General features: G+C 37.9%; 2 protein-coding genes across 3 annotated transcripts; one reads left to right on the top strand and one right to left on the bottom strand.

Moving 5' to 3' along the window:
- Positions 1-37,219: 37,219 nt before the first annotated feature.
- On the bottom strand, positions 37,220-50,691 carry LOC104233545 (nuclear pore complex protein NUP1). 2 transcript variants are annotated; one of them, XM_009786957.2, is made up of 8 exons: positions 50,373-50,691; positions 45,110-45,168; positions 40,622-40,788; positions 39,925-40,249; positions 39,359-39,646; positions 39,186-39,266; positions 38,230-38,931; positions 37,220-38,014 (listed from the first exon to the last, which is right to left on the bottom strand). In XM_009786957.2, exons 1-8 carry the CDS (start codon positions 50,653-50,655, stop codon positions 37,481-37,483), a joined length of 2,439 nt encoding a protein of 812 aa, XP_009785259.1. In that variant the 5' UTR covers positions 50,656-50,691; the 3' UTR covers positions 37,220-37,480. The 2 variants fall into 2 exon arrangements, with proteins under 2 accessions (XP_009785259.1, XP_070018546.1); XM_070162445.1 differs by lacking the exons at positions 40,622-40,788; positions 45,110-45,168; positions 50,373-50,691 and adding an exon at positions 40,341-40,364 and having other exon boundaries at positions 39,925-40,266.
- A 4,728-nt stretch (positions 50,692-55,419) lies between these two features.
- LOC138880826 (uncharacterized) lies at positions 55,420-56,073 on the top strand. Its single transcript, XM_070161005.1, has one exon. The coding sequence runs from the start codon at positions 55,420-55,422 to the stop codon at positions 56,071-56,073; it is 654 nt and encodes a 217-aa protein (XP_070017106.1).
- Positions 56,074-72,089: the final 16,016 nt, after the last annotated feature.

The raw sequence follows: 72,089 nt of genomic DNA, 5'->3' as shown, positions 1-72,089 counted from the left end.
TCCCCCATGAAAAGAAAGTATCTCTAAGAATTGGCAAGGTGTGAGCCGGGAAATGAAAGATGGAGTACTTAAGGAAAGGTGTAACCACTTACCCATACAGTATACTACCCTAACCCAAAAGCCTTCATTATATCCCAAAAGAAGTCCTACTTGATTTCAAACCGAGTGAGCTTACATTAGTGGCGATCTACATGAGGGGCAAGCCTAAGGTACTTAAAGTCGTACTTGTGACATTCTCTTGAGAGAGATGAGTGAACCTTTCATAGATCTTTGGATCGAGTGTTAAATTTCTTAAGTGAGCTTGGCAAATGGAAAGTAGAGGAGGAAGAGTTTGGAGTCCACCATGACCTACATGATAGAGCAAGAGTCCTTGATGAGTAAAGTCAATTTTTGAAGCTCAAATATCACATTAGAACAATATATGCATGAATGTTTTATTCGTCGCCTTGTTCATAATACATGAGTAGTGTGGGTAATTGTTGGTCCAAACTGATGTGTGGAAGGCTCAGCTTTGACTCGCTAAAATGATCCTTAACTTTTGGAGGTAGGAACTAATTTATTTGCTTGAGGACAAGCAAAGACTTAAGTTTGGGAGAGTTGATAAGTGGGGATTTTGACTACTTAATAGCACCTTTTAGCTTTTTTTTAGTCCAAAAGTATTGAATTGTGTTCTCAAAACTAATGAAATTATGCAAATTGCAGGAATACTGGAAGTTTGGTCGCTCGAGATGAAATTCGACTCAAAAAGGAGTGTTCCCAAGCACAAAGCAATAAAGGGCACAGAAGCACAAAAGTGTGGTCCACAGAACGAATTTTGTGGCTGCAGAAGAAATTGCGGACTGCAGAATTCCATTTGTGGCTACAAACCAAGAAGGAAAATCTAGCAGAACTTTCAGCAATGTACGGACCGTAAATGAATTGTGCGGCTACAGAACCGGGTTAAGAGTCAAAGATCATAGATTATGCAAAAAGACTAAGTCCAGGAGCCTTTGTAAATTGTGGACCACACAAGAATTGTGCGGCTGTAGAAGAGTGCCTCGCGACCACAGTCCTCAAATGTGCGGTCGTAGTTCAGAAATGTGTGGCCGCAGAACTCCACTTCCTGCCAGCTGAAGAAATTTGCGGTTCCAAATGCGGTCGCAGAAACTCCCGAGGGGCATTTTTGTATGATATTTTCATCCCTGTATAAATAGATGAGTTTCACAAAATTAGGTCAAGTTTGAACATCTGATGTTGTTGTAGCCGTTTTTCTTTACTACTTTAGGAATTTTTACATTATTTTGGTATTTTAACATTATATTTCATCATTTTAGTCTTTCATTATGAGTTTAATTATATTTTCTTCTCTATTTTCTGTAATTTCTATTTTGTGTAGCTAGACTTCTACTAGGGTCATGACCCAACCCTAGTGTATAAACCTTATGGGTGATTAATTTAGTGTTTGTTTATGATTGGGTGTTGATTATTTAGCTTAGTTCATGCTTTAATTTTAGAATTTAATGGTTGCAAACATTGATTCATGCCTATTTGACTTAGTCTCTACTTGAGAAAGATGTACCTAGTCTAAGATAACATAGCTAACAAGAAATTGGGTCAATTGAGAGATTGATTAACCCAATTAAAGGGTTCAACCTAGAGATAGTATTAACCTGACTTGAGCTCTAATCAACTATTTTGGTTGATACCCATTTGATCTTAAGAAAGACAAATTGGACAAAATCACTCTCTAACTGAAAGGTATTAGGTGGGTAATGTAGAGTTATGAGCTATAATACATCCCAATCAACAAAATAAGCACTAACGTCTTTATCCCATCAGCCAAACACCTAGGTTTGGTCATAGTCCTAGGCCTTTAATCCAATTGGAAAAACCTCAAAAACATTTATCTATAATCTATTTTCTTTATCTTGCGTTCAGTAGAGTAAAAGTAGAAATAGAAAACAAAACCTTATTGTGGAAATGTAATCTAGATAATCCAATTGCTCATTTCAAATATATACCCCTAACTCTCATTATAACTCCTTGTGGATTCGACCCCGACACCTAATTGGGTAATTATTATTGCATATGACCATTTCATATCTCTATTGAGGTGTGTTGTGGATGTGATCAGGACATGTGCTACCGGATCAGGTGGACGGCCACCAGTACCACTAGCTAGGGTTGCGAGAGGCCGAGGCCATAGTAGAGGTCAGGGTGCAGCTCATACAGTAGCTAGAGAAGCATGTGTAGACCTACCAGTTGCTCTGGATTAGGGGTAGGTTCCAGATGTGGTTGAGCTGGTGGGACCAGCTCAGGCACCAGCTGTGCCCATTGTGATTCCAGGCCTTCAAGAGGCTTTGGCTCAGATATTTACTATTTGCACTAGCCTTGATTGGGCAGTTTCTATTCAGGTCGCACCAGCCACATCTCAAACCGGGGGAGGTACTTAGACTCTCCCCGCCCGCACTCCAGAGCAGGTGGTGCAGGGACTTCAGACATCGAGGGTACTACCAGCCCTGCCGATTACGGTTGCTCAGGCCCAAGTAGATCCTATTATGAGTGACGAGGAGCAGAAGAGACTAGAGAGATTTGGAAGGCTCTATTCCCTATCATTTAGTGGGGTTGAGTTAGAGGATGCTTAGGATTTCTTGGATAGGTGCTAGCGGATTCTTCGTACGGCTGTTATTCTAGAGACTAGTAGAGCTATCAGGGGCTGCCTTCAAATTGTATGAGGCCTATGAGAGGAGTAGGCCAGTCAGTGCAGCACCACTTTCATGGCATGAGTTCTCCGTTCTCTTCTTAGAGAAATTTGTTCCACAGACCCGCAAGAAGGAGTTGCGCAGGAAGTTTGAACAACTACGTCAGGAGGGCATGTCTGTGACCCTTATAAGATGAGGTTTTTAGAGGTGGCTCGTCACATAGTTTGGTTTGTTCCCATTGAGAGGGAGAGAATTAGGAGGTTCATTGATGGCCTGACCTATCAGTTGTGTGTTGTTATGACTAGAGAGAATGCATCAGGTGCTAGATTCAATGATGTGGTTGATATTTCTCGGCGGCTAGAGTTGGTTCATAGTCAGGAGCGTGAAGAGAGAGAGGCCAAGAGGCCTCGTGGTTCGAGTGGTTTAAGTGGTGTTCCTTTTGGGGGCAGTTCTACCACAGCAGGGGTCGTCCTTATAGGCCCGCTCAGATAGCTCGTCTAGTTCATCATGGTGCATAAGCTAGCCATAGTTCGTACAATGCTCGTCCGGGTCAGTCATCTCTCAGTTATCTCCCAGCTCAGATTTCATCTCATTCTCCATCGTTTCAAGGTTCATCTATGCCATTTCCTTCTAAGAGTTATTTTGGTGTTCGGGGCCCGATTCAGTCCCCATCACCACCACCTGGGAGTTTCTTTGAGTATGGGGAGTTTGGGCATGTGTGGAGACAATGTCCCCATCGCTCGGGAGGTCCATTTCAGCAGAGGGGTCAGGCTATGACTTCCACACTAGTTACTTCACCACCCTCCAGCCAGCTCGGGGTGGGGCTCAGACAGTTAGAGGTCGCCCTAGTGGAGGAGGCCATTCATGCGGTCAATTTTTTGCTATTCCTGCCAGGCTAGAGGTCGTTGATTCAGATGTAGTGATTATAGGTATTGCTTCAGTATGCCACAGAGATGCTTTCACACTATTTGACCCTGGTTCTATTTATTCCTATGTATCATCCTATTTTACTCGATATTTGGATATGCCCCGTGAGTCCTTAGTTTCACATGTTCTTGTATCTATGGCAGTGGACGATACTATTATTGTGGACCGTGTATACCGGTCGTGTGTAGTGACTATTGGGGTATTGGAGACCAAAGTTAATCTCTTAATTCTTAGTATGTTTGATTTTAACGTGATCTTATGTATAGATTGGTTGTCTCCATGTCATGTTATTCTAGATTATCATGCTAAGACTGTGACGTTGGTGATGCCAAGGTTGCCATGGATCGAGTGGAGAAGTTCTCTAGATTATGTTCTCAGCAGAGTGATTTCATATTTGAAGGCCCAACAGATGGTTGGGAAGGGGTGTCTGTCATAGTTGGCCTTTGTGAGAGATGTTGGTACTGATACTCCTACTATTGATTCTGTTCCAGTAGTGCGAGACTTTTTGAATGTGTTTCCTGCAGACCTGCCGAGCATGACACCCGACAGGGATATTGACTTTGGTATTGACTTGGTGCCGGGCACTCAGCCCATTTCTATTCCTCTATATCGTATGGCACCAGTTGAGTTGAAGGAATTGAAAGAGCAACTTCAGGAGCTTCTTAATAAGGGGTTTATTAGGCCTAGTGTGTCGCCTTGGGGTGCACCGGTTCTTTTTGTGAAGAAGAAGGATGGCACTATGCGAATATGCATAGACTACAGGCAGTTGAACAAAGTTACAATCAAGAACAAATATCCTTTGTCGCACACTAATGATCTATTTGACCAGCTTCAGAGAGCGAAGGTATTCTCTAAGATTGATTTGAGGTCTGGGTATCACCAGTTAAAGATTCAGGACTCAGATATTCTAAAGACGGTATTCAGGACCCGCTATGGCCACTATGAGTTCCTTGTGATGTCTTTTGGGCTGACCAACGCCCCAACAACATTCATGCATTTGATAAATAGCGTATTTCAACCATATCTTGATTCGTTTGTCATAGTATTCATTGATGATATCTTGGTTTATTCACGTAGCCAGGAGGAGCATGCACAACATTTGAGGATTATACTACAATGGTTGAGGGGGAAGAAGCTTTATACCAAGTTCTCCAAGTGTGAGTTATGGCTTAGTTCGGTGGCATTCTAAGGGAATGTGGTGTCCAGTAAGGGGATTAAGGTGGATCCAAAGAAGAAAGAGGCAATTCAGAGTTGACCCAGACCGTCTTCAACTACGGAGATTTGGAGCTTTCTCGACTTGGCCGGATATTATCGTCGCTTTGTGAAGGGTTTCTCGTCCATTGTAGCACCTTTGACCAAATTGACCCAGAAGGGTGCTCCGTTCAACTGTTCGAATGAGTGTGAGGAGAGCTTTCAGAAGCTCAAGATTGTCTTAACCGCAACCTAGTTCTAGTTTTGCCTTCAGTGTTAGGCTATATACAGTGTATTGTGATACTTCTCTGATCGGTATTGGGTGTGTGTTGATACAGGAGGGTAGAGTGGTTACTTATGCTTTGTGTCAGTTAAAGCCCCATGAGAAGAACTATTCTGCCCAGTTTTTGGAATTGGCAGCCATCATTCATGCATTGAAGATTTGGAGGCATTATCTCTATGGTGTGTCTTGTGAAGTATTTACAGATCATCGAAGTCTCCAGCACTTGTTCAAACAAAATGATTTAAATTTGAGGCACGGAGATGGTTGGAGCTACTAAAGGACTATGATATCACCACTCTGTATCAACCCAGGAAGGCCAATGTGGTACTCGATGCTTTGAGTAGGAAAGCGGTGAGTATGGGCAGCTTTGCTTTTATTCATATTGGTGAGACACCGCTTGCATAAGATGTTTAGGCCTTGGCTAATCAGTTCGTAAGATTAGATATTTTGGAGCCCAGTCGGGTTCTAGATTGTGTGATTTCTCGGTCTTCCTTATACGATCGCATCAGAGAGTGTCAGTATGATGATCCCTATTTGCTTGTCCTTAAGGACACATTTCGGCACGGTGATGCCAATGATGTTACTATTAGAGATGATGGGGTATTGAGGATGCAGGGTCGGATTTGTGTGCCTAATGTAAGATGGGCTACGTGAGTTGATTCTTGAGGAGGCTCACAATTTGTGGTACTCCATTCATCCCGGTGCCGCGAAAATGTACCAAGACTTGAGGCAACACTATTGGTGGAGGAGGATGAAGAAGGATATAGTGGAGTTTGTATCTTGGTGCGTAAACTGTCAGCAGGTGAAGTACAAGCATTAGAGACCAGGCGGATTACTTCAGAGACTTGAGATTCCAGAGTGGAAATTGGAGCGTATCACCATGGATTTTATAGTTAGGCTCCCACAGACTTTGAAGAAGTTTGATGCTATTTGGGTGATTGTGGATCAGTTGACCAAGTCCGTCTTATTTAATTTCAATTGGGACTACTTATTCTTCGGAGCGGTTGGTTGAGATCTACATCCGCAAGATTGTCCGCCTTCACGATGTGCCATTGTCCATCATTTTAGATCGGGGCACATAGTTTACATCGCAGTTTTGGAGAGTAGTGCAGTGAGAGTTAGGCACGCAGGTTGAGTTGAGTACAACATTTCACCCTCAGATGGACAGACAGTCTAAGCGCACTATTAAGATATTAGAGGATATGTTACACGCTTGTGTCATATATTTTGAGGGTTCTTGGGATCCGTTTCTGCCACTCACAGAGTTTGCCTTCAACAACAACTACAAATCGAGCATTTAGATAGCTCCATATGAGGCTTTGTATGGGAGATGGTGTCGGACTCTAGTGGGATGGTTTGAGCCGGGTGAGGCTAGGCTATTGGGTACTGACTTGGTTCAGGATGCTTTGGATAAAGTTAATTCAGGGTTGGCTTCGCACGGCGTATTCTAGACAGAAGAACTACACCGATCGGAAGGTTTGTGATGTTGCTTACATGGTAGGGGAGAAGGTACTAATCAAAGTTTCACCCATGAAGGGGGTTATGATGTTTGGGAAGAAGGGCAAGTTGAGCCCTCGGTATATTGGGCCTTTTGAGGTGCTTGAGAGGATTGGAGAGATGGCTTATAAGCCTGTATTTTCGCCTAGTCTGTCGAGTGTTTATCCAATATTTCATGTTTCAATGCTTCAGAAGTATGTCGGCGATCGTCTCATGTTTTGGACTTCAACATGATTCAGTGGGATGGTGATTCGACTTATAATGTGGAGTCAGTGGCCATTTTGGATCGACAGATTTGAAAGTTGAGGTCAAAGAACATAGCTTCGATGAAGGTGCAGTGGAGAGGTCAGAAAGTCGAGGAGGCTACTTGGGAGACCGAGCGGGAGACGCAGAGCAGATATCCACGCCTATTTAAGACTCTAGGTATGTTTTGAGACATGTTTGAGGATGAACATTTGTTTGTGAGGGGGAGGATGTAACGATCTGGATGGTCGTTTTGAGTGTTATAGCCTCGTTCCCCCATTTACTGCTTATTCTATGCTAAATATTTGTTATGTGACTTGTCCGGGTAGTTGGGTTGGTTCCGGGGATGTTTCGAAATGAGTTGGACACAATCTCAAGGTTAGAAGCTTAAGTTGAAAAGGTTGACCGAATGTTGACTTATGTGTAAATGGCTCCGGAATGGAGTTTTGATGGTTCCAATATTTTTGTTGGGTGATTTTAGACTTAAGAGTGTGTCCGGATAGTGATTTGGAAGTCCGTAGTTGATTTTGGCTTGAAATGGCGGAAGTTGAAAAATTAGAAGTTTTGGAAATTAAGAAGTTTGATCGAGGGTTAACTTTGTCGTTACCAGGCTCAGATTTTGGTTCCAGGAGTTAGAATAAGTCCATTGTGTCATTTATGACTTCTGTGCAAAATTTGAGGTCAATCAGACTTGATTTGTAAGGTTTCGGCATCGAATGTAAAAGTTAGAAGTTTATAAGTTAATTATGCTTGAATCAAAGTGCAATTTTTGGTTTTAGCATTTTTTTTATGTGATTTGACACTTCGAGCGAGTTCGTATGATGTTTTAGGACTTGTTGGTATGTTTGGTTGAGGTCCTAGGGGCCTCGGGTGGATTTTGGATGGTTATCGGAGTGGAATTTGACTTGGAGAAATGGCTGAAGTTTGCTGGTGTTCAGCTCTGGTATCCTTATACGCGATCGCATAGGAAGGTCCGCGATCGCGTAGGCTTACTTGGGCAGCTGAGATTCTTGTTCTACGTGTTCGCGAGTTGAGGGTTTCGATAGCGTAGGTTAGTGAAGCAGTGAATTGCGAGCACGTGGGCTAGACCGCGTTCACGAAGAGGAAATAAGGGAGCAACTGGCCAAGCACGTTATTCTATGCCAACGCATGGGGTTGTCCACGATCGCATGGGTCTTGAAAGATAGTGCATCGCGTTTGTAACGACCCGACCGGTCGTTTTGAACTTTTGCACTTTGATCGCCAGTTCCCGGGCATGACTTGCCTCGTGTAACATATTATGACTGATGTAGATCGTTGGTTTTGGTTTTCAGGAAATATCAGAATGAATTTGAAGGAACAGTATCAGTTGAAAGCTTTGAATTTGAAAAGTTTGACTAAGAGTTGACTTATTTGTATATGAGCTCGGATCGAAAATTTTATGATTTGGATAGCTTCGTTGGGTGATTTATGACTTAGGAGTGCGATCGGAATGCATTTTGGAAGTCCGTGGAAGGATTTGGCTTGAATTGGCAAAGTTAATATTTTGGCGAATTCCGGTTGATAGGTGAGATTTTGATCCGAGGGCCGGAATGGAATTCCGAGAGTTGATGTAGCTTAGTTATGTCATTTGTGATGTGTGTGCAAAATTTCAGGTCATTTGGACGTCGTTTGGTCGGCTTATTGATCGAATTCGGATTTCGGAAGTTTTGGAATTCTTAGGCATGAATCTGAGGGTGATTTGATGTTTTGATGTTGTTTTGAGCGTTCCTAAGGTTGGAACAAGTTTGAATTATGTTATGAGGTATGTTGGCATGTTTGGTCGGGGTCCCATGAGGCTCAGATATATTTTGGAAGAGTTTTTGGAAGATTTTTGTCGTTGTGAGCATAAGCATGTAATGATCCAAAGGTCCATTTTTAGTTCTAGAGATCGAAATTTGATTTCGAGACTTCATGAATTTTGATAATGAATTATAGGACTGATCTGGAAAGTTTGGTCTAATTTCATCAAGCCGCGATTGGGTTTTTGACACAAAACATGAGTTAATTATTTAACGAGCGAAATGAGTATTGAACTGAGCAAATGAGCTCCGAATTGAGTTTCGACTGAAGGGCTATGTTCGTATTATTATTTGTGACTCATAAGAACAAGAATCATCGAATTTTGAGTTCGTATGATGGAGTTAGAGCCTTTTTAGTGAAAAGAAAAGCTGCTGCAATTTTCTGGGCAGTTTCTGCATTTTTCGCACGTGTGAACAGTAACCGCACCTGCGTGAACAGTATCTGTGTATGGTACCATATACAGTAAACATGAACAGTATCCGTGTACAGTACCCAAACGCGTGAACAGTGCCCCCGACATTTTCTGGGCAGATTCTTAAGTTCTGAAAATGGGACTCGTCCCATTTTTCATTTTTATCAAATTGGAGCTCGGGAAGAGGCGATATTCGGGATATTTTCAGAGAAAACAACGGGTAAGTGTTCTTAACTTAATTTTGGTTAGATTACCCGAATCTATTACTAGTTTTGGCATTTAATTGGTGATTTTAGTTGGGAAAATCTTGAAAACTCTCTTGGTTTAATTTGAAGATTTGAGGGTCGAGTTGATGTCAGATTTTAGTAAAATTGGTATGGTTGGACTCGTGGTTGGATGAGGTTTCATATTCCATAATTTTTGTTGGGTTCCGAGACGTGGGCCCCACAGGCAAATTTTGAGTGCAATTTCGGATTTTTAATGGAAAATGTAGAATTTCATATGGAATTAATTCCTATAACTTTTATTAACTGAATCGAATTATTGTGGCTAGATTCGAGGCATTCGGAGGTCGATTTGAGAGACAAAGGCATCGCGAGCTAGAGGATTAGCCAGTTCGAGGTAAGTAATGATTGTAAATACTGTCCTGAGGGTTTGAAACCCTGGATTATACGTCGTTGTTTTACTTTGAGGTGACTTGCACGCTGGATGATGAGCGTGGGGTAGAGCACCGCTGGGGATTGTGACCTAGTCCATCCCGAACGAATATTTTAATGAGTATTTGATAGTTAATTGTTTGACATTATTATATTTTTGGGTTGTATTCCATGTTTGGGGCCTTGTGCCGACTTGTTGAGACCCTTAGGGGCATTTTTACTATCTTTCCTCACTCTATTTGTTTGAAAGCATATTCTCAGTCATGTTTTACCTGTTTACTGCTCAAATCTGGCTTTATCACTATATTCTTAAAATGTGGAAATTGTTTTGGGCTGAGTTCCCTGTTTTACTGAGATAGACCGAGGGTCTGATTGTGAGATTGATGACTGAGATAGACTTAGATTTTGATGGTGAGGTTAATGACTGGGAGAGGCCGATGGCCTAGTTGTGAGGATTATATATCTACGGATCGGGCTGCACGTCGTAGCAATGTATATATATATATATATATATATATATATATATGTATATGGATCAGGTTGCACATCGCAGCGATACTTATATGGATCGGGCTGCACGCCGCAGCGATACTTATATGGATCGGGCTGCACGCCGCAGCGATACTTATATGAATCGGGCTGCGCGTTGCAGCAATATAGTGTTTGGGCTGTAGGAGCCCCTCCGGAGTTTGCACATCCCCAGTTAGCGCAGTCGACTATATATATGGATCGGGCTGTGTGCCACAGCGATGCATGGATCGGGTTGCACGCTGCAGCGGTTACTTTGATTTCAGTTATTGTGAGAGATATACGGATCGGGTTGCTCGCCGCAGCGGTTACTATATGGTACCAATTGAGCGTGAATGCTGAGTGCGAGTACTGATTGGTAAGAGTTTAGTCACGAGTGACAGAGAGGCTAGCCCGAGGGGCGATAGATATATATATGCATATGAGTGATGTTTTTGCCTGAGAGGCCTGTTTATGGACTTATTGATTTCACTCCTCTTTAAAGTGAATTTCTAGCGAATATGTTGATTTATCGACTGTTTTCACTCATCTTTATATTGAGCCTCTGTCGGAAAGTTGAACAAATGTTTTAAAACAACTTTTATTTAAACTAGGGTTTATGAGATGTTCAAAAATTAATCGCTGATTTGGCATTGGTTATTTCCACTGAGATTTTTAAGTTATGAAGTGTTTATGATTATTGTTTTGCCCGAGGGACTGTTTTACAAACTATATTTTGCCCGAGGGGCCGATTATGGCTTTAATCTCTATTATTATCTTAAATGGTATTGAACCCCTACGGAAACTGCTGGAAAGTATTTCAAAATGATTTTTACTAAAAGCTGGATTTTAAAAGGGAAGATTGACTCGTATTATGATTTGAAGGCTTGTTGTGTTTATTGAGCCTAATGTGAATGTGGATTCATTGTTTCCTACTGCTCAGCCTTTAATTCTCTTATTACTTACTGGGTTGGAGTACTCATATTACTCTCTCCACCTCGTGTGCAGATTCAGGTATATCGAAACCCGGTAGCGGGTGTTGATAGCTCAACCACGGAGTCATCAGAGTTAGCAAGATGGTTGCATGACGTTCGCAGCACCTCTTCCTTCCCCTCATTGTTGTTACTGTATTTAGTATATTTTTAGACTTTTGTTGTATTCAGACCTTGATAGTTGCTCATGACTAGTGACTCCCCGATGTCGGGCTGGTATTTTATTCCGCACTGTTATTCCAAGATTTTATTATGAAACATTGTTTAATTTAAAGACTTAAAAATGACTCTTAATGCTTAAAGGGTTAAGGTGAGTGTTGTGTCGGCTGGCCTTGTCTTCACGAGAGGCGCCATCACGACCGAGCCGGTTTGGGGTCGTGACAGTGTTCGAGTGGGCTTATGCTCTTTCGCATAGATGTTAAGTTTGGCAAATTATGATTGTGTTTCACGATCGCGAAGCATTTCACGTGATTGTGAAGAAGGGACTTCTAGGCAGAATTTAAAGTCTCAAAAAATGAGGGTTTGAGTTTATTTCACAATTTGACTTGGGGATCTCGGGTTGAGGCTATTCTTGGAGAGATTTTCAATGGAGTGATTGGAGTAAGTGTTTTTAACTTGGTTTTGGTTAAATTCCATAAATACATCTTAGATTTCATCTTTTAATTAGTGATTTGGATTGAAAATTTGGGGAAAATGGTAAAACTTCTTAGGCCAAATTTTGGGGATTTGAGCGGGATTTTGGTATCTGATTTGAGTAATTTTGATATGGTTGGACTCATGGTTTAATGGGTATTCGGATTTTGTAACTTTTATCGGATTCTGAAACGTGGGCTCGGGGTTTACTTTTGAGTTGACTTTTTGACTTTTGATTATGAACTTAGCATTTTCATATGGAATTGATTCCTATAGCTTGAGTTGATTGTGTCGAATTGTTTGTGGCTAGATTCGAGGCATTCGGAGGCCGATTCGCGAGGAAATGGCTTATTGGATTATAAATTTGCACGGTTTGAGGTAAGTAACACTTCTAAACTTGGCTCTGAGGGTATTAAACCCTAAATTTTGTGTTATGTGGTTGATTTTGAGGTGACTCACGTGCTAGGTGATGGGTGTGTGGGCGTGCACTGTAGGAATTGTGACTCGATCGACTCTGTGGAATTGTATAGTTGAATAATCTTCCTGTTATCTGTATATTCCCCATGTGTTATAGAAATTGATCTATGATTCATGTTAGAAATCATACTTAGGCTATATGCTAGTACTGTTGGGACCCACAGAGGTTGTATTGCTATTAAATTACTTGTTTAATTTGTAATTATGTACTCAGTCACATCTATCATCCGCATATCATATCTCAGTCTTGGTTGCCATTTATTGATACTTCATATCATCATTGTTTGGGTTGATTTGCATGACATTGTAAGCCCGAGAGACTAGAGATATTAGTGATTGAGTGAGGCCGAGGGCCTGATTGTGAGGATATTTATGGGATCAGCCTGCATATTGTAGCATGCTTTATTAATTCATGTCATGATTGGCTTATTATAGAGCTTGGGCTGGATCTGCCCCTCCGGAGTCTGCACACCCATAGTGAGCGCAGGTACCTACTGAGTGCGAGTACGAGTGCCGAGAAATTGGGAGGATTAAGTGACTAGGAGGATGGAGTGAATAGGAGGAGTGAGTGATTGATACTCTGAGAGTATGCATATGATTTCATCACTATTTTATAGTTCCGTTGGCATACATAACTGACATGTAGATATCGAGACGTATCATTTCTCATTTTAGATACACTTGACACATCTTACATGTTTGAGCTTTAACTGTTAAACTTGAAAGCATGTCTATATTTCTGTATTGTATTTATGTAATTGGATTGTACTTGTGAGGCTCGTCACTTATTTCAGCGCAAAGGCTTGACTTGTTACTTATTGAATTGTTGTACTCACGCTACACCCTGCACTACATATGCAGATCCAGGTGCTTTTGGGTAGGGTGGTTGCTGACTTTGGAGTTATTATTCAATTCGGAGATCCTCGAGGTAGTTGCTTTGGCGTCTGCAGTCCTTGACTCTCCTCCTTTATCATCTAGTTCTATTTGTACTGTTCTACTCTCTTAGACAGTGTTTTTCAGACTTTGTTATTATATAGATGCTCATGTACTCAGTGACACTCGGGTTTTGGGAAATTCTGTATTGAGTTGTGACGTTTTCATCCAATTTTATGAGATTTTCACTTATTTAAACTTGTTTTAGTATATTTTGAATTTGAAAGTGTTGGTATGTATGAGTGATCGGTCTGCCTAGTATTATGATAGGTGTCAGCATGACAGGTTGAGTTTTGGGTCGTAACAATTACTCACACTCACTATTTATCTCACAAACTACAATCTATGGATTACTTTCTCTAACTTCTATTGATTCTCTCTGCTTTTGGTGTACTTAAAACTGAACGGAACACTTCAATTATAGGAAATTTTATTGCACTCTCCAACCAATCAAAAGATAGGTTTCATCAACTTGCAGATCTGCAATTTGAAATATTGGTAACAACCAGAAAACCAACTAGCAAATTGATTTTACAATGCCGCCTACAATTACCTCTTATTTCCTCCAATCATAGTTTTCTTCTTTTTATTTATTTATTTATTTATTTTATTTAGTGACCCCACAAATCTCTCCCTTAATTTTGATTTTTCTTCTTCATTCTAAATCTTGATCTTAATCTATGATAATCATCAAACTTGAAAGGCGTTGTGAAAATGTTCACAACTTCATCATAAGATTTCACATATTTGAGATTTACTTCCTTCTTGGAAATACATTGTCTTTGCTTGTAGCCTTTATCCACAAGTCGTGCCTTGTATCTCTCCACATCTCCATCATCATTCTTCTTTGTCATGTATACTCATTTCACTCTAATTGCTCGATGATCCTTGGGAAGAGTTTTTAACTCTCAAGTGTTGTTCTTCTCTATTGACTCGATCTCCTCCTCCATGTCTTGTCTCCACCTTTTATTTGTAATAGCTTCATCAAAGTTCATTGGTTCACTATCAACAAAGAGAAAATATAAAAAAAATCAAAATTAGTAACATCTTTTGTGCTTTCATAGGGCTCTTGAATAGTCCCCGTTCTTTGTTGTTGTTCGTTTGAACTTTCTTGAGAAGAAGGAGATGCAACATTGATTGGAGAAGAAGGTGGATGTGTATCCTGTACAGGTTTCACGGTCTCTAGTTCTTCTTCATCACCAACGTATGAAAGAAAATCATATGAAGTTTCTTCCTGAGCTTCCCAATTCCATGTCAATTCTTCATCAAATTCAACATCACGACTTACCACCACTTTGTTGTTGCTTGGGTTGTATAACTTGTAGCCTTTTGAACTTGTATCATAGAAAACAAACACATTCTTGACACTTCGATTGTCAAGCTTTGCTCCCCCTTGTTGTGTCACATAAGCATAGGCTATTCTCCCAAAAATTCTCAAATGGCTTTCTTCCACTCCATACTTCTTGAGGCATTTGATCTCTAACATTTCTTGTTGGAGACCTGTTGCTCAAATAAACTGTACAAGAAATATCTTCGGCCCAAAATTCCTTGGCCATACTTTTAGCTTTCAACATACATCTAGCCATATTAAGAATCGTTCGCTTCTTTATCTGTGCAACTCTATTTTTTAGGTGTGAATAAGGTACCGTTAGAGGGCGACGAATTTCATGAGACTGACAAAAGTCATTAAATTCTTTTGAACTGAATTTGCCTCCTCTATCGGACCTTAAAGCTTTTATATCATAGTCACTTTCTTTTTCCACAAGTACTTTGAAAATTTTAAAAGAAGCAAAAGCTTCAGATTTTTTGTTCAAGAAATAAACCCAAGTCTTTCTATTAAAGTCATCAGTGAATAGCAAAAAGTATTTACTTTTACCAAAGGAAGGTGGATTGATTGGCTCACACACATCAGTGTGAATAAGTTGGTGTGGCTTGGTTTCTCTTGACATGGACTCCTTCGGAAAACTCCTCCTTGTATTTTTTTCAAGAAGACAAGCTTCACATAATTGATTGAGATGGTTGATCGATGGTATCCCATGCACCATTTTTTTTTCCATTGATGTGAGCGCTTCAAAATTTAAGTGCCAAAATCACATGTGTCAGCATCATGATTCAGCTTGCACATTAGCCTTTAAATACTTTGTATTAATTGTCTTAAGATTCGGAGAAAATAATCTATTCTTTGCCTTATGCACTTTAGCAATTAGAACTCTACTTGAATCTCTAAGCCAAAGATGCATATTTTTTATGTGGATATCATATCTCTTTTTAAGAAGTTAGCCCAAACTCAAAATGTTACTTTTTAGTTTTGGCATATAATAAACATCTTGAATTAACTTGTGTCTACCATTTTTACAGGAGATCAGAATTGTACCTATCCCTTTAATTTGAATCTTTGAGGTATCTCCAAAGGACACATTACCTCTCATCGTTTTATTGATCTCCACAAAATTCTCTTTGCATCCACACATATGATTGCTTGCTCGATTATCCAAATATCACGAGCTACAATCATCCCTATCTCTTCCTTGAATGCCAGCAATAATGTTGACTCGTATTCTTCTTTCTTGTTGTCAACAAGGTTTAGCTTTCTCTTTTACATTACTACGACATTCCCAAGAGTAATGGCCAAATTTATCACAATTATAACACTTAAATTTTAATTTGTCATACCTTTTGTCCATTATTTTCTTGATAATAGTCGCGCCCTCTTCCTCCTTTTTGTCCACGACCACGACCTTTGAATGTTTAGTGGATTTTAACTTCATTGCTGAAATTGTTACTGTCACGACCCAAACCGATGGGCGATTCAAGTGCCCGAGTCCTACCAGTCGAACACCCCTAAGCATACATCTAAGATATAACCATGAAATAAGGGTAGTTCATGCATAACATCTGCCAATAAACTGCTGAATCATATGAATAACATACGTGAGGAAACATGCCCAAAGACATTTATACATATACATGCGAAATACGATAGGGCGAGCCGACAAGGCCACATACTATGCAACTATACATGACTATCTACAGACCTCTAATAGAGTGTATAACTGCTTAAACGACAGGACTGGGCCCCATCATACCCATATATGTATACAAAAATAGCATACCAAAACCCAATAGCAGCTCCGGATCAAAATAGAGCATACCAACTCTCGTTGAGCTAGGATCCTAAGAAGGGGGACCATCAGCCTGTCTACCTATATCTGCGGTCATGAAACGCAGGCCCCAGGCAATAGGGGCGTTAGTACGAATAATGTACCGAGTATGTAAGGCATGAAAAACAGTATATAAAAGGCATGAAAGAAACATGGAGTAAAGGAATCAACCTGTAAGTCTGAATAGCTCTGTGAATCATGAAACATTTATAATGTCATGCACATGCATATAAATTTCATATCATTCATAGGTATATACTTACATAATATCATCAAACCTCTAATAGCGTCCCATCATATCATTTCGGCCTCAGTGGGAGAAATTATCAATGTATACCAACTAATCAAGTGGTGGTGTATATATAACGCAATAACATTTTCCATACCCAATGTACGTATAATATATGTATATATAACGTCATCTGGTCATGGGTGTATATGTATAAATGAATGCAATGCATAATGAAGTGAGTCTATAAGATCACTTGGGATGTCATAACATCAATATGCCTTGGGTTAATATCATGAAATAATTTTTATCAACTTACGTATTTTCTGAGACCCATGAACAGACGCTATAATAATAGGACATATGGGGAATCAAGAACATAGGTATACCTAGTACTTCCATGAATAGAGTTATTTGTGAAAGTTGTGTGTTTGCTCGTTTTGTTTGTCTCATATAGATCATGTCAAAAGGGAAGAAGGGATAGTCTTAACATACCTCAAGTCGTCAATGCAACTCCACAACAATCTTATGACAACCAGTACGCCAACCCTATAACAAAGAAATACATGTAAAACTTAGATGGCACTAGTATATCACGTATCTCAAATGATAACTCAATTCTAAAATAAAACAGACAGCATTTCCTTTACTTTCTCTTAACTAACCTACAATCAGCAACCAAAAAACAACGAGGACATCAATTAAATCCCTTCTGAACTCAATCCGTCAATATACATGAGTATACACCAAAATAGTCCAATCAACGTTTGTATACGATATTCTTACACTCTTCATTAATTCATATTCATGTAACACACCCACAACCACATAACCACAACATCAAGTAGCTAGATATATACAACGAAACTTCTTCAATAACACATCAATACGCTCCCACAAACCAGAAAATTTTTAATCCTAACTTGCAACCTATACTTCACAAGTTCTTTATCAACAACTAAACTATGATAGAAATGACCTTAAATACATACAAAAGAGTATAATATCACCTTTAACATCAAGGATAACAACACATATACATGTTTATAGCTATATTTCTAGCCCTTCAACACAATCAAATCCTCCTCAAATACACTACAAGAACCTTTATTTCTACATCAAGAAGAATTTAAAGTGGATTTCTCCAAGTTGAAGATAAACTTATCTAGAAGGATTGTTAAATTATTACCTTAATTATTTGAAGAAAAGGGATAGGATGAACTGGAGATAAGACTTCCCAACACCTTTACACACAAAACCTCCAAACCAAGAGGAAAATTGCAAAATAATTGGCTTAAAAAGAGTTGTCCATACGGTACTGTGAGCACGTGAGTTTTGTCCTATATGAATTACTCTCACAAATTCAAAACAAAATAATTTTTTTTCTGTTGTTTGCAATTTCGTGATTTTGTGGCATTTTTCGTTAATTGTTAGGGTTTGTCTGTGCATGATAATTTTGTTTAACTAATGAAAAATACAAAATTCGTGGCATTTGAATTTAGGATTTAATTACACATTTTAGGATTAATTAGCAAATTAGTTGTTTTACAAAATGCAAAAAATCAAAAAAAAAATAGTTTAATTTGCACTCTTTAATTTTAACTTTGATTTTGAGTAGTTTTCTTTTAATTTGTTAATGATGATAATTTTTATTTGGGCTTAATTAGTGTTTTTTTAGGTTAACTAGGTTCTAGGATTTAATTTAGATGTTAATTTAACTTTTAAAAAAAATTAAGAGAAAAGAAAGAAAATTGGAAAAATGAAAAGCAAAGGAATAAAAATCAGGTCTGGGCCAAGATATGTTCAAAGTTTTAAGCCCAGTTTTGGCCCCCTTTTACCCGTTTAAATTCCAGCCCGGTCCACTCAATACCCGGTCCATTTTCCATACCCCAACCAAACGACACCGTTTAAGTTAGGATTCATCTGAGTCGTCGAGGATCTTTGATCCAACGATTGGGAAGTGGGGAGGGTGTAACATAAAACGGTCCGAACTCCTCACAATCCCGTCTCTTTCATTTCTCTCTCTTAGGGACTGGAAACCCTAGAGTCGCCCTAAAAGCCTCACCGTCTCCGGTGGCGGCGCCACCTTCGTTCACCACCAAAATTACACCTCGGAACCTCCACGACCCCCTCCTCCCAAATCTCGGGTCATTTTCCCTCGAATGTTGCCCGATCTTCTCGAATATTAGATCAGAAAATGAACCATAAAATCCCAAAGTTCCAATTCAAGGTCTCATTGAAGATTTTAAGGCTCATTTTGACTTTAATCGTGTGTTTTTGACAAAGAACATACGATTAATCTCGGATTGAGCCGGAAATTGAAGATTTCGCAACGTCAATACATATTTCTTATTTGCCCGAGATTCCTAGGTATTTCTCTTTACCCTTTGACATTTTGTGTCCTCGTCCCCACCTTCTTCTACTCTTTCTATTATTTTTTTGATTTTCATCTTGTTTCATTTTTGTATTTTTTTTATCGTCTGTATATGCATGTTAGATTTAGGCTATGTTTGATTATCAGTTGGGTCCTGTCTTCAAGTCTGGATAGTTTGACCTTTTATTCTTGTTTTGGGTTTAATCTTGTTCCGAGTCATTAGGTTTCTGAATTTGAACATTTGGTTTTTTGGGTTTTTCTTCATATTAATTGGGTTCACAATTGAATAGCCCAAGAGGGAATTGAATTGGGTCTACGCAGACCCATTAATTCGGGTCAATTGGACCCGAGTTCTGCCTGGCATATAGAGGGTAATAAACAGGAGTGTGGAGGGTAGTCTAGGTAATTGGGGTGGAGAATCTTTGTGTAACTGAATGGGAAGCTTCTAGGAAGCTGGGGTTTGGGACTATTTTGAAATTCTGAATTTTACATTAGGGGTATGTGAGCTAAAACCAAAATTGAAAAAGGGTGAAAGTACAAAACTTAGTTCATTTTAAGTTGTCCTAGTGCCTTGCCTATAAAGGCACCATTCCCTTGCCATTCAAGGTAGACCCCAAGAGATAAAAATAGATAATTTCTTAAACGGCTGAGAAAAACATAAAAATTTTACGGTTCCATTGAAGAATTTTGTGATCCTTGGGGCTCTTACTTCTGAAATAATCTCTGAACAATTAAAGGCTAAATAGATTTGATTTTGGTTGGTTTTCAAGAGTTTGGTTCAAGCTTTGGTTGTTTTTTTTATTACTGGGCATTATTTGATACTTCTGCTGGTTCAAACTTGGTTCAAAGCTAGTTTTCTTTGGTTATTTCTGGGCTAACTCCATTGTTGTTATTGTTTTGCTGCTGAACCATCAATTTCTGTTTAATTTTGAAATCCAGGTACCCCTTGGAACCATATACAACATGTGCAATGCAAACTTGTGTTTGAGTGTGAAATACCATGGATACAAGTTATATTTTGGGCCTACTTTTCTATTTCATTCATTTCTGTAATGTCCTAAATATAATCTTATACTCTGCCTAGTAGAGCAGCCCCCCCCCCCCCCGCTATTATGTTGTTAATTTCTTGCAAAATCCGTATGTGTGCTCGTAATTTAATTCTGGGAATGTACAAGCATGGGGATGGTTTAAATTGAGTTGAAGTTCAATCATATAGCTTGCAGGTTATTGAATTTTTTGTTTTGACATATGAGCCATGGAATTACTATAATAGAAGTTCAGGCTCATGCTAAACATGTTTGTTCATATCTGTCAAGGATCAATGTCGTTTTGGGGCTGGTTTGAATTTGTTTGATTAACATGGCTGTGCAAGAAAGCAAAATTGTCTAATGAGGTTCAGCATGATTATAGGATGATTACATAGTTCCGAGTTTTTTTTTTCAAATGTTATCTATTCTGTCATTTTGAAACAATTAAGTTCAAAAGCTAAATGGATATTATGGTCATTTTTGAATCAGATTTAGTCTATTTTATTTTGTTTGGGATCGATTTGGAGCCATCTAGTCCTTTGCTTATGCGCTGATTATGTGGCTATAGGGATTCGATCTTGAGTCCCTGTTTGCCGTTGTACCCTGTTGCAAAATTGGACCTTCTTTTGGGCCCAGCTCAAGTCCTTTAGAAATTAGGGAATTGGTAGCCCTTGCAACATGGTGTTGGGCTCTATTTGAGTACATATTTAAGATAGGGACTAGACCCACATCAACACGGCAAATAATTCTGATGTTCTGCATGCACAAAGACTCGATCCTTCGCCTATTTTCCCTGTGTTCACGATCTGGGCCTCTGTTGGGCCAATTGCTCATGTGGAATCATCATATGCAGGTATGCCCTTTTAATGGGGCCCGACACGGATTTAGGCCCCCTTCAACGTCAATAATATTTAGTTCGAATTCATTATCAACCCATTGGTTACTAGAACTCAGTTTGAACATTTAATTGAAAGTAGAAAATAGGAATTCTCTTAGCCTTGTTAAGTAATCAATTAAGCCTATTTATTAGATTGGAGGTGATCCATATTAGACAACGCCAATAGTTTATGGCCCTCCGAGTTTTATTTAAGTTCTTCTTTTTTAATTCGGAATTGAGGTGCGCCATGCCAAACAAAGACGACAATTGCATGGCCCTCATTTAATTATTGCTTTAATCTTTAGAATTCGAGGCGTGCCATTTAGCAAACTTCCACGGCCCTTGCAAACTTAAAAATGCGTAGTTGCTTTAGGCGCGCTATTTTAAAAAATATTGCCTTCCTAAACTCGGGTGTGAATTTCATGTGAACCAACTCCAATTCTTAACAACGTTAAATAGAATAGGTCTCGGACTGCAGGTGCATTTCATGTGGTGTGGTCTAAAGACATGTTTTAGCTAGCGTTGCAATCTTCCTAAAAATGATTAAAAGCGGTTTAAAGTTAAAATGCACATAGGCTTTAAAAGTGTTTTAAATCAGATAAATAGGCCAATAATAATAGTTGAGCGACCGTGCTAGAACCACGGAACTCGGGAATGCCTAACACCTTCTCCCGGATTAACAGAATTTCTTACCTGGGTTTCTGTGTTCGCGGACTGTAATACAGAGTCAATCTTTTCCTCGATTCGGGATTTGAACCGGTGACTTGGGACACATAAATTATCCTAAGTGGCGACTCTGAATTTTAAATAAAATAATCCCGTTTCGATTGTCACTTAAATTGGAAAAAACTCCCTTTATACCTCTTTACGGGGGTGTAGGCAAAAAAGAGGTGTGACAGGTATAATTGTAAGGAGATTCTAATTAATTAAGATGGTTCTTATAGGAATTATATACGTATAGCAGCTCCTAAAATGACTTTCTTCCCTTTTAAGACTTGATATATATCAATTTGTAATGGCAAAAGTGCCTTGGACAGTGGGAGAGGCAATGTTTGTCTTTACTTGCCAATCGATCTTTTACAAAGAATACATATATATACACAAGCATCTCAACATTGCTTTACTAATTATAGGACTTATATTATGTTAATCATGTGTATTATGCATATTTACATGATAGTATATGTTATTTTATCATCATAACCAATCCTCATTAACTTTCTAAATTACTCGGCTTCTAATCTCTTCCAATATGTACTTAGCACTTATTAAACATGGTATAAATACTTATAACCTCAAGGATAATCTTGCTCTTTAAGCTTATGTCAAGTACTTATGACACAACTCGACGTGCAAAGGTACGAGATGTAACATCCTTCCCCCTTAGAAACATTCGTCCTCGAATATTAAACTCCCATAGATCTATAGAAATTTTGGCATGAGTCTCCTCTATAACGGTACTACGACCAAAGTGTCACACAGCAAACTCAACAATACAAATCCACACAGTGCCACAATCATCAATAACACCAGTGGCCTCACACAACCAATGACAATAACTAACATAAGTATTCAGTAACATACACGCACCTAAAGGTTATGATGTCTCAGTCTGACCCTCCTATGGAATTGGAAACAAGTGAGGATACCTAGACTTTATGTCTTCTTTAGCTTCCCAAGTCATCTCCTCCACATTATTGTTTCTCCAAAGTAATTTAACCGAAGTTATGTCCTTAGTTCTCAATCTCTGAACTTGTCTATCTAGAATAGCAATGGGAGTTTCCTTATATGATAGCTACTTTGTGACCTGAACATAGTTAACTGGAACGACTCTAGAAGGATCTCCGATAAATTTACGGAGCATAGACACATAAAAGATTGGATGTACAGACTCCAAGTTGGAAGGCAAGTCTAACTCATATGCTACCTAGCCTACTCTATGTATGATCATATAAGGTCTAATGTACCAAGGGATAAGCTTTCCTTTCTTTGAATCTCATAAAGCCTTTCATCGATGATACCTTTAGGAATACCCAGTCATCTTCCTGAAACTCCAAGTCTCGTTGTCAATTATCATCATAGGACTTTTGATGACTCTGAGTTGCTAATAGTCTTTCATGTATATGCTTAATCTTCTAAAATTCATGTTGTACCAACTCTGGTCCAACTAACTTAGTTTCCCCAACATCGAACCATCTGATGGGTAACCTATATTTTCATTCGTAAAAGCTTCATATGGAGCCATCTGAATGCTGGAATGATAGCTATTATTATATGTGAATTCAATAAGTGGTAGATGATCATCCCACATACCCCTAAAGTCTATCACAAAAACTCCTAACATATCCTCAAGTGTATGAATAGTACGCTCAGCCTGACACTCTGTCTGGGGATGAAATGTTGTGCTAAGACTTATTTGAGTCCCCAATCCTTTCTGGAAAGACCTGCAAAAATTAGTTGTAAACTGAGCACCTCTATCTGAGATAATAGATATAGGGACATCATGAAGCCATATTATCTCCTTAACATAAATCCTTGCATAATCCTCTACTAAATAAATAGTCCTGACAGACAGAAAATGGGCTAATTTTGTAAGTCTATCAACAATCGCCCATATAGAATCGAACTTACGTTGGGTACAAGGTAAGACTATGACGAAATCCATATTAATTACTTCCCATTTCCAAGTCAGAAGTTCTATATCCTGCAATAATCAACCGGGCTTCTGATGCTCAATCTTAACCTGCTGACAATTAGGGCACTGAGCAACAAACTCTACTATATCCTTTAATTTCGTCTCACCAATATATTTTCGTAATATCATGATACATCTTTGTTGCACCCGGATGAACAGAATAACAAGAAGAGTGAGTTTCTTCCATAACCTGTCGGCGCAGCCCTGCAACATTAGGGACGTATAATCGTCGTTGATATCTGAGGACCCTATCTCATGTAATCTCAAATGGAGTCTTCTCCTTCTGAGGGGATGAGGAGCTAACACATGATCCTCATACTGCCTTTCCTTCACTTCAATTACTAAAGAGGATGTTGTCGTATCTTGAATAGTAACTCTGGTATCACTTGAATCTAGTAATCAAACTCCAAGACTAGCTAGCTGATGAATCTCATACGTTATCTCACTCTTCTCTGGCTGTAAATATGACAGGCTACCTATAGATCTACGGCTGAGGGCATCATCTACTACATTCGCCTTCCCCGGATGGTATAAAATATCAACGTCATAGTCTTTAGTAGCTCCTACCATCTTCTCTGAAGTAAATTCAATTCCTTTTACTTGAAGATATACTAAAGGCTTTTATGATCCGTATAGATATCAACATGAATACCATACAAATAGTCGTCCACATCTTTAGTGCATGAATCATTATGGCTAACTCTAAATCATAGGTCGGGTAATTTTTTCGTGCTTTATTAGTTTCCTAGAAGCATAAGCGACAAACTTACCATGCTACATCAATGCACAACCCATTCCAATACCCCAAGCATCACAATAGATAGTAAAACCTTCGATTCCCTCTAGGAGTGTCAGAACCGGTGTTGGAATCAATCTGTCCTTCAATGCCTGAAAACTCCACTCACAAGCATCAGTCAACTGAAACTTAGTTTCCTTCTTAGTCAACTTTGTCAATGGTGCTGAAAGAGAAGAAAAGTCTTCTATAAATCTACTATAATAACTTGCCAAACCTAGGAAGCTACGAACCTCTGTCGGTGTCGTGGGTTTAGGCCAAGTCTTCACTGCTTCAATCTTTTATGTATCAACCCGAATACCCTCACCTAAAATAATATGCCCAAGGAATGCTACGGAATTCAACTAGAACAACTTCCTTTTTTGTAAAATTTTGCGCACAATACGTAAATGATCTACATGCTCAGCCTCTGAACAGGAATAAACCAATATATCATCGATAAATACAATCACGAACAGATCTAGAAAGGGTCTGAACACACGGTTCATCAAGTCCATGAATACTGCTGAGGCATTAGTCAAATCGAACGACATAACACGAAACTCAAAGGGCCCGTATCTGGTCTTGAATGTTGTCTTCGAAATATCTTTCTGTTTAACCCTTACCTAATAGTACCCAGACCTCAAGTCTATCTTCGACAAATACTTGGCACCCTGCAGCTGATCAAATAAATCATCAATCATCGGGAGCGGGTACATATTCTTGATCGTCGCCTTATTCAACTGCCTATAATCAATACAAACCCGTAAGGAACTATCTTTCTTCCTCACAAATAACACAGGTGCTCCCCATGGTGATGTATAGGTCTGATAAATCCTTTTTCAAGAAAATCCCGCAGTTGTTCTTTCATTTCTCTCATCTTTGCAGGTGTCATTCTATAAGGAGGAATAGATATCGGCTGAGTATCTGGTAATATGTCAATAGAAAACTCAATCTCCCGCTCTGGCGGAAGGTCCGGAAGCTCATCAGGAAACTCATTAACCACAAGGATAGACTGAAGGTTCGTTGACTCTACTTTCACATCATGTACCCGAACTAAGTGGTAAATATAGCCCTTTCTGATCATCTTCATTGCCTTGAGATAGGAAATAAATCTACGTCGTATTACCTTTCCACTCCAAAATTGGCTTTCTTAGAAATTGGAATCGAACCATTCTTTGATCTACAATGAACGCTAGCACAACAAGAAACCAACCAATCCATACCATTATAACATCAAATTCTACCATATCTAACTCAATCATGTCTGCTATTGTAGAACGACTATGAACTACTACTATACAATCTCTATATACCCGTCTAACTATCCCTGGATGTTGTCCACAACAGGTGTAGACACCTCAAAAGGTTTAATCAACTCAGGTTCTATCCCAAACTTACTAGCAACCAACACAGTAACATACAATAAAGTGGAACCTGGATCAATCAATGCATATACATTATATGAGGAGACTGATAATATATAACATCAGGTAACGACTCCTGATCCTGTCGACATGCTAATACATAAATGCGGTTATGAGGACCGCTCGAGCTAGATGCTCCACCTCTTCCTCTACCACGACCTTGGTGCCTGTGAACCTTGCCCGAGGGGCGTACTGATAATGACGAACCAGCTACAGATCCCGTTGGCTGAACTATACCGACACCACCTCTCGTTCGACAATCTCGCATAAATGTCATTCATTGCTACTTATTATTATTTAATACTATCTTTCACCTTTTTGGATTATTGAATAATGTTATTATTGCTCACATTTATTGCTATTTGATCAAATATACATACTATTTGTCATAAATTGATAACTTTGTCTTTTGGATATTAATATTCGTTAAGATTAACTCTATTTTATTTGAATCGAATTGGTTGAACCCAAATCTAAACTTTTGGGTCAAACAGTCTCAACAGTTAATATATCTATTATATCGATAACGAAGAAGTACAAGAGTAGAACTCCGACAACAAAAGGAGAAAAGGAAATGAATACCACCATGATTAATAAAAAGTTTTAAAAAAAAAAATACTCTCTCCGTCTTATTGTTTGCGTTTATTTATTTGAAAAACAATACCACTTTCTAATGATGAGTAAGTTTTGAATTCTAATATTTTTAATCATTCAGTTTCCTTATGGGAAATCATACGATTTAAAGGGTATTTTTGATATATTTATATACATTTTAGTTTTAAAATTTTTTATATATTTTTAAATTTTTGTATCCAATTAAAATAAAACACATAAAATGAGACGAGGGAGAATAGGACGTACAGATGAAACTATATTAAATGGTTGGCATGAAAAGAATTTATGAAGTACATATGTGGTTATAAACATGTAGGTCCATTTAGCTATTACCATGTTTGAACCTTTGGTTGATGACTCATAGACCAAAGGATGAGACCTTGCATTTATGCATGTGAAAGCACACAAAGTTAGTACGAATTTATGAGAGAAAAAGAATAATATATATATGTGTAACAAGAAAGGCAGTAAAAAACTATAACGAATGATTGAGACAAAGTCTCCTTGGGATCTACAAAGTTGGATTACAAGTTAGAAGAACTTAACAAATAGAGTACCATAGTAAATAGGAGAAATAGGAATAGTTGTTAAAAGTTCATCAAGCTGGCAATATCACACTATTGAGAAAACCATCAAAAGTATGTATCCTTTATATGCTTAATTAGAGGTCATAGATTCGAGTCTAACGGTCTATCAGAAGTAATTTTTTTATCTTATATATAGGGGTATATTCAGGGGTGAACGGAATTCAGCCGAGTCTCTTTCGCTATAAAATTATACTATATAAGGCAAAATATAATTTTTACCTCTATATATTATGTTTTGAATTTTTTTGATATAGCCCAAAAGCATAGCTTAGTAGTCAAAGAGGTTCAAAATCTTTGTAAGGTCATTGGTTCAATTCTCACTAGATGTATTCTTTATTTAAAAAAAATTTAACCCTCTTAACGAAAATCCTGCTTCCACTACTGCTTATACAAGGTAAGGCTAAGGTTTGATTACACTTTATCGTTCTCAGACCTTACTCGTAGAATCATACTGAGTATGTTATCGTTATTGAAAATTCGAATATTAAGAATGAAACCATCTTTAGTAAAAAGTGTTTTGCTTCAAAATAAAATTTTCGACTCGAAAAATATTACTCCTACTACTATTGTAGATAGAGAGAGGGAAGTGTGAATACAAAGGACTGTAGCACAGAATCTGAAATGTCAAATTCATGTCTGCTTAGCATTCATTTCATTTCTTGTCATTTCATCTCTGACTTTACACCCCTTTTCCCAGAAGCCCATTCTCTGACTAGTGAGCCTTCTTTTGGACACATATTCTGATTATTTATTGTTAAAAAATTCATATACGTACACATGCACATTTATTTTACTTATATACTAATGTGCGGTGCTATTTAAGCATATGTATTCTTAAAATTAATCTCTCATCCTAAATTAGGAGCAAAAATGCATATATGCTTTAGGAAAATTCTTGTGAAATTGTTTGACTAGTAATTTTAGTTTGTGCCAAAAGTTGCATTTATGAAATCTACAGTATTCTATGGAACCAACTTGACAATATGATAATAAAACGTGTACTACTTTCAAAAGATGTGATATATGTGTACGTACACTTTTATTTTCTTTTGTTTTCCACCCGATATTCGATATTTGTATTATGGCCCGACTAAATTTGGTTTTGCACAGCAAAAGTCTCATACTAAAGGGTAAAGCGTTTCCTAACAAAGGCAACTTCATACTCACGGTTCTAACCCGAGACCTTTGGACTACTCCATCATAATAATTGCTGGTTGTACGTACATGCTACAGATCTTAAACCTAATTATCGTAAAAAAATGTCTATCAAACACAACATTTTACAATAGATCGATCATTCGAATGATTTCCTTAATATCCAGGAAAAAACGATTAAGTCTAAAAACCGGCGTCATAGATTTAAGAGAAATTTATATAAAGCATTATCTTTTAGTGGTAATTAGCTATCTATAGATATCATTTGTTATATTACGCCCTGTAGATACGTTTTACGTTTTTATAAAATGTATTTGATGTATTTAGACTACTGTATTCATTAATACAACAGGAAAAATAGGCATAAATCATGGAAGTCCAGCTAATCAGTTGTTGTATTCAACTATATTCAAGAGTTGTATCATTAAATACAGTAATGTATATTCCTTAAAAAGGGACCTTTCAATTTATTTAAAACGGAAAGGAAATCAATCTAGAAAATAGTCTCCTAATATAACTCAACTAACACAATTATATCACCCATAATCTGTAATTTTCCCTTCATTAAAGATTTTCCATCGGAAAGTATCAAAAAACAGAGCAAATTGTGGATTCTCAATTCTCCCTTCTTTCTTTTCAGTTCCTTTGTTACAGTTCGTACAAAGCAAACTTCAACCAAGAAAACTCGAGATTAATACAATTATATACAGAAATACGTTGAAATTCAATTTTGCATATGACTACATCAATGTACCCCTAAATCACATGAAAATTGTTCCATGGAGTTATTTTTCCGTTAAATTTAGTTATGGATTTAAATTTACTTATGTCTGTGTAGATTCCTAATGAAGTTGATTTAGGGCTCTGTGCAAATTTACTTATGTCTGTGCAGAAACATTTGTTACTTCGCATAAGCACTTCAATATTTCTGATTTTGAGAGAATTTATATCAACGATCAGAAATGGCTGCCTATGACATTAACAGAAGCTTGGTAAGTGAACTTGAAGCAATGGGATTTTCAGAGGCTCGAGCCACCAAGGCTCTTCATTCTTCTGGTATGGTCATCCTTCTGGTATTAGATATATTCAAGGAAAAGATTTGCCCGTGTATTCACTTGAATAACATATGAGACAATTTTAATATACCTTTTGCTTCTGAAGTAGTATATAACTGTTAGGCTATATCGGTTGTTAATATTATCTAGCTAAAACATGCCATTTTCTATGGGAAAGCTCTCCAAACAAATGGTTTTCCCCCCTACCTCTCAATCTCTCCATTGTCCGTTTTTTATTGATTATGTATTAATAATACATATATTGTTGTGGAGCATTATGCTAGTACAGAAGAATTGAATGTAAAGTCAAATTGTATGTGTATGTATTTAGCTGTATTTGTGAAAAGTTACTTGACCTTCACTGTTGTTCTTTTTTTATTTTTTATGTATTAATAATACATGTATTTTTGTGAATACAGTGTCTCTAACTATTTTTTGTTAAATGTGTTTGTTGTATTAAAATGTATGCTTATAAGTATAGGTGTATTCAGACATGCTTAAATGTATAACAGTGTATATATTTGTGTTGTATATTCAAATGTAGGTGGTGTCATCGACTGAATATTTGCATACGGTGAACGATGAAGGAAGGCATTATACCGTATGCCTCTTAGAGAGAAAATACAGTTGTGGGCGGTTCCAAGTCGACGAATTACAGTGCCCACACGCCTAGGCTGTCCTGAAGAGCAAGTTTCTAGTGCCAGAAGATTATTGCTCTGATTATTACAAACCAAAGTCTGTTGTAATGACATATGAGGTGCCCGTGTATCCTTTGTCGGACCGGAAAGAATGAAATATACCAGCACATATAGCAGATGAAGTTGCATTACCATCCAAATGGAAAAGACCACCGGGAAGACCAAAGAAGAAGCGTGATAAGCCGTTCAATGAATTGTTGCAGAAGAAAAATCAACATTCGTGTAGCATATATGGGCAGGAAGGACATAATAAGCGTACTTGTAGAAATGCTCCACGTAGAAATTAGTTCACATTATGACTTGTATTAATGCAAAACAATTTGTTATTGGAACCGGTTTCATTTCGAATATATTTTTGATATACTTAGTTGGTGTATTAAATCTGAATTCGTAATTAAAATACAACTATTATATCTTTACTACATCTGAATATAGATGAATACAATTATTGAATATATATGATTACACTCTGTTATATACATAAGATATGATTGTATCATAGGAAATCAGAGATTGAATATGATTTCTGAATATTAAATACATGTATTCAAATACACCTGAATACATATTAATACAATCTATTATACACGTATAGATGTCTAAATATGTATTGTACAAAGGTCTAAATAGACTTGAATACATATGCATATAAATGAATACATATGAACAAAATCAGTTATATACATAAGACGTATTCAAAATACAGCTGAATACATATTAATGCAATACATTATATAAATATGAAAGTCTAAATATACCTACTGAAAATATGTGAACATACTCTACTGAATACATATAAATACAACTTAATGAATATAGATAAATATATCATGTTGAAATACAGATCAATACAATATGGTAAATTATAATATAAATGCAACTTGTCGACTTGTTATGAATGCAATAAGTTTGATAGAGAGTAATACAGTAAATTGAATACTGATTGATACAATAAGTTGAATACATATCAGTATAACATGTTGCATACATATCAATACAAACTGTTGCAAACATACTTAAAAAACAACATGTTGAAGCACAAAAACAATCAATGCATCGATTGGATGCTTGAAATGATAGTACATAAACACTGTTGATACGGTCAATAAATAAAAAAAATTGTTAAACTAACACCATCTTTACCAACACACTGTCCAAAAAAATAGTATTCACAAAAAACTCCCATCAAAAACTACATTCACCTAAGATTACTCTAACATTATCTTAACTGACGTATCAGAATCAGTGATGTGCCTAAAAATATTTGAAGGTGATTCGTTGTCGCTTATGGCATCAGCGTCTATCTTCCGCATAGCATAGTCCCAAAGGAGGGCACTATATCTTTGACGGAGTAAATTGGCATCAAATTTTGTTTGTGGAACCAAACCAATGGTGCTCAGAAACTTTGCGTATGCCGCGACATGCACCCTACAATCCCAGAAAGAATACATTAAAGCAGTAACAAACAAGAATTTAAAAAAGGTTTCATATTCATCATCAATACATAAAGTCATTAAGTGTTATGAATACATATAAATACAACTAGATACAGTTAAATATTGAAATACATATTCATACCATTGAGTACAACACAGTAAATATCTACATACAATATGCAAGGAAATCTGTAATAAACACAGTGAATGTAAATTTGAATACATCTAAATACATTTAAATACAACGTATAATAACTAAGTAAGTACAACTCAGTGAATGACATTGTAAATGTGCAAATGAGTTCTCGATTGTTTAAATACTTATGAATACAACTAAATACATACTAATATATCAACATACATATAAATCACATGAATAATAATGACTACATCAATGTACCCCTAAATCAGTTGAACAACTTTGAAAGCATATTGATACAATAACAATTACCTTTTCGTGCCGTGTATCCGGGCTTTTTTTTTTGCATCAACTTCCTTAAACTTGACACATGAAGAATTATTCATAGGTTTTTTCCTCTTTTTCGCAACTGGAATTTTTGTTTCTTTTAAGGATTTCTCAACTTGGACTTCTTTCGATTTGTCATTGTGTAATCTAGTTCTTCTCTCTGAAGCTGTAGTTGCTGATACAACTGCAAATTCCGACTCTGCTTGAGTTATTTGCAACGAGAAAGAGGGCCCATCAAAATTAAGAATTTTGGTGGGTATACCTCTGGTTACCATCTTGTGTGACGAGGAATCCGACATTGAAGAGAAAAACGATAGTTATCTGTTGAGTAAACAATAACAATGGTTATTGTTTAAGAAGCAAACAAAAATCTATATCAAAATCAAAGAAGCTAATACTTTTATTAAAATCTAAGAAGCTAAATACTTACCGCAAGAACTTGTAGCAGGAAATAAAACCACGATTTTAGAGAGAAACTAACTAGGGAGTGATAATGGGGGAGACCTAGAGAATTTGGGTGGGAGAAGAAGTCTGAAACGTGGTTTTGTGGGAGAAGAGAGTAAAGTGTATGAAAAGATAGAGAGAGAACGTGGTTTGTGAAATTTATCGTGATTATGTGAGAGAAAATCTGAAAAAAGAGAGAGAAAAATATTAATTAGCGTATATGGTGTCTTAAGTATAGGATGTAACCATAATTAAATAGTTTGCTATAAAGGGTAAAAGGTAGCTATATAATATAATTTTTTTAAAAAGGTATTTATTTAAAATAAATAGGGTATTAAGCTTTTCCTTTCTTATTTTTGTTATCATATACTCCTTTTGGCCCACTTTAATTAATTTTTTGGCCTTTTTTTGTAGTCCATAATATTTGATTTTTTCAGATGTCAAGAAGAAATTAACTTCTTTTTTGAAAATTGCCCTTGGATTAAAGAACCTAGGAGTATTTATTATATTTTCAATGAATAAATTAAAGTTAATATGGTTAATTTTATTATTAGCTAATGTTAAAGATGAATTTCTTAATTTATGTAAAACTAGCTAAAACATCAATTAAAATTGACCGGATATTAAAGTACCTATTAAAATCAAGAAGCTAATGTACCTCTCAAAGAAAAAGAATCAAATGAGAGAAAAAGATCCCAATCTCAATGACTTTGGATATTAAAGATGTTACTACAAAAACATTGGAACTAGGTCATATCAAAGCCAAGACTCCATATCTTGAAGATAGTATAAAGTGAAATTCATGTATTAGTCCATTTTCTTGAATAGATAAGAGATCAGCTAAAGCTCCTCCCTCCATTTGAGGAAGATACTTCAGGTAATCATGTGAATTTTTGGACATAATATAATCCAAAAGTAAATTCAGAATTTAAATTTAATGGGTCTTAATATTTATTCTCATAAGTAAACACGTTGCACTCTCGCAGTTACGGGTTCATAACTTAGTATTGGCTAAAATTTTAGTGATTTATATTTATGTTTCGTGTAAAAAAATATTGAGTTCAATTAAATCCGTCGGAACTACACTGCATTTGTCTTTGGAGCAGATACAACACTAGGTTGAACAAGATCATGTGTGAGTAGGGCCATATTATCAACAACTTGGGATTTATATATATATATATCTTCCTTATGACTTATCTGGAAAATAGAATAAATTCCTTTACTAGCAAGTTTGTGATGGAATGGTAAGTACTCATTTATCTTAACTAGAGGTCTTGGGTTCGAACTTTGAGTATGAGGTCACCTTTGTTAGGGATCGCTCTACCTTTAATGGGGACTTACCTGGCGAATCAGAATTTAATTGAGCCGCAATGCGAATACCAAACACCGAGTGGAAACCAAAACACAAAGGATAAATTCCTTTCAGTTGGAAAAAGTTTTGAATATTTAGTACAATGTCTGATTATTGAGGCATCATGTTCTCTAGTTGTGTTAGGACTAGGGAGTTAAAATTCCTTTTATGTGACAGAACAAAAATAATATGTCGTACGTCAAGAATTGGTGTGTCTGAAACTAGATCCTAGTTGTAACCTAAGGATATTGAGCTAGACTTTGTTATGTTTGGTTGGGGCTAAAGGGAGGGTAAGTAGGAGAAAGGGAAATAAACCAAGAATATTATAAGTCATTTATGCTTGTTGAGATAGTGTACTTTCTTCATCTACTTTCACTAAATACAAAGTTTAAGAGATTATATATTTGTGAAATTTGATAGAGATAACATTAATTATGTTAAAGTTTAAATCTGATTATCCAAATGAATTTGAATTTTTAAAAATTGTGAAAGTCGTACAAACTAATTAATTAGTGGAATAGTTCAAAACATACTTCCTTCGGTCCACTATAAGTGACCAATTTGGTTTTTTATTTTGGTCCAAAATAAGTGTCCATTTATATAATCAAGAAAAAATTGAATTTATTTTGACAAAAATTATCCTTATGTACATATCCCTAAAAAGTTTTCTTACTTCTCACATTAAATATTTAATTAAGGGTAGTTTAGTCGTACTAGATATTTTTGTATAGAATTTAATATTTTCTTAATGGACATGCCAAAAGCAAATTAGACATATGTGGCACCATTTGATTGCTGGACAGCCTGTTTGAGAGAAAAAATGAAGACCTTTTTAAAAACATAAGCTAAAGAGCACAAAATACTGAAAACGCTCTTTCACCAAACAACTACTTTTTTTGTTAAATCAAGTGTGTCTACAGAAAGAACAAATGAATCATACAAAATTAAATGAGTGGTGCTAAAATAATTGTAAGGGAGGGAATATCATATAAATTAGGACGCTGAAAGGGAAGTTTAATTAAACGAAGAATTTGATTTATCTTCGGCTCAACGCTTGATATCTATCCAATTGGTCAACCTTTTTTCACTTTTCTTAGTGTTTAATACTGGTCATTTTTTGGTCTTATCTTTGAAAAATAGTCATTATCCTAGAGTTTCAAATTTCACTAAGTACAACAACAACAATAACAAATCTTGTACAATCTCACATGTGAGGTCTTGGGAGGGTAGTATATACGCAGATCTTACTTCTACCTTATGAAAAATGAGAGGTTGTTTCCAGTAGACCCTCGGCTCAAGAACAGTGATAAGGACACAATAAACCAGCATTAACCATGACAAGGAAATAAGATAAAAGAAATATACATCATATCATGTAATAGCAGAGAACTAAGAATACGAAGCTATAAGAGAAGTGCGAAAACTACCAGCAATAATGTCAAGGAACTCGGAATAGAAGAATACAAGATTAGTACTATTACTATTAATACGACTAGAAGAGACTCTCGACTACCTGTCAACCCACAACCCTAATCCTCGACCTCCACACCTCCCTATAGTGGGTCATGTCCTCGCTAAGCTGAAGTAGAGTCATGTCCTGCCTATTCACATCTCCCCAGTACTTCCTAAGTCTTCATCTACCTCTCCTCTGACCTGTTGTGATCAACCTCTCGCATCTCCTCACCGGGGCATCGATGTTTTTCCTCTTTACATGCCCGAACCATCTCAGCCCTGATTTCCGCAATTTATCTTCCATAGGAGCCACACTCACTTTGTCCTTAATAATTTTATTCCTAATCTGGTCCTTCCTGGTATGCCCATACATCTATCTCAATATCCTTATCTCTGTTGCTTTTATCTTCTGGACATGAGATTTCTTGATTGGCCAACTCAGCTCCATACAACATAGTTGGCCTACCTACACTTTGTATAACTTGCCTTTAAGACTTGGTGGCACATTCCTATCACACAAAACACCGGATGCAAGCCTCTATTTTATCCACCCCGCTCCAACATGATGTGTAACATCCTTGTCAACCTCCCCGTTCCCCTGAATAACATACCCAAAATATTTGAAAATGTCCCTTTTGGGTATGACTTGTGTATCAAGCTTCACCTCCGCTTCTGTTTTCTGCGTCCCCACACTGAACTTGCACTCCAAGTATTCAGTTTTTGTCCTACTCAACTTGAAACCTTTAGACTCCAGGGTCTGCCTACAGCTCTAGCCGATCGTTAACCCCGCAGCGCGTCTCATCGATTAGCACAATGTCATCTGCAAATAACATATGCCATGTCACCTCCCCATGAATGTGGCGTGTCAGCACGTCCATCACCAGGGCAAGTAAAAATGGGCTAAGAGCTGAACCATGTAACCCCATCATCACAGGAAAATAGTCTGAGTCTCTCCCCACAGTCCGCACCCGAGTCTTCGCTCCTTCGTACATATCCTTAATCATCCTAATGTACGCCAGCGGAACTCCTCTAACCTTCAAACATCTCCATAAAACCTCCCTTTAGACTCTATCGTAAGCTTTTTGTAAATCGATGACAAACATTATTTTCCATGATAGGGACTGAAAATAAAATCATAACCAGCGATGGTAAGACTCCATGACTAAAATAGTGTTGCGTTTTATACGAAAAAGAAAAAAGAATAATGCTGAATTAACGATTTGACAAACAAAATACGCGGTATTCCTAATATTTTTTTTTTGTCCTAGTACTAGTATTTGGTATTAGATCATTCGTAACATTGTTTGCCTAATTATTTTTCGTAACTATTGTGTCAATTTCGCTATATCAAATGCATACAACCAACCTCAGATTTTGTTGTATCAATCCGTTGCCAGCAGCTTGTATCAACTGTATTTGTTCGCGCATATAGTTGTATCAACGAATACAGTTTTGATGGAAAAATTGTATTAACTGTATTCGTTCAGGCACAATAACTGTATCAATGAATACAGTCGCGCTTAATTGTTTTATCAATGAAGACGACCTTCAACACCAGGGAAGGGAGGTGCAAAACAGGAAAATAAAGAGAAAAAAGAGAGGAGGCGGTCAATTTCAAGCCATATAAAAATTACTCTTCATCATTATTTAGTGAATAGACTAAGAATCAAAGTCAAAATCAAACTTATCTTTGCAGCGAAAATGGCAAATGCGGAGGAGACAGTGGATTTCGAGGTAGAGAAAGACGATCGGAGGTACAAAGATGAAAGAACTGCTGGGTTTCATGATTTTGCAATGGAAAGAGCTGCTGGTTTGAAGGCCTATGGTAGAGGAAGTAGGTCTAAGTCTAGCGATGTATTATAATTATTTTAAAGTGTATCTATTTAAGATAAATATAGTGTATAAGTCAATTATAGCATACAAATTTTCCAATTTTCTTTTCTTTTTCACTTCTTCCATGCCACTGGACTCGTCAATCTATTTGGCCAAGTCTCAAATCGATCATCAACACATGGATCAACAATTTCCCACATGTAACGAGCAAACATTGCAGAAAGTACTATAAAGGACCAATTCAGCTGTCATAGAATAAATGCGCCAGGACTCGACGCAATAACCTCGGATGTATAAGAAGACAACCATAATCAAATCGATCCCCAATTATATGTTTATTAAAGTGGGACTTAGAGCTTGCAAGTTGCAACTCACAATCAGTCAATCTGCAATAATATGTTCACTGAAACTTTTAATATCAGGTATTCATCCATCCTATAAAATGAAAGCTGTGGCAAAAACAAAGTATCAAGATCCTAAATGTAGGTGAGAATACAAAAAAAAAATTATGAAACAAGTCTCCCCTATCATGGGGTGGATCCTGCAGCTGGAGTATTACCAAGTTTCATCTAGCATGTTGCTTTTCCTACTGCACCGAAAGATAGTCTTGATCTCCTGTCTGCACCAAAGCTGAACTTTAGATCTGAAGCATCCACGGAGACAGACGCATTGCTCGTAGAGGGAAAAGAGAAGACCAAGCGTTCAGCTGATTTCCCCGTGCCAAAGCTGTATACTGGAACAGTGGATGCATCCGTGGGCTGAGAGAGGACACTGGCTGAGGACGATGGCATGATGGATGGTGTTGGTGGTTCTGAAAGTGCACCAGATGAAGCAGCTACTGGAAAAGTGAATCCAAACCCATTGTCAGGGAACGTTGCATTTCTAGGATTCCGCTTATTAATAGAAATGGATGGCAAAGTAGGTTTTGTCCCGGAGGCCTGTCCAGCAGCATTTCTTGGTAGCTCAAAACACGTGGAGTTGGATAACGTTGTGGCATTCTGCCCATTACTTTGATGAAAAGGCCACCGGGGGGTAGTACCTTTATCTTTCTTTCCTTCATCAGTACCTTTATCTTTCTGTCCATCATCAGTGCCTGCAGAGTCCTGCAGAATAGACTTACCATGTTAAAGCGGCGATTCTGTAAAATAATTAGCAATGCTCAAAAATCAACATCCTCTGGTGGTTTCTAACTCTTGCACCCTCCATTTCCAAATACATAAATTTAATGTTTTAACTCTGTAAAGAAAGGGTTATCTTTTTTAACAAACTCGGGATTGCCAGGAAGGTGCAAAATAATGTCATTTGTAAAGGTAAGTACCTGGTCCAAACTAGGAGTGCGAGAACCAGAAAAGAAATTTTTAACTTGGGAATCAGCAACCTTAAAAGTGAATGAAGGCACTGTATCAGCTCCAGTCGTCGCAACAAATACACCATCTATGCTAGAAGCTTTAGCACTAGCATCCGCAGCAGTGTCAGCTTCACGCACAGTTTGCTCCTGAGATATTTCCACGTGATTGACTGTGCCAATATCTCCATCCTTGGACGATCGGGCAGCTGCCAGCCCATTGTTCCTGCGCATACCAAATTCTCCTAAATGTGATGATTTTGTTTTACCATTTGGAGTGGAATCAGAGATTTCATTGCGGGGATATTTCTTCCATTCGCTGGCCAGCTTCAATTCAGCTTCCTTTTCTGCAGGAGTGGGCTTGTGTCTATCAAGTTGCTCTAATATTTTTCTTACAGTCTCATTGAGCGGCATAGCTTCTTCAGACCTGCTTGCTCTATGCGGCACTGATTTGTCCTTCTCGACACCACTAGGTTGACCAACTTCCAAGTTCTTCCTAGAAGCAGGCGAGAAAACTTCAGAAGCACCAATTTTTCCTAAAGGTGAAGAAGCATTTCTGGAATTCAGGAATATGGATCTCTGAGGCCGAGATTCTGATCCAAATTTATTCCGTATACGCCGAATGGGTCCCGCAGATCCATAGCTTAGATGAGGTAAATCACTCCTAGTCTTCTCCTGAAATTTTTATAGCATGAGAACATTCAGAAAGATCACAACTGCTCCTTGAAAGTATTCTAATTAGATTACAATAAAGATTAATGATCACAGAAAATCTTATAAACATGCAAAAACCATTAAATCAGTAGAGGAAACATCAAATAAGAAGTTGCTAAAAAGATCAGTACAGGAAACTTCAAATAAGAAGTTGCTTTGATAGACAGGAATTTTGTCATTGAATTAATTTTAGACTTGCTAAGACAAACATATACCTGGCTGTAGATTGATGATTGAGATTGTTGGAAGGTTTTCGCTGAGAGATCTGGCCACTTGCTACCAGCCTGCGACTGAGTCTGCTCACAAAATGTAAGTGCAACAAGAATAAATATTCCTGTATTAGCAAAAGTATGCTTGAAACACAGCTAAATTTTGTCACAATACAAACCCTATCTCTGGATTTCGGTAATAAAGTTCTAGAGTATGGGGTCCTCGGAAACTCAACAAGCCCATATCCTCTCTGACTCTGTGGAGTAATATGACTATGCTGATCTTGCAGCATGGCAGCCGGCCAACAACTCGATGACTTAAGCGAAGGTGGCGGATGAAACCTGTTTTGTGGAACTTGTTCTCCCTTGGATACAAGACTGCAAGAATCATATCCTTTTTCCAACCTACGACTTCCCATGTAAGCTCTTGCAATATCAATGGGTGAAGCGCCAACTTCATCTTGTACCTGCAGTAGTGGACTATTTGATAAATACATCCTAGTATCAACACCAAAACTTTGAAAGAAGACTGCATCAATTTGGTATTTCATGAAATAATTATTTCCACTTGTTACTTCGGAGCTATTCCAGACTTTATTCGCTAGTGCACTTTTCACCTGTTAAGGCTTTCATTTGAGACCATCTCTCGAGATGAAGTTCAACACGCTAAAGTACTATTATCATGGACATTTCACAAAACAAGCTGTGGTAATGATAGACGGGTTGATAATGATAATTAACTCACATTTGTTTGGGGAAGAGGTGTTGAAGTTCCTGGCATAGCAAAATTTGCTTGGGGAAGAGGTGTTGAAGCTCCTGGCATAGCAAAATTTATTTGAGGAAGAGGTGTTGAAGTTCCTGGCATAGCAAAATTTGTTTGGGGAAGAGGTGTTGAAGTTCCTGGCATAGCAAACTCCATTTCATCCTGCTTCTTGTGATATGGTCTTCTAGGTGTCTCGTGTGTTAAATGAAACCTTCCAACGTCCCTTTCAGCTGTTTTGCTAGTTTTCTTTTCTTGGTCATCAATAACCCTCGAGTTTAATATCTCTGTCAAACGCATTATTTCATCTCTGCATATAGTGAAAGACTGCTTTTGAATAAGAAGGTTTAACTGACAAAATTCAAACGATATACATGGTGAAAAGAGTTTCCTGAATGTACACAAGACATAGGAATCCAGCATCAAGTCTGGACGTGCAAAGCATTGGAGGGTCACCAAAAAGAGGAAAGGGTGATAATGTCAGAAGCTCAGTCCCCAGCAATTATAGAGAACTGCATTCTCAAACCAACATGGGCTACGAGGAAAATAAGCAATTTTAAAGGTGCATGCATTTTTCACATGAAGCAGGAATTGCTTCCTAACTTTTTCTAATGAGGTATAATGAGGTAGCACTGCAACAACATGATAGAAAAAAACAGAGACATGAAGAATGATATGCTACCTCGAAAATGATTTCCCCTGCATGAGCCGCTCAATTCTGGAAATCTCAGATTTATCAGAGGAATTCTGTGATTTCTCTTCTTCCTGCTTCTCTGCTTCGGAGATCCCATTCAATTTTACCATTCTTTGATCCTCTTCCTTTCCTTCAGAAGATCTGGATATCACATACTGCATAAACATAATATCCAACACTTTGAAGAAATTCTTTTTACTAGAAACAATCTTACCTAAAAAAAGTTTAGTTCCTTCTCTCTCTCTCTTTTTTTTTTTTTTTTGGGGGGGGGGGGGGGGGGGGGCGGACGGACTTTCCTTTCACCACAACAATTTCTAGTAAGACCACAGAATTAAACATCCCCTCCTCACATACTTGACCTAGCAGCCTTTTTACCCCAGTAAAATGTGTATCAGTCCCTTCTCTATTGGTATAGAATAAATATCAAAATTATAATATGACATGATCCATTCATGGGAACCGAAAAATTTAGACACACCACTGACAAATATTATTTATGCAAGTTTCACAACAACAACAAACCCAGTATAATCCCACGAGTGGGGTCTGGGGAGGGTAGTGTGTACGCAGATCTTATCCCTACCTTGAGGATAGAGAGGTTGTTTCCGATTAACTTTATGCAACTTTCACGAGTTTCAAAAAAGAAATAACTATTCTCACAAAACCCATTACAAGTAGCCTTCACAAAAGACAAAACACTACATGCTCCTAACCCTGAGAATACAATTCCCCGGTTTTCCCTTATTGTTCACTATCACACTTAAGGTTGGTAACCAACCCTGTTAACTCAACAACCCTCTTTTTTATTTCTTTGATTCCCTATTTCCATTTAATATCCTCTTCCAAAATTGAAGCAAAGAGATTTCCTGCTTCCTTACCACTAACCCAATTTTTACTTGCAAAAATTCCTTAAAAGCCTTAAAACTGTTACAGTTCATAGTATGACATCTGACACTGATCCAGAGCATTGTTTTGTGACTATAATGGCAAAAATATTCCTCCACCTCAAACTAAACCTCTTAGTAACAAAAATTTAATCTTTACTTCTATCAACAATTTTTGTAAGTCTAATTTTACCTAAAAAGAGGCATAGAATATGACATACTTAAACCATAATGTTATTTGGGTCTTGAACTGTATCTTCTCAACAAAGGACTTCGGGGTTTCAAATATATTGCAACTATTTTCTTTTTGATGAAGCAATATTGCAACTATTTTCAAACACATACTGCCAAAAGCTTGCATACTAACCTATTCAAGCTTTCTTTATTTAAGCTCTGTGCAAAACAAAAAGAGAAATGGAGCAGAGAGTAACATGCCTAGTAATTAGTGGTACCACGGCCACAGACAACAATTAATCATAAATAAAAGAAACAATATTTGGCCTACTTTGACTTTCGGAACGGAACATTATTTTTGCACCTTCATGAAATCTCATCTGATTCCATTAGACCTACCTCTTTTCAATAGGCAAAAGGGATAAATTGACTTCAGAGAATAAAATTCGGCAGAAGCCTTTTTCTTTTTTTATTACTGTATAAGTATAAACGGCCTCTTGCAGAAATGCAGGGTAAGGCTGCACACAATAGACCCTTATGGTCGGGCCCTTCCCCGAACCCCGCACATAGCAGGAGCTTAGTGCACCGGGCTGCCCTTTTTGATATTGATTTCAGCTACGATTGCTGCAAAGTATTTAGGGACAAACCTGCTTATGGTAATTTCTTTGAAGGATTTATCAGAAAAGCATATATAGAAGGTTTCGAACATAATATGCCATAGCAGCCAGAAAAACACTAAAGAAACTACATAGAGCCCATTTGAGTTAGCTGAATAAAAGTAGCTTCTAAGCATCAAGTGCTGAAAAGCGTCTTTTAAGTGTTGGAACTGATTTTATGAAAAATGTTGTTATGTGTTTGGATAGATATGTTGAAACTGAAAATAAGCCATTGATGTGTTTGGTGAAAAGTGCTGAATCAACCGTTTTTCAGTGAAAATGACCAAAAATATCCTTAAATCTGTCAACACTAAAAATAAGATGATTACCGGAGGATTTTAATTATAAATTGATTCAACAAATTAATTAATATCTTATTGTGTATGTGTTGTGTGTAACGCAATGCACATGGATTAGAATCGATACTATAGAACTCAATAGCACGACAAAAATGAACTATTCATCTAATAAGTTTTTAAACAGTGTGCTCTCAGTAATCTCCACTTTGTGGACATACTAGTAATGAACTTACAAGTATGTAACACTATTTATTGATGTGAACATATATGTCTAATTACTGGGTGGTTGTTGTTGTGAACATATATGTCTAATTACTGGGTTGTGGGTTGTTGTTGTTGTTGTGAACATATATGTCTGAAGCTTTCAATAATTTAAGAGAACCTTAGGATAAAAAGACCAAGAGCCTATCGTGTGAAAAAATATTACAATAGAGGAAAAAGAAGTGTCAAGAAAATATTCGCACTTATATGTAGGCATGAATAACTTCGTTAAAAGAGAGAATCATCTATTGAAGATTTTTTTCTTTTTTTGAACTCCGGCTACTAATGACTTTGCTAAATGCCAGCAAAGAGGAAAAAACCAAATGGGAAACTAAAGACAAAAGCAGCCGAATCACATTTTTGGGCACGTAAATGGAAAAGAAATAGAGTGGAATTAGGGGTATTCTAGGGATTATAAGAAAATGTAAGGGATAGCAAAACAAATTACTTGGTCAAACAAAAAAACTTAGTTGAAAACCCATAAGTTGAGGGTACCCAGCTTATGGCTTATTTTAGCTTAAAAGCACTTTTCGTGTTTACTAAACACCAAAACAAGACAAAATCAGCTTTAAGCCAATCCAAATACCCTCAAAGTTAACAGCCCCATGAAAAAAAATCACTTTTTTTGAAAAACTCACTTTTTTCGAAATAGGTGTTTGGCCATAAAATTTTCAATTTTCAGTTGAACATGACTTTTGGAATTTTTCAAGAGTTTGAAAAACTCCAAAAAATTGTTTTTCACAATTTTCACTCGGATCACTCACAAAAATTCAAAAACAATCCAAAATTATATTCATGTCCACACACAACTCTAATTTTCAAATACCATTTTCACTTGAAAAAATATTTCACTTTTTCGGAATTTTACAATTGTTATGTCAACGCCCACTAAGTTACCTAAAAGCTACCATTCTCCACAGTTTCATGCCATATTTAAGCTTTGCGATGAACTCACAAGTAGGTGATGATAAATTTAATCAGCAAATTGTAGAGCCTTTTCTAAAGTTTAACTCAAAAGCATTTTATAATTCATATTACCTCGGTACAAGTTTATGAAATGATTTCTTTTCCAGAACGGTATGAAGTATTTTACATACTCAACAGATGAAAAGTTGTTTCTGTTAAGAATACAGATTCACAATAACATATATGATTAAATATTTTCTTTTTTGAGAATGGTAACATTTTATATTTTGAATTGATTTTTTTTCAAATATTTTATATTTGATTAAATCATATTTTAACATTTTATATTTGATTAAATATTTTCTAGAATACAAACTAGTAAGAGCTTATTTCAGTGTGATTTTGATGTGCCCGGAACGAAATAAACTTTGCACTTCTCTTTATTAAGATGAACTTTAAATATAAAACTATTGCAGCATTGTTTTTGTCTAACACCACTAACATAATATATGCCCTCACTGTCCTCTAACACTTTCTATTGAGAAAACACAGAAGTTTGATAAAACACAACAAACAAGAAAGTAAAGAGTATACACAAAATTTAAAAATTAAAATAATAATCATGTTATGATACTGGTTCCTCCCTAACTCCCCAGAAAATTTTTAACAATTCATTTGAATTTTTGTTTAAATCATAATCATGATATGATACAGCTTTCAGGTTTCTTATCAATTCCTAGATAAAATTTTAACCAGTAATTTGATATTTTCTTAGTGTATCAAAGATAATATACAGGTCAAATTGGCTTCTAACTTCAAACCAGTCAACTGTGTCTAAGTAAACAGTGATCAACTTTGTGATTCTCATAGCCTAAAGAGCATATTTACTCTTTACCATGTTTATTTGGTAAGCTAATTTTCCTGGAGTATCTGATCAGGATGGAAAATTGCCAACTGTTTTTCTAAAAACTAATGCATCAGCATTCAGCAACTAAGAGTTAGTGCATAACGATGACTTCAGCAGAGATATATTATTATGTAACCCTTGTCTTTAAATTTTCAAAGTCACCTATACCTCCAAATTCTATTCTTGTCCAACAGTTAATGACCATCAAAACTAAGTGTTAGATAATTTACATGTTCAATTACATTTCAAGCCCCTTTGTCTCATGTAGTAAGAATGCTGACATAATAACAGAGGAACATCCTCATCTTCACATGCTTTCCCATAAAATGGAGAGATAACAGAAAGAAATTAACAAAGCAAAATGAGTCAAAGAAGTTGGCAAAGCTTACACTTGGAGTACATTTCTCGTCATTCCCTAAATCTTGTGTTGTTGCGGGATCTTCTTTATCTGTCCCAAATAGTTTTTGTAAGATTGCCGATCAAACAGAGAAAACAAAATAAAAGATAATAAGTTTAGTGATATATCTTCTACAAACTGAGACGTGTTGAATTATTTGAGTTTCTTAAGTACAATTCCAAGTAAAAGTTTCCTTTTTTTCAAAATTCAAAACTCATTTAAAAGATCCTATTAAAAAAAGTGACACGACATTTCCCATAACAGAGGAAATGATCAAAATGGTCCTTAATGTATGGCAGCTGCTTTATCTTGGTCCAGTTTTTATGCTATAGATTTTAACCAGTAGCAGGGAGTCTTTAATCTCGTGTGAGCTGCACATGGGGCACCTAGGTTAAATTTAACAGCCCTTTTTGACAAATCTGTTAGGTTTAGGGCAAAAGACCAAATATGTTATCTTTTGATATACATTAAGGACCATATCTGTTAAGGGTAATACATTAAGGACCAAGATAAAGCAACCTCCATACATTAAAGACCATTTTGATCATTTCCTCCCCATAACATCGACTATTCACTTTTATCAAAACTTACTAACATAATACACAAATCAAAAATATCTCAAGTAACATTTTGCCGTTCAAGCTAACATCAGATAATATGGGATAAAGAGAGTATCCCGTACTGAGTAGAAAATATATCCCACATACTTATGATCATACATTTATTAATCTCGTGCAGCGTTACAATGTGCATGTTCATTTACTGTTGATCTTCAGCGACATGGTTGTTTTATGTTCTTAACTCACTCCCTCTATCCAATTTATGTGAAGGAGTTCGCCGTAAAAGGGTCAAAAACAATTAATTTTCAATGTGAATTTGGACATGAATTCTTCAAGTTTTTAAAATTAAAATTTACATATTTGAAAACTACATGAAAAGTACTACTTCCTCTGTTTCAATTAATGTGATCCAATTTAACTAGGCTATAATATATGTATGGCTATAAAACTTTTGAAATTTGTGGTCTTAGACATGCCAAAACATTTTGTGTTGCTATAAAAGATTATAATTAAGGGTAATATGGAAGTTTCAATTAAATTCTTCGCAAATTTAGAAAGAGGTCGTTCTTTTTGGAACAGACTAAGAAAGAAGTAAGGTTACATAAAAAGAATTGATGAGTATAAGTCAACGTAGTTAATAATACAAAATATTTAAAAAGGGTTTAAGAAAATCGTAGTTAAAGAAAAAACTTTTTGACTCTAGAAATACTAGCGTGTTCATGTAAAATGGGACAGGGGGAGTACTATTTATACGTAGTCCCTTTTATTTTGGCAATGTCATGTATTTTCAGTGTGCTAAAGCCATTTATTTATTAATAAGTACTCAGAAAACCTATGGAGGCAACAAAGTAGAAGTTGCTTAATGTTGTTTGATTCTTTTCAAAGGAAACATTAGAAAGACGTTGCTAGTGCGGTATAGCAAGAGGACCGCATGGAAGATTTGATATCCACGAGACCTATGCCATAGGCCCGATAATTAAGGAACTAAAGGGAAATCACTTTTAAACACCAACTTTCACGAACGCAATAGCAACACTCCTTTGGTCCCATTTAACATGATGGTATTTAACATGACAAAAACATGAAGATTTATATTATATTAATGATAATGGAAGAAAATATGGAAAATAAAGATAAAAACAAATTCAAGAAAAAACAAATATTTAAAGATTTCAAATTTTGAAAGTTGTGAAGGTTAATAAAATAGAATGAGCATAAACATTTCGGGACATCCCAAAAATGGATAGAAAATCATGTAAAAAAAAAAAATTGATAAGGTCATGTAAAATTGAAACAGAGATGGTCACAAATGTTAACTACGATGAGGGATGTGAGAATTAGTCCAACTAGAACTTAAAGAACAAGGAACAAAAAAGACCAAAGTAAAAGCAGCGCCAGGCGTTTCGCAATCAAGATGCTTGCATGTACAAAGACCAGGAATAGAAAAATCTACAAAGCCTTGATTGACCTCAAACAGCAAATTCAAACCATTTGCCAAACATGTTGAACTCTGGCTTATTCTATCTCGCTATAAACCCAAACAATTATCTTAACACATAACCTGGGAGTACGGAAGGGAATGGAACAAAAGCAAATGGTAATAGTTTCTCTTTTCATGTTTGCAAAGGCCAAAAGAAAGAGCAAGGTAACTACAAATGAGGAAAATATTCCCATTGGCCCCTTGCAATTTTTTTCATAGCCGAGAAATCCAGAGGGCAACTAGCGCAAGGTTTGAAACACGATGGATAATTGGTACGCCCCTCTACCTTTTTCCACTAAAATGCTAGGCTTTTATCTACAATAGGGTTCAAACTTGTGATGTGCGCCTAATCCACATATCATGCGTTGTCCTCTTACCAGTAGACCAAGGACCTAGGGGCTAGCTCCTTGCGAATTTTTATCTCCCTTTTCTAGATGGAAGAGATAAGAGAAGATGAAACCTCATAGTGTCAACCAAACGAATTTTATAATACTCCCTCTGTTTCAATTTATGTGAACCTATTTCCTTTTTGGTCCGTTCCAAAAAAGAATAACCCTTTTCTAAATTTGAAAACAATTTAGCATAAACTTCCAATTCTACCCTTAATGAGAAACTTTTATAACCACACAAATACTCTGGACTCCTTTTTGACTTGTTTAAGACCACAAATTCCAAAAGTCTTCATTTTTCTTAAACTTCGTGCTCAGTCAAAGAGATTCACATAAATTGGAACGTAGGGAGTAGTTCTTACTACATTCTTGGGACAAATCAAAAATAGGCTGGCCATTGAAATAAAAGAGTACTCACAACCAATTTAGAAGCACCAAAAGTATGTTTGGTCAAAGTGAAAACTATGTCACCTCCAGGTCCAAGGCTCAAATTACCGTTACAACACTCACTGTGAGCCTATTTACGTCAACCTTAGAGGTCAGGATTACCCAACACCTATAAATGTAGGTTGCAACAAGCTATAAGTGGGTTTTTCGAGGTGGCACAGCCTAACCAAGACAACAACGTTACAACAACGACGACATCTAATTCCCAATCTCAAACACGTTAAGGTCGGCTATATGAATCCTCACTGACCATGTCACTTCATTTGAGCTCATCTCAGACTAGTATTATATTTTTATGAATAGAAAGTAATAGAGGTTTCTATAGCTTCCACTAGTATATAAATCTTTAAACAAACTAAAAAAAGTTAGAAACCATAAGACTTAAAGTAAAGGTACTAACATGAATAAAAATGTTTCTAACTAATTAGTATATCGCCTATATAATCTTTCCTTCCATTATGCCCTACTTTTTGCTAAGATTGCATGATTCCAAGAGATTGAATGTCTTTCGAGATAACTTTCATTTGATTTTAGATATCTTGTCCTTTTTTAACACCTTAATTGACTATGGTTCACACCTATGGATCGATGCATTTGGAGGTCAACTAAGGACATGACCAAATTATCTCAAGCAACTTTTTCTCATTTTATCCTCGATGTGTGCTACTTGTACCTTCTATTAAACGTGATAATTCTTTATTTTGTCTCATCTTTTATGACTACACATCCAACCCACATCTCTGCAACACTCATCTGGTGGATGTGTTTGACTTTAGCCGCCGTTTCATGCAAATTTAACAATGTTGGTCTTAAGAGTGTTTTATAAAACTTGCCTTTTACTTTAGTGGACATCCTTCTATCACATAACACTCCAGTCGCACTTCCGATTTCAACCATTCAGTTTGTATTCTATCTGTAACATCTTCATTTATCATGCAATCCTCCTCGGATACCAAGCCAAGAAACTCGAATTTTTTGCATTTAGGCCATGCAATCCCATCTAATCTCACCTCAAATTCACTCTTCTTAAGCTGACTAAACTTGCAGTGTATATTTCTTTTGGTAACGGCAGTAAAACGATACCACCATTACCGAAAAGAAAAAGGCCACATTCTAATGCAATGAGATACCTTCTTCGCTATTAATAACAATCATTTTAAGAAAGTAACCGGCCAAAACCCCCTTCCTCACATGATCACTGCTACTTTTTGTAACAAGCCATAGAAAAAATTGTGATCACAATAGGTATTAGGTAATGACTATGCGCTAGATGTGGTGTTCATTCGAGCTAAGTAGCAAGTATAACTCCCCGGCCCCAAAAAGTTAAACTTCTGCCAGCTTTTGTCATTTCAACTAAGCAAAACTACAATGCCATTACAATTCATCAACAGTTACCATTAAACTAAATTAAGCTAAAGATTCACGAAGGCCAAAATTGGAAATCACCAGGTTTCATGCAAGGTCATAATGAGATGGGAGATGCTAAAAACTAAAGTTTACACCTAAACAACAACAACAACAACACCCCCCCCCCACACACACACACACAAAAAAAAAAAAAAAAGACACACACACAGAGAGAAATCCCTCCTGCAATTTTATTCGATAAACCTACTTTTACCAACAAAATCAGTTTCAACACAGGTAAGTAAAAAATTACTAAAGTTACATGGAATAACAGGAAAGTTGTAACAAATTGAGAAGGGTAGAGGGGCAGGCCCATTATCCACCGAGTTTCGAAGGCTGCGGTTGGTCCAAAGGATCGGCCCCAGACAGATTTCTCGGTCATCAAAAAAAAATTGAGATTAAAAACTCAAATTGCAACAGAGTAACCAAAAAGGTAAAACTTGCTTCCTAGTTTACCAATTGCAGCAAAATAACCAAAAAGGTCAATTTTTGCAACACCAATTCACCAAGAGACCAACATATTTCATCACCATTACCAAAAACATAACAAAGATACATTCTTGGAAACCCTATATTGCACATAACATGTTCGATACACAACAAAAGTACAAATCTCATACCTACTATAGTTACATTTCATAACAGATCAAGTGTAACTAAAATAACCAAAAAGGTTAATTCATGCATAACTAATTCACCAAATACCAATACGTTCAACACAAACAGCAAGAAAAAATAACAAAGATACATTCTTGTAATATTTCATATAACAGCATAGCTACAAGAGTTACATTCCACAACAGATCAGGTGAAACTAGAATAACCAAAAAGGTTGATTCTTGCAACCTTAATTCACCAAAATAATAACACAATTACCAAAAAAAAAAGAACCATAACAAAGACAAATTCTTAGAAACCCTAACATAGTAATATTGCACATAACATGTTCGATAAAAGTACAGAATCGCATACCTAAGTCACCGTGAATTTCTTCAGGAGGCGGAGGAGGAGGAGTGGAGGCAATGGCATTGGAGATGAACGATGGGAGGATTCTGGTGGCACTGCCGGAGATAATACGGTAAGCCGGATCAACTAGTTTCGATAACCAGCCGGTCCGACCACCGGTTTGGTTCAGTTGTGGACGGTCGTAAGGAGTTGCCGGAGGTTTCCTCGCCGCCGGTTTCTTGAACTTCCCTCCGGCGCCTCTCTCGCTGGCTCTGTTACCGTAATATGACGGCGTCGTATTGAACTCCATTGTCCCTCGTCTACTATGGTACCTCAAGGAAACAGTGTGAGCAAAAAAAAACAGAGGGGTTATATAATATTATAATTGTACTTTTTTTTGTTGTTTACGGTTTGAGGAAAATAACGGTTTGGTCCTTAACTCTTGAAATAGCTATACTTTGGTCCTTTTATTAGGGTCAGCTCAGATAGAAATAAATATTTGGCCAAATTTCTAAAATTTAATTATTTTGAAAAAGCCTTTTCGAAAATTTAATTTTAAAGAAAAGCAATTTATGTTTGGCTAATCAATCAAAACTATTTTTGAGCGTTAATTAGTGTTTGGCCTTGAAAAAGTGCTTTTGTATATTAAATCAAATAAGGACATTAAAAAATCTCCTCCATAGTTAATACGATTTAAGTAGATAAATAATTTTAAATATTTATTATAAAGATTCTAATTATGTTTTATTTATTTAAATAAAATATAAAAAGAAGTTTAAAAAGTAGTCTTTCAAGATGTTTTGATATATTTAAATCATCTTGAAAGACTACAATAACAACAACAACAAAGTGAAAATTCCAAACCTCATTGTGGGATTTTCACTAGATTGTTGTTGTTATGTTGTCGTCTTTCAAGATGATTTAAATATATTAAAACATCATAATCACCCCAAAAATCTTTATATATTAAAAATCTACCCCAAAAAAAAAATACTTATACACAGAGGCGGACCTACACTCTAGGTTGAGGGATTACCGGCACCGAAAATTTCAGCAAAAACTTCATATATACTTGCAAATGTCTTTAAAAAATAGTCAAATATTAACATAGGTCCCCGTAACAATCTATATGAGTAGTAATAAATTTATATTGAATGTCATCGTGCAGCGCAACTGCCGAATCTTGGGTTTATACATTAGGAGAATTTCCAATAATGTCATCTTTTATTCTGTTACGTAACAGCTCCATAACATTAGAATAGCATAAATATTAGGTTAAACTAAGTAGAATTATTTTGGTATATAAAAATATTTGCCAATGCTGTTTTTGCCGAGAGAAAATTAAAAATAATTTTTGCTTCTGCTTTTAAAAAGAAGCTATAATTTTTTAGCATTTTAAAAACAATTTCTATTTCTCCATGAATTACGAAAGCACTTATGTTTCTCCTAGAAGATTGGCTAAATATTTTAACTCTAAAAAATAAGCACTTTTATTCAAAAGAATATACCTTTGACCTAAGGGTGTTAAACGGGTGGGTCGGGCTGGGTTGGGATTTTTGGGCCCGCACGGGTTATGGTCCGGGCCGGTTACGGGTTGGGTCTTTCCGGATTTAACGGGTTCGGGTTTATCCGGGTAAAAATTGAACCGTAAGGGTTACGGGTTGAGGGGGCCGGGCCGGGCCGGTTTTAGTGTATTTTTTAATATTTTTTTTGTATTTTGTATAACTATTGTAAGTTATATTAATACAAAGTATTAACATAAAGAATACAAGGAAGATGGGAAAAAATTGCACTTATAAATTATAAGTGCTACATTTATTTCAAAATTACAAAATTAAAGTTTGCATTTAAAAAGTAAATTAACAAAAAAATAGTAAAACTAAATTTTCATGCATAATAAATTAATAATACTTCATATTAATCTAACAAACTAAAACATTAAGCATAAATACGTCTAATAATTTTAAAATAACACAAATTGTCTTAAAATCTTAAATACGAATTTCCGGAGGACGCTCAAGACAATACTTTATATGCCTCCTTAAACTACCTGTGACAGACCCTGAACAAAGATTTAAGACTTGACCACAGTTCTTGCACTTTACTTTCTAACCTTCTTCATTTTCTTCTACCACCTCAAAGTGTTGCCAAACATACGAGCGCACTCTAGAAGTACGAGGCATGATTTAACTTGAATTGAGATTTGTGAATTGAAATTGAGAAATGAGAATTGAGAGATGAGTAAAGAAATGAGGAAGAGGAAGGGGGTATTTATAGTTTTAGAGAAGGTTAATTTTGTAAATTGAAAACGGGTTAAATTTTAAAGAAAAAAGAGGCTATTAATGCAATTAAGGGTGTTAAGCAACGGATCTCTGCCAGGGGTGACCGTTGCCAATGGTTAATGGGCCCCACAAATTTCAAAAAATTTAAAAAAACAAAAACATAAAAATATTTAGCCGTTGTACCGGTCCGGTCCGGGCCGGTTAAACCGGTACACGGTACTGTTCACGTGGACCGGGTTTGACCGGTCCAGTTAACCGTTAAAAAAAAATAAACGGACCAACCCCCTCTACCCCTCCTACCCAGCCACACCTGACCCCTATGTACCGGGCCGGGCCGGTTCCAATTTTTTCCGGTCTGGGCCGGTCCGGTTACGGGTCAAACCCGGTCCGTTAGACACCCTTACTTTGACCTCTCATAAGCTTGACAAAACATGATATTAGTAATGTTTGGATGGGATCACACAGTGCAGCGAAGTTATGTTTAGATATGATCCTTTGTGTTGGATTCGTGTGTGTTTGGTTCTACGGTGTGTGCTAGGCTCTTTGCATGCATTGTGATGGTACTTCTTAAGCTGGCGGGACAGTTCTCTCGTTTGAGGCATTTCAGGATTGAGTACATTTGGAATGTTGCTATTTGGTGCACGGGTTGTACGGGTTGTGGCTTTAGGATGTATTGATGTGTCATGTCACTAGAGTGAATATGTTAGATGGGATAAAGTCATCGTACCTAGAATGGGTACTATCGGATCTGATTGCGGTATATTTGGAAGGATATTGTTGCTGATTGGCTTAGAAATTTGCTATTGATCGACTTAGAAAATCAATTGTGAGGACTTCCTTAGTTGAGAGATTGGGTACAATAAAGAAGGGTAACAAGTTCTGAAGAAATTATCAAAGCATAAAAACACCCGTTTCGCCCAGAATCTAGCAGATCTCTAAGGATTTCAAAAGTCTGGTTCCTTTTAGAACGAGGCGACAAATGAAACTTGTGGTTTAATGTAAAGAAGTAGTAAAGTCAAAGCCATATATTGTGGTCTACACTAGGGAATGTGCCAAAGATGAAGAAGGTATGGGTTCTTCGTATCATGGCACTACACAAGGCGAGCATAGTGCTTCATCTCTAATGGAGGATGATGAGATATTAGAGGATGTTTCACCATGTTATTACATATCCTTTAACGAAGTGGACCCTCAAGAAGATGAATATGTGAAAGATGCTCCGCCTGAACTTGAAGACGGAGTGAAGACAACAGTTTATGCATTGAAAGAAGTTAACCTTGGCACTGATGAAGAACCAAGGCCCGCTTACCTAAGTTCTTTACTAGAAGTTGATTAAGAAAACACTTATATTGAGTTACTCAAGGAGTTTAAGGATATATTTGCTTTGAGTTACAAAGAGATGCCTGGTTTGAAGCTTAAAGTAGTAGTCCATCACTTTGCAGTCAAGAATGACGCTCGTCTTGTTAAGCAAGCCCAAATGTGCTTTAGGACGGATTTGGTTCCTTTGATTGAAAGTGAAGTTAACAAACTCATTGAAGTTGCCTTCATCCGTGAAGTTAAATATCCACCATGGGTTTCAAGTATTTTTCCCCTAAGAAGGAAGAATAGAAAAAATCGAGTGTGTGTTGACTTTAGGGATCTCAACAATGCATGCCCTAAGGATGAATTTCCACTTCCTATTCCAGAGCTTATGATTGACGCTACCACTGGGTATGAGGCAATGTCATTCATGGATGGTTCTTCGGGCTATAACCAATTTGTATGGTGCCAAAAGATGAAGATCTTACTGCATTATGTACCCCAAAGAGTATTTATTGCGACAAAGTAATACCTTTTGGCTTGAAGAACACTGGTGCTACTTATCAAAGGGCTATGCAGAATATTTTTTATGACAATCTCCACAAGAATGTCGAATGTTAAGTTGATGACTTGGTAGTAAAATCAAGAAAGATGAGCGACCACTTGAAAGACTTGAGAATGGTGTTTGAGTTGCTCCGGAGGTACCAACTTAGGATGAATCCATTGAAATGTGACTTTGGATTTACTTCTGGAAAGTTTCTGGCTTTCATTGTCTGACATCGAGGGATCAAAGTCGATCAAGCCAAAGTGGATGCCATTTTGAAAATGCCTGAGCCTCAGGATATTCATGAATTGAAAAGTCTGCAAGGAATGTTAGCATACCTTAGGAGATTTATCTCAAACCTAGCTGGGAGGTGCCAACCATTCAGTCATCTCATGAATAAAGGTGTTCCTTTCAAGTGGGACCAAGCTTTTAGCAATTCCTTTGAAAGTATTAAAACTTACTTGATGAAGCCTTCAATTTTGGCAGCCCCTATACCTAGAAAGCCATTGATATTATATATTTCGGCACAGGAAAGGTCAGCTGGAGCGCTGTTTGCCCAAGAAAATAGTGAAGGGAAAAAATCCCTTTACTACTTGAGCAGTATGATGACACCAAATGAGCTGAATTATTCGCGATTGAAAAGTTATGTTTGGCGCTAGTCTTCTCAATCAAAAAGTTGAAGCACTGCTTTGAAGCTTATGTCATTCGTCTTGTTTCTAGAGCGAATCCCATAAAGTTTATGATGTCAAAGCCTATCCTTAGTGATCGACTAGATAGGTGGTACCTCCAGCTTCAACAATTTGAAATTGTGTACATCCCTTAAAAGGCTATAAAAGGACAAATGTTAGCAAACTTCTTGGCAAACCATTCTATACCTGATGATTGGGGGCTAACTGATGAACTACCTAATGAGGATGTAATAGTCATTGAAGTTCAACCTCTATGAAAGATGTACTTTGATGGTGCTGCACATCGCGGAGGAGCTGGTGCTGGCATAGTATTTGTCACTTCTCAAGGAGAATTTATGCCCCACACTTTTACTTTGACTCAGCTCTGTTCTAACAACGTTGTTGAGTATCAAACATTAATACATGGGCTTGAAATGACTATCGAAATAAAGCAGTTGCAATTGCAAGTCTTTGGTGACTCTCAGTTAGCGATCAACCAGCTTTTAGGTAGTTACGATGTCAAGAAACCTGAACTACACCTATATCATGATTATACTAAAAAATTAATGGGGTGGGTCGGTGATGTGACTATTCAACATGTGCCTAGGAAAGAAAACAAAAAGGTTGATGTTTTAGCTGCCCTAGCTTCATCATTAACCCTGCCTGATCAAGCGCAAGTTACTATCTGCCAAAAATGGGTAGTACCCCCACCTAATGAGGTTGAAAGTGAAGAAAATGAACTCGAGCGTCTTGTCGTTGTTTCTGAAACTGATAAGGAAGAATGGCGACAACCCATTATCGATTACTTGAGCTATAGGATACTTCCAAAAAATCCAATGAGAATGACTGAAATCTATCATTGTGCACCTCGCTTCCTTACTACAAAGTTACTCTATATAAAAGGTCATTCAAGGGAGTACTCATGCGATGCTTAGGGGAAAATGAAACACTACAAACTTTGCAATAAGCACATTTTGAGGTATGTTGGTCACACCAATTTGGAACAAAGCTCCATTTCCATATAAAAAGAATGGGATATTATTGGCCAACGATGGTAAAAGATTGCTTGGACTACGCTCGAAGATACAAGGCTTGCCAATTCCATGCTAATTTTATTCATCAGCCTCCTAAAGTGTTGCACCCGACTGTTGTATCTTGGCCATCTGACACTTAGGAATTGTTAGACCACTGCCAAAGTCCTCTGGTGAGCACCTATACATCTTGGTTGCAACTGGCTACTTCTCAAAATAGGCTAAAGTTGTTGCTCTTAAGGAAGTAAATAAGGAAAATGTTGTCATTTCATCTGGGGCAAACATAATCTACCGCTTTGGCATTCCTCGTTACATAATAACGGATAATGGCAAGCCATTCGACAATAGGTTGATAAACAAAATTTGTGATCTCTTTGGCTTCAAGCAACATAACTCTTATATGTATAATGTTGCTGCCAATGGTCTAGTTGAGGCATTCAATAAGACTCTATGCAACTTGTTAAAGAAAGTCATCTCTAAATCAAAACGAGATTGGCATGACTGTATGGAAAAAGCTCTGTGGGCATATAGTACAACTCACTACATGCCAACACAAGCGACCCTTTATTCACTCTTTTATAGAGTCGAAGCCGTCTTGCCACTCAGCGTCAACTACCTTCATTACGATTAGCTATTCAAGAAGGAATCACCAATGAAGAAAATTCTCGACTTCGATTAGTAGAGTTGGAGGCTCTTGATGAGAAGAGGTTGGAAGATCAACAGAATCTTGAATGTTATCAAACTCGATTGTCTCGCGCCTTCAACAAAAGAGTTCGCCCAAGATCCTTTCAAGCAGGAGATCAAGTCCTTGCCATACGAAGACCCATTATTACTTCCCATAAACTTGTAGGGAAGTTCACTTCAAAATGGGATGGGCCATATATCGTGCAAGAAGCTTATTCAAGTGGGGCTTACTGGTTGATGCAGATGGCATGAGAATCGGCCCTATCAATGGCAAGTTTTGAAGAAGTATTATCCTTGAAGTTGCAACGCTCCTTGACGTACGAGCCTAAACTGTATCTTCCTGCACTCCTGATCCACATGAGTCTAAACTGTGTATGGCCCAGCCAAAAAAAAGTTTGCTAGGTTGAAAACCTCGAAAGAGGCAGTCAAGTCAAGAGTTAGGACATAAAAAAAAGTCCACTAGGTTGAAAACCTCGAAAGAGGCGGCCTAGGAAAAAGTTAGGATATAAAAAAAATCACTTATTCTGAACTACGGTATGACTTGATCCTCTTCGCTGAGGTACATAGGCAACTTAGAGTTTCATTCTAAGTTCAGTCGCATAAGTTCAAATACGTAGTGCCCCAATCATGGTTTGAATGAAGTATGATGAAATTTAATCCATTTAACCAGCACTTGAAAATCGAGCTGAGATACCATTCTTCTATTGAACTTTGGTACCCATTTGATTTAAAGGGGGCAAACCTCTATGGTAAATTGGTATCTTCAATGGAATAATTATACACTTTTAGGAGGCTACTAAGTATTTGTATTGAAGCCCAAAGATTCACTATGTCTTCATGTTCGCCAAATCTTTAAGTCATGTAATCCATTTAATCAACACTTGAAAATCGAGCTGCGATACCATTCTTCTATTGAACTTGGGATCCCATTTGATTTAAATGGAGAAAGCCTCTATGGTAAATTGGTATCTTTAATGGAATGATTATAGTCTTTAGAAGGCTACTGAGTATTTGCATTGAATCCCGAAGATTCACCATGTCTTCATGTTCGCCAAATCTTTAAGTCCGCTGGTCTTCAAGTTGGATTATTTAAACCCTCCAAATCTTCAAGTTGAAGTCCTTAAATTCGTTGGTCTCCAAGTTGAATTATTTAAGCCCTCCAAGTCTTCAAGTCTACTAATTCTTTAAGTTGAAGTTTAAAAGTCCACCACTCTTCAAAGTTGAAGTCTGCAAAGTTCGCCAAATCTTCAAAGTTTGCCAAGTATTCAAGTCTATGTCGTCAAGTCCACCAAGTCTTACAGTTGAAGCTTTCTAATTTTCCAATCTCAAGGTAGACATTTAAGTCCCTTTGCACCTTAAGTTGTCCTCTTCGTGGGTTTGTCCTTAAAAGGAACTATAACTTTCTAATCTTAAGATGGACATTTAAGTCCCTTTGCACCTTAAGTTGGCTCTTTATGGGTTTGTCCTTCTATATGCTGTCATGGATTTGTCCTCTCATAGGATGTTGAGAGTTTGTCCATCTATTTGTTGCCATGGACTTCTACTTCAATATGATGTATGAACCTTTGCACCTTGAGAGTAATCTCTCCGATATCCGGGCCACCTTGAGTGTAATCTCTCCGTGTCACGACCCGAATTTTCTCACATTCGGTACCGTGATGATGCCTAACATTGTACTAGATAGGCAAGCCAATGTTTCAGATTACATCACCTTTCCATTTTATCTTTTAGCAATTTAAGCTTCACAACAACAAATTAGTGGAAATAAATGCGGAAGTACACAGTTTAAAAGATTATCTTAATACAACTATGAAACCATAATAAAATTCTACGCAGAACTGGTGTCACAATCTCATGGACCATCTACGAATACTACAAATAATAGTCTGAAAGAAGGAATACACATCTGTCTTGGAAATAGATAAAACATAAATAAACTAGAATAGAAGGGGACGCTAGGGCCTGCGAACGTCTGCAGGACTACCTCGGATCTCCTATGGACTGAAGGTAGCAACCTCAAACTCTGGTCAGCCACTAGCTCTGTAATCTGCACATGAAGTGCAAAGTGTAGTATCAGTACAACCGACCCCATGTACTGGTAAGTGCCGAGCCTAACCTCAACGAAGTAGTGACGAGGCTACGGCGGGGCATACAACATATACAACCTGCAGCAGTTTATTCTGAACAAAAAGGAAATACATAATGTAATAAAGCAATAACTGGCATTAAATAAATCCGGAACCCACTGTTCTACTACTTTTCAACTATAACCAATTCTTAAGGGTGTTTCAACGTCACAATAACAAACCTCCACAGCTATGAACACATAATAACAACTGATGCGGCACGCATCCTGATCCTATCATATAGACAACAACAGTATCACAATTCACCCTTATTCCTCCTTGTTGCGTCGTGCAACCCGATCCCACCTGTCTACCCTTATTACTCCTCAACATATATCACCTTTATTCCAACCCGATCCCACCTGTCCTCCCTTATTAGTCCTTATTACGGCGTGCAACCCGATCCCACCGGATAATATCGTTGTGGCGTGCAACCCAATCCCAATATATAAATCAACACTAATCACAAAAATAAAGACAAGTATTTCACATATTAAGTCAAATCCTCCAATGTACTTGTACCTCAATTCACACGACGGAATATCACCACGATTATGCAACTTAACCAATGTAAACTACTCAGCGAGACCAATCAAGGTGTACCATAAGGCCTCAAGCCAATGTAACAGGCAGCAGATGTCGCATTTGCGATAGGAGCTTTGCAATTGCGAAGCTCGCAAATGCGAAGGAACATCGCAAATACGAGAACCATCACACCACTGCTGCCTTCGCAATTGCGAAGGAATGTTCGCAATTGCGAACCCCAACCTCCTTAATTGCGGCCAAAAGATCGCAAATGCGATCAGTCCCCTCCCAGTTTGTACTTCGCAATTGCTATGAGTTGCTCGCAATTGCCACACTAACAGACCTTGCAATTACGAACCCTGATCTCGCAATTGCGAGATCAAAGGCCAATACCAGAACTGAAACCTGCAACAATTTTTCCTAAGTCCAAAACACTTCGTAGCCTATCCAAAACTCACCCGAGCCCTCGGGGTTCCAAACCAAACATGCACACAAGTCTAAAAATATCATACAAACTTGTTCATGTGATCAAATTGCCAAAATAACTTCTTAAACAACGAATTTAACACCAAAACTCATGAATTTCACAAGATAGTTCAAATTTCTATTTTCTCAACCAAGGGTCCGATTTATATCAAATCAACTCCGATTCTTACCAAATTTCACAGATTTGACTAAATTATCATTTTAAATGTACCGGGCTCCAGAACCAAAATACGGGCCCGATACCATCAAGATCATACACCATTTCATTTCCAAAAGTCCTTATATTTTCGAGCAAACAATTTTCTTTAAAAATTCTTTTCTCGAGCTAGGGACCTCGGAATTCGATTCTGGGCATACGCCCAAATCCCATATTTTACTACGGACCTTACGAGACCATCAAATCACGGGTCCGAGTCCGTTTACCAAAAATATTGACCGAAGTAAATTTTAATCAATTTTAAAGGTTAGATTCAATATTTCTCTTAAATTTCACATAAAAGCTTTCCGAAAACGTGCCCGGACTGCGCATGTAAATCGAGGTGAGACAAAAGGAGGGTTTTAAGGTCTCGAAACACAGATTTGACTTCTAAAACAAGAGATGACCTTTTGGGTCATCACATTCTCCACCTCTAAAATAACCGTTTGTCCTTGAACGAACATAGAAAAGTACCTGAGTCGGTGAAAACATAGGGATATCGGCTCCGCATATCGGATTCGGATTGCCAGGTCACTGCCTCAACAGGTTGACCTCTCCACTACACATGAACTAAAGGAAAATTCTTCAATCTCAACTAACGAACTTGCCAGTCTAGAATAGCTACCGCCTCTTCCTCATAGGTCAAGTCCTTGTCCAACTGGACAGTGTTGAAGTCTAACACGTAGGATGGATCGCCGTGATACTTCCAAAGCATGAATACATGGAACACTGGATGCACAACTGATAAACTCGGTGGCAACACAAGTCTGTAAGCCACCTCTCCCGCTCGATCAAGAATCTCAAAAGGACCAATGAACCTAGGGCTTAGCTTACCCTTCTTCCCAAATCTCATTACGCCCTTTATGGGCGACACCCGAAGCAACACTCGCTCTCCGACCATGAATGCCATATCACAAACCTTATGGTCAGCATAACTCTTTTTCCTGGACTAGGCTGAACGTAGCCTATCCCGAATGATCTTAACCTTGTCCAAGGCATCCTGAACTAAATCTATACCCAACAACCGAGCCTCTCTCGGCTCAAAGCACCCAACTAATGATCGACATCATCTACCATATAATGCCTCATATGGAGCCATCTGGATGCTCGACTGATAGTTGTTGTTGTAGGCAAACTCCGCTAATGGCAGGAACTGATCCCACGAACCTCCAAAGTCAATAACATATGCTTGGAGCATATCCTCCAAAATCTGAATAGTATGGTCGAACTGCCCATTCGTCTGAGGATGAAATGTTGTGCTCAGCTCGACCCGTGTACCCAACTCACGTTGTACTGCCCTCCAGAAGTGCGAGTTGAATTGCGTACCCTGGTTAGAAATGATAGACACGGACACACCATGAAGACGAATAATCTCCCGGATATAGATTTCAGCTAACCTCTCTGAAGAATATAAGACTACCACAGGAATGAAATGCACTGACTTGGTCAGCCTATCAACAATAATCCATGCTGCATAGAACTTCCTCTGAGTCTGTGAGAGTCCAACAACGAAGTCCGTAGTGATGCGTTCCCACTTCCACTCAAGAATCTCAATCTTCTGAAGCAAACTAACAGGTCTCTGATGCTCGTACTTTACCTGCTGGCAATTTAAACACCTAGCTACATATGCAACAATATCCTTCTTCACCCTCCTCCACCAATAATGTTGTCGCAAATCCTGATACATATTAGCGACGCCCGGATGAATAGAATACCGGGAACTATGGGCCTCCTCTAGAATCAACTCATGAAGTCCATCCATATTAGGCACATAAACTCGACCCTGCATCCTCAAAACTCTATCATCTCTAACTGTAACCTGCTTGGCACCACCGTGCTACACTGTGTCCCTAAGGACAAGCAAATGAGGATCATCATACTGTCGATCCCTAATAAACTCAAATAATGACGACCGAGCGACTGTGAAAGCTAACACACGGCTAGGTTGAGAAACATCCAACCTCACAAACTGATTGGCTAAAGCCTGAACATCCAAAGCAAGTGGTCTCTCACCAACTGGAATATACGCAAGGCTGCCCATACTGGCTGACTTCCTACTCAAAGAATTGGCCACTACATTGGCCTTCCCCGGATGATACAAGATGGTGATATCATAGTCTTTCAATAGCTCAAACCACCTCCTCTGCCTCAAATTTAGCTCTTTCTACTTGAACAAATACTGCAAACTCTTGTGACTCGTGATCACCTCACACGACACGCCATATAAATAGTGCCTCCAAATATTTAGCACGTGAGAAATGATTGCTAACTCCAAATCATGAACTGGATAATTCTTTTCGTGAATCTTTAACTGTCGCGAAGCATATGTAATAAGCTTGCCATTCTGCATCAACATCTCACAAAGTCCAATACGAGATGCGTCACAATATACTATATATATGGCCATGAACCTGTGGGCAACACCAACACTGGTGTCGTAGTCAAAACTGTCTTGAGCTTCTGAAATCTCGCGTCACACTCATCTGACCACCTGAACTAGGTAGCCTTCTAGGTCAACCTGGTCATCGGGGTTGCTACAGACGAAAACTCCTCCATAAACTGACGGTAATAACCCGCCAAACCCAAGAAACTCCGGATCTCTGTGGCTAATGTGGGTCTAGGACAGTCCTTGACTGCCTCTATCTTCTTCGGATCCACCTGAATACCCTCTGCTGATACAACGTGACCCAAGAAGGCAACTGAAATCAGCCAAAACTCACACTTCAAAAACTTAGCATACAACTGACTGTCTCTCAAAGTCTGAAGAATGACTCAAAGATGCTGCTCATGCTCCTCTCGGCTATGGGAATAGATCAAAATATCATCAATGAAGATAATCACGAAGGAATCCAGGTAAGGCTTGAACACCCGGTTCATCAAATCCATGAAAGTTGTTGGGGCATTTGTCAACCCAAATGACATCACTAAGAACTCATAATGTCCGTACCGAGTGCAAAAAGCCGTCTTAGGGACATTGAATGCCCTAGTCCTGAACTGATGGTAGTCATATCTTAAATCAATCTTCGATAACACTTTGGCACCATGAAGCTAATCAAACAAATTATCAATCCTCAACAATGGATACTTATTATTGATGGTGACCTTGTTCAACTGCCGATAATCTATACATATCCTCATTGACCCATGTTTCTTCTTAACAAACAACACCGGCGCACCCCAGGGCGAGACACTAGGTCTAATAAAGCCCTTATCAAGAAAGTCTTGCAGTTGCTTCTTCAATTCTTTCAACTCTGGCGAGGCCATATGATATGGCGGAATAGAAATGGGCTGAGTGCTTGGAGCCAAATTATTGCAAAAGTTAATATCCCTATCGGGTGGCATCCCCGGCAGGTCTGTAGGAAATACTTTCAGAAACTCACGAACAACTGGCACAGAATCCATAGAAGGAACCTCAGCACTAGAATCATGAACATTTTCCAAGTAAGCCAAACACCCCTTTTCAACCATACGCCGAGCCCTCATATAAGAAACAGCCCTACTGATAGAATGACTAGGAGTCTCTCTCCACTCCAATCGAGGCAAACCCGGTAAGGCTAAGGTCACGGTCTTAGCGTGTTAATCCAATATGGCATGATAAGGCGACAACCAATCCATCCCCAAAATAACATCGAAATCAACCATATCGAGGAGTAGAAGATCTACACGGGTCTCAAGACCCCCAATATTAACCACACATGAGCTATAGACACGATCTATAACAATAGAATCTCCCACCAGCATGGACACATATACGGGAGCACTCAAAGAATCATGAGGCACAACCAAATATGAAGCAAAATAAGAAGACACATAGAAGTATGTAGACCCTGGACCAAACAGAACTGAAACATCTCTACTAAAAACCGAAACAGTACCTGTAATAACAACATCGGAGGACTCAACCTCAGGCCTAGCTGGGAAAGCATAACATTGGGGCTGGGCCCTACCACCCTGAACTATATCTTTGGGACGTCCTCCTGTTGGCTGGCCTCCACCTCTAGCGGCCTGGCCTCCACCTCTAACGGCCTAACCTCCACCTCTAGCGAGCTGACCCCTAACTATGGCTCCCTGACCCCTACCTCTAGCTGGCTAGGTGGGTGGTGGAGGAATCATGGCATGAGAACTCTACTACTGCGACTGAACACCCACTAATTTCAGACAAGCCATCGGGATATGACCAATACTCACCGCACTCAAAACATCCACCTGAATACTGCGACTAAGGAAACTGAGACTGATACTAGCAGGTCGGCTGACCACGATAATAGCTCTAAAGAGGAGGTGCTCTGATAGGAGCTGGTGGAACACTATGAGCTGGCTATCCGGAAGGAGGTACATAAGGACCACGACCCCTTGAAGCTCCATGAGATGCCTGAAGTGCTGAGTGAAACGACCTGGGATGATGGCCCTTACCAAAAAAATCCCTGCCCCCAGATGAGGCACCACTGAACCTACCCGAATGACGAGGCCTCTTGTCAGACCCTTGACCACTCCCCTAAGATAGAACTTCCTCAACTCGCCGGGTCACATTAGTCGCATCTTTGAAAGAAATCTCGCTCCCGGTCTCCTTAGCCATCTGCAATCTAATAGGCTGAGGGAGTCCCTCAATAAACCTCCCCACCCTCTCCCTCTCGGTGGAAGTATAAGAAGAGTATGGCGGGCCAAGTCAATAAATCTGGTCTCATACTGAGTGACGGTCATAGAACCCTGCTGGAGACGCTCAAACTGCCTCCGATAATCCTCCCTCTGGGTGATAGGGAGAAACTTCTCTAGAAATAGCTGAGAAAACTGATCCTAAGTCAAAGCAGGCGACCTAGCTGGTCTAGCCAAACAATAATCCCTCCACCATTTTTTGGCGGAACCTGATAAGCGAAAAGCAGCGAAGTCGACCCCATTAATCTCCACTATCCCCATGTTCCTAAGAACCTCGTGGCAACTGTCCAAATAGTCATGGGGATCCTCTGAAGATGCACCGCCATAGGTAGTAGTGATAAGCTTGGTGAACCTGTCCAACCTCCACAAAGCATCTGTAGACATAGCTGCTCCATCGCCGGTCTGTGCTACAATACCCGACAGAACTACCCCAACTGGCTGAGCTGCTGGAGTCTGAAACTGGGGAGTCATTTGCTCCGGAGTGTGAGTAGCGGGAGTCTGTGCTCCTCCCCCATATTGAGAGACGGTTGGTGCTACAGGAAGTATGCCTGCCCGAGTAACACTCTCTATAGGGCCCACTAGACAAACAAGAGCATCTTGGAGTACCGGGATGGCGATGAACCCCTCTAGGACCTGAGTTGGCGTTATTGGGACTGTCTGGGTCGAAACCTCATCCTTAAACTCTACCTGAGGCACCGCCATAGGTGCTGCTTCTCGAGCTCTGGGCTAAGCCCTACCTCTGCCTCGGCCTCGGCCCATCGTAGGAGCTGCTACTGGGGGCTCGGGCTGCTGATCAGTTGATGAAGCAGTACGCGTTCTTGCCATCTGCGAAAGAACAAAGTATAGAGTTCAATTAGCATTGAGAGATCAAACCGCACGACAGAGATGAATAGAAGTGAAACTGTTCCTAACTGTGTAGCCTCTGGAGGATAAGCACAGACATCTCCTTACCGATCCCTCAGACTCTACCATGTTTGTCCGTGAATTGTGAGACCTAAGCAACTTAGAGCTATGATACCAACTTGTCACGACCCGAATTTTTCCACCTTCGGGACCGTGATGGCGCCTAACATTGTACTAGCTAGTCAAGCCAACGTTTCATATTAGATCACCTTTCCATTTTATCTTTTAGCAATTTAAGCTTAACAACAGTAAATTAGCGGAAATAAATGCGGAAGTCACAATTTAAAAGATTATCTTAATACAACTACGAAACCATAATAAAATTCCACCCAGAACTGATGTTACAATCTCACAGACCATCTACAAATACTACAAATAATAGTCTGAAAGAAGGAATACACATCTATCTCAGAAATAGATAAAAAAGAAATAAACTAGAATAGAAGGGGATGCCAGGGCCTGCGGACGTCTGCAGGACTACATCGGGTCTCTTATGGACTAAAGGCAGCAACCTCGAACTCTGGTCAGCCACTAGCTTCGTAATCTGTATAGGAAGTGCATAGTGTAGTATCAATACAACCGACCCCATGTACTGGTAAGTGTCGAGCCTAACCTCGACGAAGTAGTGATGAAGCTACGGCGGGGCATACAACATATACAACCTACAACAGTTTATTCTAAACAAAAAGGAAATACACAATGTAATAAAGCAATAACTGGCATTAAATAAATCTGGAACCCATTGTTCTACTAGTTTTCACCTATAACTAATCCTTAATGGCGTTTCAATGTCACAATAATGGACCTCCACAGATATGAACACATAATAACAATTGATGCGGCACACATCCCGATCCCATTATATAGACAACAACAACAGTATCACAATTCACCCTTATTCCTCCTTGTTGCGGCGTGTAACCAGATCCCACATGTCCACTTATCACCCTTATTCCTCCTGTTGCGGCGCGCAACCCGATCCCACATGTCCTCCCTTATTACTCCTTGTTGCGGCGTGCAACCCGATCCCAGTATATAAATCAATACCAATCACAAAAATAAAGACAAGTATTTCACAGATTAAATCAAATTCTCCAATGTACTTGTACCTCAATTCACACGACAGAATATCACTACGATTATACAGCTTCACCAATGTAAACTACTCAGCGAGACCAATCAAGGTGTACCATAAGGCCTCAACAAGCCAATACAAACCAACGGTGTAATAAACCGAACCCATGAAACAATTAGATACTTCAATAAGGAGGGCAACAATTAATATGAACCAGTTAGGCTTAGAAGCATTTAGGAGCAAGTAGTAATTAAGGCATGGAAACAATTATAAGCAGGTAGTAATTAAGACAAGAAATGGTACAATAGGAAACGGGGAAGGGAAACAGCTAAACATGGTAATTTGGTGGCTCATAGGTACTCGTCACCACACCTATACGCCACACACATAGAATTTCATATATCAAATAAGTCGGGGATTCCTATTCCCTCAAGTCAAGGTTAGACCAAACACTTACCTCAAGCCAACGGGTAATTCAACACTCAATCACCGCTTTACCTCTCGATTCCACCACCAATCCGCTCGTATGTAATCATAATTTACTTGATAATATCAATAAATGCTAAATAAACCAATTCTAATGCATAAATATAGATTTCCTAATATTTTCCCTAAAAAGTCAAAAATCGACCTCGGGCCCGCTTGGTCAAAACTCGAAGTTCGAACAAAAACTCGATTATTCATTCACCCCCGAACTCAAATATGCAATTGCTTTTGAAATCCGACCTCAAATTGAGGTCCAAATCCACAAAATTTGAAAATCCTAATTTCTACCCAAAAACACCAACTTCTCATGAAAAACCCTAGATTTTGATATGAAATCATGTAAAAGATGAAACATATTGAAGAAAAAGAGCTAAGATTCATTTACCTATGATTTGTGGAAGAACTTGCTCTAGAAAAATTGCCCTTAGGAGTTTAGGTTTTTAAATTTTGAAGAATGAAGTTGAAATCCCGTCTGAAATCTCACTTAATAGGCTGCAGATGTCGCATTTGCGACAGTAGCTTCGTAATTGCGAAGCTCGCAAATGCGAAGGAACATCGCAAATGCGAGAACCATCACACCACTGTTGCCTTCGCAATTGCGAAGGAATGTTCGTAATTGCGAACACCAACCTCCGCAATTGCGGCCAAAAGATCGTAAATGCGATTAGTCCCCTCCTAGCTTATACTTCGCAATTGCGAAGATTTCTTCGCAAATGCGAACATTGTTGGCCCAGCTACTCTTTGCAATTGCGATGAGTTGCTCGCAAATGCCACACTGATAGACCTCGCAATTGCAAACCCTGATAATTGCGAGATCAGAGGCCAACACCAGAACTAAAACCTGCAACAATTTTTCCTAAGTCCAAAACACTCTGTAACCTATCCAAAACTCACCCGAGCCCTCGTGACTCCAAACCAAACATGCACACAAGTCTAAAAATATCATACGAACTTGTTCATGCGATCAAATCGCCAAAATAACATCTTAAACAACGAATTTAATGCCAAAACTCATGAATTTCACAAGATAGTTCAAATTTCTATTTTCTCAACCAAGGGTCCGATTTATATCAAATCAACTCAGATTCTTACCAAATTTCACAAATTCAACTAAATTATCATTTTAAACCTGTACCGGGCTCCGGAACCAAAATACGGGCCCGATACCATCAAGATAACACACCATTTTATTTTCAAAAGTCCTTATATTTTCCAGCAAATAATTTTCTTTAAATATTCTTTTCTCGGGCTAGGGACTTCGGAATTCGATTCCGGGCATACGCCCAAATCCCATATTTTACTACGGACCCTATGGGACCGTCAAATTACGGTTCCGGGTCTGTTTACCAAAAATATTGACAGAAGTCAACTTTAATCAATTTTAAATGCTAGATTCAATATTTCTTTTAAATTTTACATAAAAGCTTTCCGGAAACGCGCCCGGATTGTGCATTCAAATCGAGGTGAGATAAAAGAAGGCTTTTAAGAGCTCGGAATACATATTTGACTTCTAAAATAAGAGATGACCTTTTGGGTCATTACACTTCGATATTCGGACGGGGATGAGTATTCATGGCTTCACACCCTGAGAATAATCTCTCCGATATTCGAGTCACCTTGAGAGTAATCTCTCCGATATTCGGGCCACCTTGAGAGTAATCTCTCCGATATTCGGGTCGTGATTAGTATCTATCCCTTTACACCCTGAGAGTAATATCTCTGATATTTGAGCTACCTTGAGAGTAATCTCTCTGATATTCTGGCCACCTTTAGATTATATATCCCTTCACACCCTGAGATTAATCTCTCCGATATTCGGGCCCCTTAAGAGTAATCTCTATGATATTCGGGCGGGGATGAGTATCCATCCCTTCACACCCAAAAGTAATCTCTCTGATATTCGAACAGGGATGGGTACCTATCCCTTCACACCCTAAGACACGCTTCTTCATTCATGGATCATCCCTCCGAGCAAGAATATACTCTTAGCTCGACCTACAAAATAAAGAAAGAAAAAAGAGAACAAAAGAAAGCGCAGCGCAAAAGAATTTTTTTTACCTTTGCACTAGTCGTGAAAATGCGGACCGGAGTGTCTTGCGAACGCCTTGGGTTAGTGCTTAATAAACTTGAGAGTATGAGGTTTATATAGATGTTTGAGGGCGTCATTTGAAAGGCTGTTTACAATGTGGGATCAATTAAAAGGCAGCACAAATTTCGTCTCCAAATTGAGATCGAATTGCAATCCTAGTTGAAAGTATAAACCAATTAAGAATAGGTGCTGGCATTAAATTTGACCCCGTGGAATTTGATAGTAAAATATATTCCTAATAAAGAAGCAAAAGTTGGCTAGTAACTTTATGGCTAATTAGAATGCCACGTGAAAACAAAGGCTATGTATAAATTCAAAGCTAATCATAAAAATTGATAAATAAGTATGATTTGAGTGGAAATCCTCGGGCAAAGTTAAATTCAAGTGCCTAGAGTTCAAGCTTACGTGGTTTCGCTACCTTCTTTATATGAATTGATACTTCAAGCCTAGTGCTCAAATTATGTACCCGACAAGTCATGAAGTAGGGACATTTGTAGGCATATAAAATTATCGACTTTAGATTCAATAAAATAATTTGGATTATATTTTAAATTCAAAATATATTAGTTCAAATAAATATTATGGACTAATGTAATTGAATTAATTATATAAGTTCAATATATATGAATTAAATAAATAAGTCTTAATTCATTGAGCTAGCCTATTTAAATGAGCTAAAGCGATAAGCCCACTTCATTAAGCCCAAGATGTCATCTTTCTAGAGACCCAGTTTGGTGCCACGAGTCAAATGATGTGGCACGCCAAGTCATACAGAAGAGCCAATGGGATCATGCCATGTGTCAAAATGACAAGGCATGCCAAGTCAAATTAAAAGGCCAATGAAACCATGCCACATGTGCAAGTGACATGTTTTGCCCAATTAAATGTGGTCTTGTCACTCTTCAATTTGATTGCTCGGAAAGAGTTTGTTCTCATCACAAGACTTCCATAAATAGGGGTCTTCATAACTCAGAAAAGACACCGGAAGTTATAACAAGAAGCAAGAAAGAGCTCATGGATAAAACGCTGCAAATTCCTCTGCAAGTTTCAAACCTCAAGCAATCAAGTTCAAGTCCAAGAAATCAAGTTCAATCTGAAAACGAAGAACAATCAAGGTTCAAGAAGTACGAGTTCAAATCAAAGTTCGTGCTAGTCGAATTAAAGATTATCGTTCGTGGCAATAAATATAGATTCAGGATCAAGCTCAAAGACCCTTGCATTTATTTACTATTGGAAAGAAGAATCAGAGAACTCATAAATATTGTACGCTCAAATTATTTGAAATAAAATACTACAATTGTTATAATATTTTCGGCCTCGATTATTTTCTTGACGCAACTTTATTGTCCACAACTGCTACACAAAATATTCAATGTAAAAATTATCCGGAAAGGCCTAAAATATCTATTTATGTTAAGTCCCAGGAGTGGATAAAAATGCCCTTGGTTGGTTGGTCGTAGGTTACGCGCGTAAGCTACGTGCCTCGCGTAGCGAAAAAAGAATGTTCCGAGCTTAAGGCTTCTTCAGCTCCTTCCTATATGTAGGATACGCCAGAGCCTGTGGGCGCGTCATGCATGGTCTTTAACTGAAATTCTCATTTTTCTTCAGTTTCTCACATGAACTTAGTCTTTTATTGCCAGTTTCTATGTTTATCATTCTCAAAGCTTCCACAATTCTATAATCCTTAAAATACGTTATTCAAAGTATAACTAGTCAAATTATTCTAATAAATGAGGCATACAATTCTATAGAAGAACAAGAGAAGTTATCTAAAATATAAACTTACCATTTTTTTTTCGATCCATTATTATAATACTATTCTTTTAAGAAAAATGTCACACATTCCTAGAAGATTGTCATGACCCTAAACCCGGGCCCGATCGTGATGGCGTCTCACATGAAGACAAGACCAGCTAACACAACACTCAATTTTTTTTAACAATTCAAATACACAATTTAAGTCTTTAAAACGATTAAAACTCAAATAAGCAGTGAAACGGTACAATTTGCGGGAATAAAACCAACACAGCCCAACATCGGGGCGTCACCAGTCATGAGAATCTACTAACCGATTTAAAACATGAAGAGTCTATATAGTCTATTACAGAACTAAAATAAGAGAAAATAAAATAGGGGGAGAAGCACTGGGCTACGAACGCCGAGCAGCTATCTAGTGAATCTCCGAAATTGCCTGAGCTGGAAGAATCAACACTCTCTAACGGGACCTGAAGCACCTGAATCTGCACACAGAGTGCAGGGAGTAAAGTGAGTACTCCAACTCAGTGAGTAATAATAATAAATGAAGACTGAGCGATAAGAAATCGCGTAAAAACACATCAACATACTATAAGGAAGTAGTGTAAAACCAATAAAAGCAATGAAATAGTGCAAATATATAAAGACATCTTAGTTCAGAATAAGCTTTTTTAAAACACCTTTTTAACAGTCAAACAATTAAATGAAAGCAGTTAGAATAGGTAAACACATAAAATATGCCCCTCGGGCACAATGTCAATAGAATCAGCTCCTTGGGCAATAATATGGAACAACACCAGCTCCTCGGGCTATATCTCATATCACAATGGGTACCCGCGCTCACTGGGGATGTACAAACTCCGGTAGGGGCCCCTTGCGGCCCAAGCGCAATATTAAGACATCTCGTGGCATAATCAATAGGCTCTCGGCCTCATATCAAGC

The sequence above is a fragment of the Nicotiana sylvestris genome, chromosome 11, assembly GCF_000393655.2.
Source record: "Nicotiana sylvestris chromosome 11, ASM39365v2, whole genome shotgun sequence".
Taxonomy (NCBI): domain Eukaryota; kingdom Viridiplantae; phylum Streptophyta; class Magnoliopsida; order Solanales; family Solanaceae; genus Nicotiana; species Nicotiana sylvestris.
Note: the sequence above shows the minus strand (reverse complement) of the source record. Positions and strands in the feature narration are given on the sequence as shown.

Bases quoted from the DNA above. Each gene is read 5' to 3' on its own strand.
- LOC104233545 (XM_009786957.2), bottom strand. From the start codon at position 50,655: ATGGAGTTCAATACGACGCCGTCATATTACGGTAACAGAGCCAGCGAG. The intron at 40,250-40,621 runs GTAGCATATCAT...CACTATATGCAG, and splicing joins CAGGGGAAATCATTTTCGAG to AGATGAAATAATGCGTTTGA. The intron at 39,267-39,358 runs GTTTGTATTGTG...TTTTGTGAGCAG, and splicing joins TACCGAAATCCAGAGATAGG to ACTCAGTCGCAGGCTGGTAG.
- LOC138880826 (XM_070161005.1), top strand. From the start codon at position 55,420: ATGTACTTTGATGGTGCTGCACATCGCGGAGGAGCTGGTGCTGGCATA.